This window comes from Corythoichthys intestinalis, chromosome 7 (genome assembly GCF_030265065.1).
Source record: "Corythoichthys intestinalis isolate RoL2023-P3 chromosome 7, ASM3026506v1, whole genome shotgun sequence".
NCBI lineage: Eukaryota > Metazoa > Chordata > Actinopteri > Syngnathiformes > Syngnathidae > Corythoichthys > Corythoichthys intestinalis.
The window spans coordinates 31,229,817-31,301,905 of record NC_080401.1 but is presented as its reverse complement, the minus strand read 5'-3'; the positions used below and the strand labels follow the sequence as shown (position 1 = coordinate 31,301,905).

The 72,089-nt window shown below is 39.8% G+C and overlaps 2 protein-coding genes across 2 annotated transcripts; both read right to left on the bottom strand.

The window, feature by feature from the left end:
* Nucleotides 1-25,550: 25,550 nt before the first annotated feature.
* pdgfra (platelet-derived growth factor receptor, alpha polypeptide) lies at nt 25,551-50,796 on the bottom strand. Its single transcript, XM_057841899.1, has 29 exons — nt 50,612-50,796; nt 48,441-48,519; nt 48,070-48,360; nt 47,142-47,402; nt 46,267-46,406; nt 45,460-45,622; nt 45,064-45,256; nt 44,362-44,477; nt 43,960-44,256; nt 42,119-42,385; nt 41,914-42,044; nt 41,671-41,839; nt 41,390-41,579; nt 41,150-41,265; nt 40,904-41,030; nt 40,634-40,830; nt 40,236-40,330; nt 39,988-40,120; nt 39,515-39,619; nt 39,298-39,408; nt 38,977-39,130; nt 35,896-36,059; nt 35,519-35,634; nt 34,998-35,120; nt 34,811-34,922; nt 34,629-34,728; nt 34,424-34,529; nt 31,549-31,784; nt 25,551-26,835 (listed from the first exon to the last, which is right to left on the bottom strand). The coding sequence occupies exons 2-29, from the start codon at nt 48,499-48,501 to the stop codon at nt 26,688-26,690; spliced, it is 4,422 nt and encodes a 1,473-aa protein (XP_057697882.1). The 5' UTR covers nt 48,502-48,519; nt 50,612-50,796; the 3' UTR covers nt 25,551-26,687.
* An 11,192-nt stretch (nt 50,797-61,988) lies between these two features.
* On the bottom strand, nt 61,989-65,276 carry gsx2 (GS homeobox 2). The gene is made up of 2 exons (XM_057841901.1): nt 64,889-65,276; nt 61,989-63,428 (listed from the first exon to the last, which is right to left on the bottom strand). Exons 1-2 carry the CDS (start codon nt 65,274-65,276, stop codon nt 63,070-63,072), a joined length of 747 nt encoding a protein of 248 aa, XP_057697884.1. The 3' UTR covers nt 61,989-63,069.
* Between the last annotated feature and the right edge of the window lie 6,813 nt (nt 65,277-72,089).

The following is a 72,089-nucleotide window of genomic DNA, read 5'->3' as shown; positions in this document are numbered from 1 at the left end:
TTGTTTATATCAAGACTCAAAATTGGTCACGGATCTTTTTTCTTCTTCATAGTACAAATGTGTGAGTTTTTGGTTGTTTTGCAGAGTATCAAGTATGCTAGATGCTCAATGGTGATTTTCCAGGATACTAGTGTAGCCTACATAACATTTGAACAAGACCAGACTAAACCACATTCCAACACGAAAAGATTATAGGTGGACCTCAAGCTTTAATTACATACACACTTGCACCATCAAAGGACCCGAACAAAAATAGCCACACTAAATAACCAGTAGAACAACTTCCAAAGTGAAATCTCACCTTTTCAGGTCAACATAACCTTTTTTCTAAAATGACTGAACCCACACTGCCTGTGGTGAGGTCAGGTCAATGCACCAATTCTGTCTAGTTGATCTACTGACTATTCCAAACTAGAGTGAGAGCATACCTGAAAATGTCCAGATGTTGACGTACCTACATGTTCAGCTAACGAATACCAAAAATGTACAGTTGATGAAACCAACTTTTCATGGTGAAAAAACATAAAACCAAGCACCTATAGTTTACAAATACCGAATAGATACTATCAATGAGAGGAACTTCTGTTTGAGGAGATTAAATCTGTTTTCTAGTTTAAAAAGAACAAAATCTTGGAAGGGTTAATGGCAAAAGCGAGGTTGATTAAAATCATGTTTTACTGATAAAAATGTAAACAAATGCTGCATGTATAGGGGTTGCACATGCAAGAAACCCCTCAAACATTTCACTGTTGAAAGTATTCTGCATTGAGGAGTGGGGCAAACTTTCTTCAGACCGATGTCAAAGACTGGTAGATGGCTACAAAAAGCATCCCACTGAAGTTATTTCAGCCAAAGGGGGGGCTGTTAGGTTATAGGGTGTCCTAACTTTTTCCTCAGTTAGAATATGCATTTTGTTCATATATTTGGTTTAATGAGTAATTTCTGTTGTTTACCTGTAATTAAATCACTGTCTTTTCCAGTGATAAAGAAAAAAAAAGATCAGACATGAGTACATGGACATTTCTTAGTAAAGAACTGAAATTTAATTGAGATTTAATGGGGTGTACTAATTTGACAGTATATACACCAAAAGACATGCAGCTCATTAGCCTGTATAAATCCATAAATAAATTGATGCGAAATTAACATTAAAAGTGGAGGGTGTAGGGGTACAAGCGGTTTGTAGTCTGGAAACTGCTATTTAAATGCAGCGTATACTGTGGACGGAACCATAAGAAACAACATGATGAAAAGAAATTAATGCTATGTACAGTACATGTTTTTACGACAATGTCAACTTTGAATCAAGTCGCCACTCAGTAGTTGTTGCTGTTCTTGTTGTTGTGGGCACAAAAAAACATCCTAATCCTTTATCATTCATGAATTGATCGTCTTGAAACTTGGTTGGTAAGAAGTATGGGCCACTATCTATTTCTTCCTAAAGCCTGATTTTTTAAAAAATGTATTTACCAGGGCTAAGTAATTGCAGACCTATTGGTGCCTGTGTTGCCTGTAGGTTATGTGATAGCCAGTTGAGGGACTGCCTTCAGTTTGTAGTGTGCTGATGCACACTGGTGCCTTGTATTCAGTGTATTATCAGTGGGTGCAATCTTTTAAAACAAGTTTTTAAGGGGGGAAAAAAAAAAAAATTATCACAGGAATGTTGTTTTCCCCCCCCAATATAATGCAAAATCTCCGTGTGAAAATATTCTAATGGATTATGGTTAGTTAGACTGTTGTTCCAAGAGTATCTATTACAAATAACTCTGTTTTAATGTTCATGCCCAAGCAGCTTTCTTTGTGAAATTTCGAGAAAGACCCTGAATAGAGAGCCAAGTCAGTCTCCATGCAGATCAGACACCCAAGCCTTCAGAGGAGGCCACAAAGTGTCAAATTTCAGTAAGGAGTGATGTTTCATATCAAATGGTCCCGAGGAGATCGCAAATCCAATATTCGCTCACTCACACGGCCAGCCAAATTTATCAAAATCAGATTCCACATCACTTTAGCTGGTAAAACAACACGCAATCAAATCACCCTGAATCGCTTTAACAACCTGGCGTGTCTGTCTATATTGTAATGTCAGAAGGTCTTTATTCATCACACTCAATGAAGTCAATTGTTTGTTTGTATTCACAGCCAAACATGTCGTTAGCTTGTTTGCAACATGCATTGTACTGCTGGAAAGCATTTGAAATAAAATCTGCTTTTTTAAGCTGTTGGATAATTGGCGTGTTGTTTATAAAGATCTGTTAAGTTCAGATCTGGTAAATGGAGTTACACGTTTATAGCACATTTCCATCTTGAAGGCACTCAAAGCGCTTTGACACGATATCCTCATATACGTATGTACTGATGAAGCAACATCAGGAGCAAAGTGGGGTTCAGTATCTTGCTCAAAGATACTTTGACAAAGTCACCAGGGCTGGGAATCAAACTCGCATCCTTTGGGTTGCGAAGTGACTACTCTTCCAAATGCATACATTTTAGATTTAAAAAGGGTTAATGCCTTACAAATTCCAGTTGAGGAGTCACCCAAGGCAATCTTTAAGTGGTCAATTTTTCGCTCGATGTACACGCAAATTTATTGAAACAAAAATAATACCTTTTAATACTGGAACAGTTTGAACCTGAGCCAAATATGAGCTTTTACTAAACAGGTATTTCACAAAATTCACTTATGAAGGAAAGTCGGAGTAATGAGGCCATCTAGCGACCACAAAACAATTATAATTTAGTGACTATAAGGAACACCAATACAAATTCCACTCCTTTCCACATTAACGTACCAAGGAGAAGGAGACGCTGCAATCGAAACCATTATGTTAGGGTCGTAAAAGTATGAACATACCCAACAAGTGCACAATATGTTCATATTAATACATTTGTGTATGTGACCAAAAAGGTTAGCGAGCTAATGTGGCTAGCTGACTGAGTGCCTGAATGGATTTTCACAGGAGACAAACAAATTCTAAAAATTGGAATGATATAATAACAATAATAATAATAATAATACCTGTAATAATGTAATGAATCGGGTGCTAATGTGGCGGTTGTGTTTTGCGTGGTGTACCTGAACGCTCTGCGTGGCTGATGTGCCAGAGTGAGAGAGTTGCATTACAGTTTTTACTTTCACTTTTCAGCATCAGCTGCGACAAACGGTAGTTGTGTTGTGTTGCACAAGTTTTGAAATAAATGATTAAAAACACGACGAAGCTGGCGATGTTACAGTACTAATACTTGTCACCTTAACTTATAAACTGGTGAACGGAGGTCGGAAGAGGACCATCCAGATTAGGGATGTCCCGATTCAGGGTTTTGCACTTCCGATTCGATACCGATATTGTTTTGCACTTTCGATCCGATACCGATACTGAGCGATACCGGCCTATCTGAGCATGTGTTAAAGTTAAAAGTTATTTAGCCTCCTTCCTTAGTTGTCAGACTCATGTTGAAAAAGGTTTTAGTACTCTTGATAACAACTCGCAAGATGAATTTCGGTGAGTTTGAATAACACACAACGGTTGGTAACAAGAAACTGACCTGTTTATACAGTGAAAAACACAAAACATTATAAATAACAAATAGAAATGGCATAGTCAGTCAGTAAAACGTGCAAATAATATTGTATACTGTCTTAAAAAAGCAAAACACACAAACAACCTCAGTGGAAAATCCCACAAAGCCCCCAAGCTATTAGATGCTTTTAATGTTTCGTGCATTAGTTACAAAAATTGTATAAAAACCCTCTCAGGTTTAAATAAACGACTATTTCAGTATCAAGTTAACATTTTAAAACAGTAAATAAAATACTCAAGTCCCCATTCTGTATCAGCAGCTTTAAACTACATTCAATTCATTTAATTTTGCGAATCAACTGTTAAAGTTGTTAAAATTGCTCCCGTTAGTCCATAATTTCCCTTCTGTCTGCTTTCGACATGTGAAAGTTTTAAAACTCTTTTGAAGATAGATTCAGGTCATGATTGTGCCGATTTAGGAGTATTTTAGATAAAAAGTTAATTAGGTTCGCTTGGAAGGTTCACAACAGCCTAGTAGGGAAGTCTCCTGCTTTAAGATGGCGGCTGTTTACTAACGCAACTAATTTCCAATACTTCAATGTTGCAAACGCTGTCGAGTCTGTCATTTTGCATCTAGTTCTATATACACATGATATCTATTATCTACAATAAAACGATGTTGACGTAGTTTGTAATGGCTGTCAGCAGCAGTCACGTATTCTTGTGTTTTTTATCCAGCGGCATGAGTTGAGCTAAAGCCGTGAGTTGAGCATTGGCATTACTGTTGCGTCCCGAAGACCACGCTGTGTATTAGTTCCGCTTTACTTGACATATTTCAATAATCGGTTTGGATGTTTGTGAATCGTTCTCGAATCTTCCATGGCCGAATCGCTCAGGGATGAAATGACGGCTGGGCATGTTGTACCGTGGTTCTAAGTGTTGGATGGTGCGTCTTTACTCACGAGAGATAATGGCTCGTCATCCAGAATGAATTCTCCGGAAATGACTCTTGTAATTCCCTGGCCTTTGGGACTGTCGAGTGCCAGTTTGTCATGCATGGCAAAAGTTTCTGCCAGTGTTAGTTGCGTAGGACCTTTCTTTTGTCTTCAGTTTTCTTAACATACTTATATTTATACTTATATTGTTTGTGGTGGTATTTCTCTAAATGCTTGATTAGTTTGGTTGTATTTAAACTTCTTACAGCTTTATCACCATGCTTGACTTTATTGTGGGATATGTTGCACTCTGCCTTTTCGTCTTTGTCATCCTTTAAGGTGAAATCATCCCACACAGCTGACATTTTTACCGATAAAGTCTCTTGGTAAATTGGGAGACGGTAATGTAAATGTAGTGTGTTGAAGGTGTGCCGTAAAATGCGGACCAGAAAGCGGGAAACCGAAGCAAAAACTGGAATGGATTATGTAAATCAGTGCGCTGGAAAACCCGGACTTTGAAAAAAACTGGATCGGAAGTCTGGGTCGGTATTTTCCGTGTTGGCCGATCCGACACCGATGCACATTTTTTTGCCGATATCGGCGTCCGTTCCGATCCAAATATCGGATCGGGACATCTCTAGTCCAGATCACACACAGTATGGCCGTATTGTCAAACCAGTTCGTGGACTCGCACACCACTTGCTCATATTTTTTTTATCATTTCCATCTTCATTTCAATGGTAAGCCTTTTTCTGTTTTTTCACCACCTACATTCTTGGAACCCATGTTGATTCCTCTCACCAGAAAATCCGTCTTGCTGGAAAACAATGAAACTGCGGCTCTGTCATAAATCATTGTATTTTAAGCATGTCGTCAGATGTAGAAATAAATGGCGAGTCAATTTTAACGTCGCATGTCGAAAAGATCGTATCTCGAGTTACCACTGTACCATATATTATAATGTCGAATGCTCACATTGAATACTAAAAGCCTTCAGAACTCTATCAGGAGAGTAACAGACAAGTAAATTACTGTAGTGTTACAAACAGCCGGGCACTGTTGTGAATTAAGCTGGTGAACCGGTCACTGTTGTGAATTAAGCTGGTGAAATGAAGCAAATACAGAGAAACCTATCAGCAGCGGTGAAACCAAATCATTTCCTGAATAAACTTGAGTATTATGGTGCAGCCAATAATGCTGCTCCTTGTTTTCACGCCCTGGCTGAAGAAGTTATCTTTTCACATCTGTACCGTTGTGAGGCAGAGGGGTTGACTGTTTGCTCAGTGCCTCTTAAAGGTGCGTGACCAAAGTTTGCCTTTTTATGCAGTTACTGGGGAACGGCATGGACAGACTTTCCCGCCCTAATTGTGCTGACAGATAATGTCATTATCTTCAGCTGTCGATGTCAAACATTTGCCAACAAGTATCACCACCAAAAATACTTAACTCTCCAAGTAGCACTGATGACCAGTATTAAAATAAAGTTGCGTCATAGAGCTAAGTGTCCATGTGCAATGTGGCTTTCACACCACTAAATACAGTATACTCAAATAGTAATTAACTCATTTAGTGCCATTGACGGAGCTAGGTGTCAAACAGGGGTGAGAGTGGCTAGAATTTCTTGCCAGAACTCCCTGACTCCATTTTTAAATTTTTTTTTGGTTGCGGGGTCAAACCACCTAAAACCACCAAAATGCAAAAAATCAAGGGTTCAGTCCCGGGCTCCGGCCTTCCACTGTGGAGTTTGCATGTTCTCCCTGTGCCTGCGTGAGTTTTCTTCGGTTATTCCGGTCCCCCCCCCCCCCCCCCCCCACATCACAAAAACATACATGGTAGGCTGATTGAATGCTCTAAATTGTCCCTAAGTATGTCCGTGTGTGCGAATGGTTGTTCGTCTCCTTGTGCCCTGCGATTCCTGGCAACTGATCCAGGGTGTACCCCGCATATTACCAATAGTTAGCTGGAATTGGCTCCAGAGCCCCCGTGACCCTCGTGAGGATTAGTGGCTCGGAAAATGAATGATTGAAAGGTTTAACACATGCATTAGGCTACTGCATTACACTGGAACAAGGCATGAATGAGAAACTGATTTCCATTCAAAATTGTATTTTTTCACTGATTTACAAAATTCCATCTAAAACTCCATCTAATTTTTATTTTCCCCTCATTTCTTCATATCTAAAAGCAAAACCTCAATTTTTACTATTCAATAAAATACGATGCACTTTAAAATGGAAGATAATGTAAACATTGACTTTTTTTTAAATAATAGAGATATAAATGACATACATTAACAAAAAAATTAGTACAAATAACATACATTATGAACAGTGAAATGGAATATATTTTGAAGACAAAGCAAACACTTTTTTTTTGTGTGTGCTAAATTATAATGAAATAAGTAGCCTTACATAAATGAACAAAAATAAGTCCAAAGTGCACATTAACATGGAAGATTAAAATAAAGTAGGGGTGCACGATATCCATTTTTTGAAACCGATATTGATAACTTCCTGCTCCACAAAGCCGATACCGATATCGATAACCGATAATAAATATATAATTTTTTAAATGTATATTCACCCGAATGGTGGATTCAACATAGATTTGTCTTTGATCTCACCAGAATTTTCATAATGACATGAACATTATTATAATGAACAAAACAAAGACAAGAACAGTCTTGACTTCAGATAAAGTGCCAATATTTATTTTGTCAAATAAATATAATTTGAGTCAATCACAATCAATTAGTCAATATAATTGAAGATGTGTTTCCTGAACTATGAGCACTGAACTAAAACATAAACCCAACAGGTATTGTGCTTTGTCATCAGATAAAAATATTTGGTGCTACAGGTGACTGTTGTGGTCTTGGTCCATGAAACAACTTTCTTAACCTGGGAGACAGGTTAGGACAGCAAGCATATCAATAACCAAAAGGCCTCTCAATAACTTACTAACTTATAACTAACACTGTAAACATTATATAGTAAGGTTTATCACTCATTCCTCATAACAAAAATATGGTAGAACAAAAAGGATGAATGGCTTGCCTTATAATAATCAATATAAACGGCAGTGAGTGAACCCATATTCAATAAAGTATGAGGTTTCCTCTCTGCATAATATAAAATCCTACCAAGCATGCTTACAGGACTAACATTACACGACAACTATTATATGTATGTATAGCATTGCACACTAGCTTGAGCTATGAGCCTAAAGCATTGGCTGGCTTGTATAACACAGCAACTTATGAAGTTCTGTACATTTAACCCTTCACTACTAAAGTAAACATATATTGCACAACCATATGTTATAGTAAACATAAATACTTACTGACATATATTTCCGAGGCGGAAACAAAAGTAACAGAAAGCATTCACGATTGTCAGTGCTAACGCTAGACACAGCACTGTGTAAAGTGAATGAGTCTGTGGGCCAAATTATAGATGCAGCAAATTATTCTGACCGGCAGGTGGCAGCAATGCCCCGCAAATGGTCAACTGATTTCCCAGCCAGCGAGCACAGTTCATACTGTATTATCGGTCCTATTAATTATGTTATTGGATTTATTGGGATGATGTCATAATTCCTATTATCGGACCGATAATTATCGGGCCAATAATTATCGTGCACCAGTAAAATAAAATGAACCTCATCAATTCTTTCCTTTCTCTTAAAGATCTCATCAATTTTCCGTTGCATTGCTCCTTTAATTCAACAAGCTTGTTTTTTTTTTTTTTTCTCTCTCTATTTGTTGTTCGAAAAAATGGAGAGGGCTCTGGCTGCAAACCGCTCCTCTCAGGCTCCTCTTCCATTCATCTCAGTCCCCTGTTTTGCACCCAACTCTCTTGGGGAGAAAGAACGTGCATTTGAACCTAGTAGAGATAACTATCCTTGTTCGTCACGTGTCAGTATGTCAGCCAATTGAACGGACAGCAGAGTCCATGTTTCTTTTGTTTTTTTTTTTTGCTGCTGACTGCGACGCGACTAGTCAGAGGCAGAGAGAGAAGAACTACGGGAAGAACTACGTCGAAGAAATAAATGAATAACAAATATCAATGGAGATGGATGACGCTACACAAGCTCTTTATTAGGCTTGTTGTTAACACTTGTGTATGTAAATCTGTCGTTAGTAGATTCTTATTGGAGATTTGTGTGTGGCAGCGTGGGAGTTTTTTTAATTTTTTTTTATTTTAAGTGTTTGGACAGTTGCCATCATACTTGTGGATCAAATCGGCATTCTTGGCGGTTCCGCCTAATAAACTCATAGCGGAACTCCGTTCCGGCTCATTCCGGTCCTCTTTCACCCCTGGTGTCAAATCTATTTGAATTTGGATGGCTACTATTGAATGATTGTTTTATTGCCATTTGATAATCAATCACTGCCAACCCTCCCATTCAAAATGGATTGGACTTCTACAAGGGCGTAGGTTTGTCACGTCATCGGGGAGGTGTGTCACGTCATTTCCTGTTATATTTTGAAGGCTTCACCCTCCTTGTGTCTGTACACTTGCTCTTCCTCTTGTCACCTAATCACCTATTGTTTCCACCTGTTCCCCATTACCTCTTGTGTATAAATAGTCTGCATCTCCCTTGTCTTGTGCCAAATTGTCTTACTACCCATGTTAGTCATGTTGGCGTCGGTTTCACAGCAATCATAGTTGTCTAGATTTTATCCTCCATTTGGAGTGCTTTTGGTTTGAACTTTTGATCATAGTTATCTTGGCTTTTTCCTCCATATGGAGCGTTTTATGTTCATAATTTTCCTCCTTTTGGAGTGCTTTTTGTTTGAGCTTTTGATCGTGATTGTCCTGACGTATTCCTCCGTTTGGAGCGCTTTTTGTTGGTATTTTTCCTCATCCCCGCATGCCTGCGGAAGAACCTCTGTTTTCTCAATAAAAGTTTTTGCCTGAAACTCCGCAGCTGAGCCCGCCTCGTCATCTCGGCCTGACAAGGTTTTCATATGGACGGTAGGGACATAACGCTACCAACTTTTCAGGATGCTCAAATTGTCCCCACCAACTTTTAAGCAATCTTATTTGCGCTATATAATTGTATTATAGTTCATTTAAATAGGGTTAGGGTTAGGTTAGGGTTCAGACTTTTCACATTTTTCACATTAACCCCTTTTCACGTGCTGAATGTGTCGGTCCATTTTTTTCCCGTCAAATGCGCATTTGATTGGCTGATGACTTGAAACCCCCCCAATCCCCCACATATACCCAATCAAACGGCCGCAAAAGAATTACATGTCAATGACATGCAGCCTATTTGAAGTTTTTTTTTCTCCTCCGGCCAGAAACAGGAGCAGCCACTGTAAGTAATGTAAAAAGACGTCAGTGTTGTGGAGGTGGGGAACACACCAATGATTTTGCTACTGAAAGTCCAACCTGCATCAGAGTTAGCATAATAATTAACTGTGTGAACTTGCTAACCTGTAAAACTCGAGTCAGAAGCTGCATAGAGAGAAGTGTCCTCCTGTATGTCTTTTCTACTGTTAACAATTAAACTGGGGGAAATGTAGTGAACTCTACTGGAAACTATAGAACCAGAAAAACATGAACAAGAAGCTGATTATCGAGTCGAAACAAATACCTATTAGTGCATTTCTTTATCAATTAAAATGTATTTAATTTCAACATTATATATTTCAAAATATTTTTATTTTCTCCCTATGCATTTTTTTTTCATATAATCACACATTAATCATAATTATGGTAAAACGGTTAATTAATCCCTATTTAGCTTTTCCCCATAATTGATCAACCCCCTGATGCACTAAGAGATGGAAAAAAAAAAAGGGAGAAGATGAAAGAGACAACTATTTAAAGCAATGTATTACTCTTGTGGTGACAGACAATGTAGGCCAACGTAGTTCCATGTATTAGTGCGGTTTGCTATGTCAAAAAACGGCTCCCGTAGGATTTTTGTGCCAAAATTGATTTTTTTGCCGTTTTGGCTTCTTTAGGGACCAATGTGATATAAAATGAAGGGTGCCAAATTTTCTGACCCCCACCCTCATTTTGGGGGGGGCATCTATTTTGGGACCTCCGTGAACAGTAAAATAGAAGTCCGCCTGGAACTACTCTTACTAAAATGGCTGTAGAACTGTTGTGCTTCAGTTGTATGACACCAAATTTGGGGGAGATGCAGCTGAGAATATGTAGAACAGATCAACATTTTTATGGTCCACTGGTAAATGCTATTATTGATGTTATTAAGTTTTGTTAAGACAAAAATAAAAACATTCATTTCTGCTGTAGTTTATTTGCAGTCCTTCTGTCCTGGTAAATGTAATCACTAAACTTCCACTTGAGTGCATTTTCCAAGGTGTCACCTTTACATAGACACCAGAATTGTGCATCTTGGCCCTGTACTTGCTGAGCTACAGTGCCCTGCAAAAGTATTCGGCCCCCTTGAATCTTGCAACCTTTCGCCACATTTCAGGCTTCAAACATAAAGATATGAAATTTATTTTTTTTTGTCAAGAATCAACAACAAGTGGGACACAATCGTGAAGTGGAACAACATTTATTGGATAATTTAAACTTTTTTAACAAAACACTGAAAAGTGGGGCGTGCAATATTATTCGGCCCCTTTACTTTCAGTGCAGCAAACTCACTCCAGAAGTTCAGTGAGGATCTCTGAATGATCCAATGTTGTCCTAAATGACCGATGATGATAAATAGAATCCACCTGTGTGTAATCAAGTCTCCGTATAAATGCACCTGCTCCAGTGACGGGATCTGTCATTCACTTGAGTAAACGAATTCATTCCGGTTCGTTCAGTAAAAAGATTCGTTCAAACGAATCGTTCAACGAATCGTTCGCCCCCCTCATCTCCCTCCCTGCCCAAATGAATCGTTCGGTTAGTGAACGGGAAGTGACGTTGCCGAACGAATCACCAAAGACCGCTTCGCAGTATAACTGAACGGGAAGTGACATTGCTTGGTCCCTCCCTCTCTTGCACATTCACCACTCGTCGTAGTTTCAGAAATGAGTGACAGGCGATATCATTCTGCTTTCACAGACAGCCTCATCTCCCTCCCTCCCGCTGCTACAAAAGCGAGGGAGAACTTCCGCGTCGTCTGTCCTAGTTCTATGGGCTCAAAGTCATGGCTCGTGCTTGCATTTCGATTTAGGACACGGTTAAACATTTTCCTTTTGAGGGGGAAGTGGGGGTTTGGGGTCGGGGGCGCACGGACTTTCTTTAGCATGATCTTGCTCACATATACAATGCTGCTGCAACCAGCCAACGCGGCATGCTTGCTGTCACGAAAATAAAAATAAATCGAAAATTTTATTTCTAAATATGGAACGACCAACACATCATATTTACCTCTCGCTCTGTTGTATTTTTGTTTTTTATTATTAAGATGATCGTATTGAATTTTTGCACTGGTATTAATAAATAAAATAATCCGGTCAGCTCCCCTGTCGTCCCCGCATCTCAGATCGTCAAATGCTGACGAGAAATAATTGTTTGCTCTTTATGATGTCGCCTTTCTACTCTCATTAGTCTGTTAAGAAAAATGTAGACATATTGCGACATCTCATGTCCGCGCGCTTTGTTTTTGGGCGCTTGAGTAGCACATGATGGACGGATTGACATAATTTGTCAAACCAACCGACACCCTCTGACACGAAAAAAAAATAAAACACTCGGAAAAAATTGACATGTATATACAGTTTCATTGCAAATCAGTATTATGGTGATCATACTAAATATTCTTTTTTTTCTGTGCACATATGAGGTAAATATCGCTACCATGAAGCCTCCATATAGTGACAGTTCTCTGCCCGCTTCACTGCCGTCACGCGACCGCAGCTCAGCTTTTGCTTGCCTCGTAGCTACGCGTGTTTTAAATTACTGTAAATTTGATAGTATATCGTCATAGGTACAGTCCCGAGTCTGTTGAGAAAAGTAGAACACTAAACCATGCTCGCTAGATTTGTGTGGTGGTTTTGTCTGTTTGAGCAGCATTTGATAGGCTCCACGTTAACAAATATGTGACAAAGTCATTTCCTTTCATTTTATGACTCGTTCACCGCATAGTCATTACTGGAAAGTCAAGTTAGCAGCAAGCTAGGTCAGGGACCGGAGGACCGAATCACTGAACGGGAAGTGACAAAACTCAGTCTTTCCCCCCTGCCTGCACGCTGGCTGCTTATTGGCCACACGTGGAAATGAGTGACAGACGCCTTGATTCTGTTTCCGCTCCCTCCCCTGCCCGCGATGAGGCTGGCGTCTGATTGGTCGTGTGCGATGTCAGAAGACGCTGCCGCTTGCTCAACGCCCTCCCACGCAGCGAACAAGCGTCACCAACTTCGTAGACCGAATCAGTGCAGATGGTGATTAGTTCGGTCTCGTTCACCCAAACAATTCGTTCAAAAAGAACGAATCGTTCGCGACCGATACAACACTAACCTGCTCTGTGATAGTCTCAGGGTTCTGTTTAAAGTGCATAGAGCATTATGAAAACCAAGGAACACACCAGGCAGGTCCGAGATACTGTTGTGAAGAAGTTTTAAGCCGGATTTAGATACAAAAAGATTTCCCAAGCTTTAAACATCTCAAGGAGCACTGTGCAAGCCATCATATTGAAATGGAAGGAGCATCAGACCACTGCAAATCTACCAAGACCTGGCCGTCCTTCCAAACTTTCTTCTCAAACAAGGAGAAAACTGATCAGAGATGCAGCCAAGAGGCCCATGATCACTCTGGATGAACTGCAGAGATCTACAGCTGAGGCGGGAGAGTCTGTCCATAGGACAACAATCAGTCGTATACTGCACAAATCTGGCCTTTATGGAAGATTGGCAAGAAGAAAGCCATTTCTCAAAGATATCCATAAAAAGTCTCGTTTAAAGTTTGCCACAAGCCACCTGGGAGACACACCAAACATGTGGAAGAAGGTGCTCTGGTCAGATGAAACCAAAATTGAACTTTTTGGCCACAATGCAAAACGATATGTTTGGCGTAAAAGCAACACAGCTCATCACCCTGAACACACCATCTCCACTGTCAAACATGGTGGTGGCAGCATCATGGTTTGGGCCTGCTTTTCTTCAGCAGGGACAGGGAAGATGGTTAAAATTGACGGGAAGATGGATGCAGCCAAATACAGAAATATTCTGGAAGAAAACCTGTGGGTATCTGCACAAGACCTGAGACTGGGACGGAGATTTATCTTCCAACAGGACAATGATCCAAAACATAAAGCCAAATCTACAATGGAATGGTTCAAAAATAAACGTATCCAGGTGTTAGAATGGCCAAGTCAAAGTCCAGACCTGAATCCAATCGAGAATCTGTGGAAAGAGCTGAAGACTGCTGTTCACAAACACTCTCCATCCAACCTCACTGAGCTCGAGCTGTTTTGCAAGGAAGAATGGGCAAGAATGTCAGTCTCTCGATGTGCAAAACTGATAGAAACATACCCCAAGCGACTTGCAGCTGTAATTGGAGCAAAAGGTGGCGCTACAAAGTATTAACGCAAGGGGGCCGAATAATATTGCACGCCCCACTTTTCAGTTTTTTATTTGTTTAAAAAGTTTAAATTATCCAATAAATTTTGTTCCACTTCACGATTGTGTCCCACTTGTTGTTGATTCTTGACAAAAAATTAAAATTTTATATCTTTATGTTTGAAGCCTGAAATGTGGCGAAAGGTTGCAAGGTTCAAAGGGGCCGAATACTTTTGCAAGGCACTGTATTACTGAATAACTTTGGGCATGTCTTTTCAGGGGAGAAAAAAAAGCCTGGAGCTAAAGATAATGGTTTTTAATGTCCAATATGTGTAATATTACAGCTGTATCATATGTTTTAAAGTATTTGGAGTTTTTTTTGTGAGCTGAAGTTGAATATGGCAGAAGAAAGCCACATTTGTGTCATCTGCAAAGAGGGCACTGCCCCCGGCAAGAGACTAGTTATAAATCAGACCATGATTAATGACCTACTGCAGGCTTACAGGGAAAGAGTTTCTTTAGGTCAAAGGGATTTTCTGGAACTTTTTGACTACTTATCTGGCCTAAATGGTAAATGGTGTTATACTTATATAGCGCTTTTCCACCTTTCAATCAAGAGGAACTGAAATTTGTTAATTACGATAGTTATTGGCGAAAATCTGTTATAAACAAGAATAAAATTGATCGTCTCAGGACTATTCAATCCCAGTCTCAGCTACCTGGCTGTTCCAGAAGAAGACCTGGGCATCCAATTACTACAGGATCTGTTAGACCTAAACGGTCAAAATCTGTCCCAAACGAGCAAGTGTGTTCATTCTCACCTTGTGACTTTTGTTCTAAGGATGATTCAGAGCCACTGCACCGCATTCTTTCTGATGCAATGGGTGAAACGCTTTTTGAAATAAAACAGCAGACCCAAGATGACCGAGTAAGAATCTGTATAGCAGACCTAGTGGATGCTGGTGACTCTTCAGCCCTTGAAAAGTACTATCAAAGGGATTGCTCGCGCGATGCAAAGCGCACCAAACAAGAAAGAAAGATCATCATAAAGAATCACTCATTCTCTCCTTATGTGACGAACAGTTAATCTTTGCCATTCAAAATGCAATCATGGATGATGTTACTCTTGACATGGCTCAGGTCAACGATGCTTACTTGTTGATCCTGAAAAGAAATCACATGGATGCTGATGAGACTGCAAACTATCGCAAGCATCTGAAAAAGATCATTGGTGAGCGACTTCCAGATGTCGAGTTTGTAAGTTCACTGTGATGAAATGAGTTGGACAAGCTTGTTAAATCAACTGTCGTAAGCCAAGCTATTGATTGCAGTATTTCCGCAACGAATGATGGTCAGGTTATTGGCAACCTGAAGAAAGTTGCAAGCCTACTGCAGGCAGACATCATGGAAAGGAGCAGCTGGTCATTTACTGGGATATTTGACAACTTTGAGAATCCCTCTTTACTTCAATTCTTCCTAAGTCACCTCCTCTTTGGCAGTCATGTTGGCAAAGTGTTTGGAATGCGCGATAAGGAAGTAGACAAAATTGTTGATGTTGCATGCCAGATTCTAGTCCAGACCACGAGTACAGATCGTCAGGTGAAATATCAGCCAAAGAAAGATAATGCTTTTCGGCAAAATGTCCAAACACCCCTCTCAATCGGACTGCCCCATGCTATCCACTCTAGAGTGCGTGACAAAATTCTTCCAGAACCTCTCAGATGTCTACATTGGAAATGACATAGTGTGGAGCAGTCTGTTCTTCAACGAATGAAAGATACTGGGGGATTTTGTCTCCCTGACTTTGTGAAGAAAAATGTGAACATCTGGTTTGCTATTGAAAACATTGATCTTTTGGAAGACACAGCCACTGGGCAAGAAAACTTCTATGGCACAGTGGTTGTAATCAACCAGCAGGATGTAGATGGAGACCTGATAAACCAGCCACTTGTTATACCAGATAATCTCTGATGGCATTACCACTGGCATTTGATGTAAACTTGCTGCAGGAGCCAATGATCAAAGCCACTCCAATGAGATTTGAGTCTGTGATAGGAAAGCAAAACAGTCTTGTTTCTCAAGACTTCACCAACACCTGGGCATTCACTAACTACCTTGCAACTGAAGATAGGAGGAGGGCAACCTCAATTGAACTGCAGCTGGCAAGTAAGCAGACCCAGAATGCTCAGGAAGAGACTAGCCATGCCGAATCTCATACCAACAGAAATCAAAGTATCTTGTATCGATCAAAGAACAAAGCCATAAATCAGCCAAACTGAAGAAGGAAGATGCGATGCCAACTTGGGCTGCAACTAAATCTCTAATGTTATCTCAGTCCCCTAACAGTTTCACTTCTACAAACACAGGGGTGATTGCTCCACTGCTCAAGACCTCGCCAACAGATTATACTACCCCTCTATACTGCTTTGAAGTTAACCCAGGGTATCTCTGCCACAGTCGTTGGCCCTCACAGAAAAACACGGATAACCCAAGATCTTGACCTTTACTCTCATGCATTAAAGATTCAGCAGTCAGTTGGAAACACCAACTGGATCCTAAGAGCTGGTACTCTTCACATTGTATTTGCTGCGTTGCATGGTTTAGTTAAAACTGTTGATGGAAGTGGCCTTGTGACATATGTACTATTGAAAGTGGTGCATACACATCAGCAAGTCTTCGTGGTATATTTGGTGGCAAAGCTTACAAACGAGGCATTGAGTACCACATCACTACAAGCCTTATAATTTTGATATTGCCATTTGATGCAATCTTGTCAAAACTTCCAAACCATCCAATTCAGACACAATGCATTGCTCTCAAGGACAAACTTCATTCAGATAGTAGAGATCTTTGAAGAAATCCAATCTTGGTTCACAGAATATGTCAAGCCACACAAAGATTAAAAAGACATAGGTGAGTTTGCTCAATTCTTAAACCAATATCTTCACCAAGTAGAGAGTCTTCTTAATCTTGTCAGCTCTTGCTGCTCAGGTGATTGGGAGGGGTACTTGTCTTCATTAGAGAGTCTCATCAAATATTTCTTTGCTCATGATCTCCTTAACTATTCCCACTTGATGCCAGTAAATCTTGCTCAAATGAATGCTCTTGAAAGAGATGACCCAGAAACATGGGATGCACTGAAGTCTGGTACATTTGTAGTGGCAAAGTCAGAGATACCCTTCACTCATCTCTACACTGATCAAGCCTTTGAGCAGGAAATCAAGAAGCTAAAAGGACATGGTGGGATGGTAGGAATCAATAGGGATGAAGTAGCACTGGATCGGCCGGTTATTGCCACACCTCTGAGCTCGTGAATCAATTCCTCAAGAGCTTCCCAAAAGCTTCCAGATACATTTCAAGGACAGAGCATTATCAGCTCTCAGGAGAGATTGCATTGAGGTCAAGAACAAATGCACTGAAGCTACGCGACTTGATTGAGTTGCACTGTGGAGGCAATCAGTCAAAGAAAAAACACAATTGAAAAGTCTTATTTCATCAGCGCTTGTGCGAGATGCGGCAAAGCTGGATATTCTAAAATTTGCAGAAAAGGGCCAGAAGCGCTTTGAGACTTTGTCTCTGAACGCTTAATTTCTTCATCAACACTCTCAGTGTGGAATAAAATTAAGAAACTCAAGTTGAAGAAACAAAGGTGCGTGTTGGAGACAAGGTCCTCAAATTGCGTGAAGAACGTGAACTACTTGGAAGATTTCTCATCATCCAAAGCAGTAGACCAAGTCTAGTTCCCAAACTTCAGGAGGCAGTTGGACACTATGAGATGTCAATGGTTCCCAGCTCTTTGTGTGCTGTGGATGGATCCTTGTACATCCCTACAGACAAAGCTCGTCTCAAGCATGCAATTGAAGATGCTAAGTCAGAGTGCCCTGAAGCTGTCCCACATCCTGATCCAATGCAAGATCCTCTTGATGTCCCTATCAAAGTTCTGATAGTTGATGCCATGGGTGTGCTTCAGAGCATGAAAAAAACACCAACCATGCAGAAGTTGTCGAACCTTCAGATGCGTTCAACAAACGCATCAAAACAATGATGGCAGGTTACTCTGAGGGTCGAGTTGTCTTTGATAGATATATGGATGAATCATTAAAGAGCAAAACTAGACAAAAGAGAGCAACTACTTCTGTAGAATATGAAATCCATCCTGAGATGAAGCTCACTATGTCGATCAAGATCTCCTTTCAGCATCATCAACAAAGAAGAGGCTGACATGCGAGTTGGGCCAGGGACTACTGGAGTACTTCTCTAAGGACAGTTCTCTTCTACTGGTTGTTGTCTATGACACCTTCATCAAGGGACGAGATTTGTAGATGCACACACATGTAGAGGTTGATACCCTGATACCTCATCAAGTCCTTGCATCTGCTGCCAAAGGTGCCTCACGAGACATATGTGTTTGGTCACCCAACACTGATGTCCTCTTTCTGCTACTTGATGTAATATCATGTGAACGCATTGCAACTCCAACTTCTTTGACATTTTCAACAGGAATAGGTGCAAAGAAACGGAAGTTAAATGTTTTTGAGCGTGTTCAAGTTATTGGACATCACAAATATCAGGGATTACTTGGCCTGCACAATGTGTCTGGTGCTGACTGGGGGGATTTGTTGGAATATCCAAAAAGACGTGGATCAATGCATACCTGAAGCTTGATGATGATGATCCTGCCATTGACTGCTTCAAGGACCTTGGCAAGGGTTCTAGTCCCCCTGCGCTTAGAACCTGGAGGGTGAGATGCTACCTCCAACTTGTGCTGCATTGCTACCCCACATCCTATGGGCCATTTATATCACAATGCGAGACAAATCTTACAGGACAAATTGCCCTGAGCTTCCACCAATTGAACAAAATGGCTGGTGTTCAGAGAGTAGTGGATATGTTCCTGTCAGGTGTCTTGCCCTCTCTGCCCCACAGGCAGTACTTGAGCTAATTAAATGCGGCTGCAAAGTAGGTTGCAAGGGATAGTGCAGCTGCTCAAGGAATCACCTCCCTTGCACTCCTCTTTGCAAATGCTATGGTGGAGACTGCACAAACACTAGAAAGGACATTCCAGAAGAGGACAGTAATGATGAATAGATCGTCAATTCCTTTATCGTAACCTATCTTTGTTCTGTTCTGTTTTTGTGGAATTTAGGAGTATGCTTAACTGAACTATCTTACTCAACTTCTGTGCTGTTATGTACATATCAGAAACATGTTTAATAAGTGTCTACCACAGGGGTGCTCAAGTCCAGTCCTCGAGAGCCCCTATCCAGCTTGTTTTCCCATTTCTCCCTCCTCCAACACACCTGACTCAAATAATCAGGATCATTATCAGGCTCCTGCAGAGCTTGCCGATGAGCTGATCATTTGATTCAGGTGTGTTCAAGGAGGGAGACATGGAAAACAAGCTGGATAGGGGCTCTCGAAGATCGGACTTGGGCACCCCTGGCCTACCACAATGTCTTTTAAGCACCATTTAGCACATTAAATATGACGTATTTTCTCTTTCAATGAAAACGGCAAATGCTTTGTATTTACCTAATTCTGTACAATTAGACAATGCCGTAGGATGGACACCATCTTGGGTTCGACAATAAATAAGTAAAGGATGAAAATTTAACTTGTTCAGTTGAATTCTATGAGCCCTAAAACCTATGATTAGACACCAAAATCAGCTTTCTAGATCAAATAGAAACTGAGATACAGCCATTTTAAGCTCCTTGCAGCCGAATTGGACGACATCTTGAAAATTATGCATTTCCAAGAGTAAAATTTTACTCCATTTTTAGTATGTCCTTCAGCATGCCTAGATGTTCCAGAATCAATAGAAAAACATTGTTATCTATTTCCATGGGATTAAATGACATTTTTTCACATACTGAGCCATCTATTTTCTATAGGGGGCGCTCAGAAAGGTGAAGGGGGGTCAGAAAATTTGGCACCCTTCATTTTCTGTCACTTTGGTCCATATAGAAGCCAAAACAGCAAAAAAATAAATTTTGGCACAAAAATGCTACGGGAGTACATACCATACTGCACTATATAGGTTAAGTAGTATTCAGCCTATCAAATAATTAGGTTCATACTGGTGAGAAATTTAACCCTGGCCCCCTGACCTAATCTGTTTGGTTTTATTATTGTCTCGTCCCCAGCAAAAAGTGTACATGCAGGTTATGCTGTTATACCATCCCTACCAATGTTGACCAAACCTACGCCTTTGGACTTCTATCATCATCAATTGCAGCCAGTGAGTTCATTTATTAAATAGGATAAAAATGAATTTAGTAAAATATGAACTGGACTGAAAAAAGTATACAAAATGTCTCAACATAAAATTCAAGCTCCTCACCATGCATGGAGGTTTGTACCCTGAGACTTTATTTCTAGGCATAAAGAGGGAGGCAGAGGACTTTTAAGCATCAAGGCCACATTTCAGGATGAAAAATCCAAAATAGCTTTAACTGAAGAACTGCTGAGTAAATGCCTCAGGCAGCAGAAACCTGATGGCAGTGCAGATGAGGAGAGCTAAGATGGGGGGACAAGCCCTTGCATGGTGTGTACCACAATTGAAGTGAAGAAGTTGTTGATTTTTAGCAGACCTATAATTTGACTAATGACATACTAATAGAGGTGAGGGGTCGTCTGTTGCCGGGTGTCAGTCAAATCGAATCACTTTTTTCCACGACTTAAAAAAAGCACCCAATAACACAACACAAAAATATTGGAAATACATGTGAAGTGCATTTTTTAAAAGTTAAAAAAATGTTTTTACAAATACTACCTGACATTTTGACATTTGAGCGCCTTGAAAGGTGGAAAAGCGCTATATACACTATTTACCATTTACCATTTATGTGTCAGTCTAATCCTGTTGTAAAAGTGTTGTAGTGATTCACAGAGGTTAGCTATGGACACGCTGACTCCAACTTGTTAATTAGTTCCAATATGTCACCAAGATGAGGTTAGCAGGCTTCCTCGTCTGACCTGCGTTATGTTTAAATGTCAACGTGGGAAAAAATAGTATATTTTGAGATCTTGAAGTAGGCATGAGTAGAAACAATTGATCAGTTTTAGGCCATTAAGGCCTTTTAATCATAGTTATTTTAAGATTTATGTTTTTTTTTTTTTTTTTTTTTTTTTTTTTTGTACAATAGAATATTTTAAACATTCCTTGTTTACATGGCACCATTCAAACTTACAGTATATTATTCATTTTTACGATGTTTGAAGAAATGTTTTCGCAGATGTTAATACCAACTGTGTGTTTGTCATAAGATTCAAGTTTCCATTGCTTACAGGGTTATAGTGCCGTCAAGCCGACGCTATGTTGATGGCGTGTTTTATTTTAATTCATTTATCTCATCTTACATTAACATTAATTTATGCAGCCGTTCCTCAGGCAAAATTATGTGGTTGTGTTAAATTATAAGCAATTTTCTTTCATCTTTACTTTGCAAGCAGACTTCAACTGGGAGTGGTATTGCATAGCTAGAAGCGTTTTGTTTTTAAGAATATTTCACTATTCAACTAGACTGCTTTTTGTTGTGAAGCTGAGTTGAGTTCAGTGCGACCGTATTACCATTTATCCTACATGTTTCTTCTATCCATGATTCTCTCAAGAAACCAGTTTTGCTATGAACCAAATGAACTCCAAATGTGTGTTTGTCATAAGATGTTACATTCTACAAAGTTGTGCTTGTCCTGGGCCTCCACTACAGTTCTCCCTTTGAGTTGCCATCTGCTTTGAAGCGGTCGATATGTTTAGTTTTTCTCTATCCAGCGGCCTACCTCGAGGCATGACATTAAGAACAAGCAATGAAAATAAAACATATTTTAAAAAATGTATGAGTAGGCTGGAATTTTGACTGACAGATAAAGCAAAAGTGGTTGAACTCAATTGAACCCATAAGTGGTAAAATTACTTCATATCAGGCTTAGTACGGTTCTTGATGGATATCAGTGAATTCGAAGGTGAACACGTATAATTTTATGGATTAAATTACTAGCTCAAAACAAGGCCTTCAAAATGAGTGACATCTTAAGAGTAGTGGGACTAGTTTGAGTCTCAGCAAGACCGCCTCCATCAAAATTCGTGCCAAAGCTCCAATTGCTCTGGGTCAGTTCATGAACTGTGCTTACTCCTCCTCCACTGCTGCTCCATAGGCTGTGTACTGGTTTCTAGTACCCTCTGGTGGATTGATAATAAGCAACAGTTTTAGTTCAAACGAGATTTGAGGAGTAAAATACATTGAATTCTGACCACGAGTAAGTGATCAGAAACTGAAGACTTTTATTAGAAAAAATTGATTTACATTCACAACCTAAATTTCAATACAGATGTACCATAAGACAGAATTACCCGACTTTTTTTAAGCAATAATGTTTACTGTTTGCATTGACTCACTAGAAGAAAAAAAAAAGACAAATGCTAAATGGTGGCAGGGAACCCAATTCCCTTCGCAACAACCAATAGTTTGCCTATTGTAAATAGAACTTCAATGCTTTTTTTTATTACCACTTCCTAGCAGCAACCCCTTAAATTACACATGTTTCAGCGTTCCGCTGATAGCTAAGGCGCTATTAATAAGTGGAATATAAAACTATTAATGAATTGTACCACAGCATTAGTTTCGCAGATAGTATTATACCTAAGCTCCCCACATGTCAATAAATGTACAGTAGTTTTGCTTTAAACTCCTTAAATTACCAAAATTAAATCACCTAAATTACTTTGGCATATTTCACCACTTCGTAGCTGCAACTACTCTACTATAGGGTGACCAAACATCCTCTTTTGCCCGGACAAATCCACTTTTCACGTCCTCTCTGCAGCATCCGGCTGGGTTTTATAAATTCATGAAAATATCTGGTTCTCGTGATTTTTCACGGGACCAATAGCGTACCTCACGAATGCTAGTTTTAGGCCGTGACGTCATTTTTATCAACACACCATCACATACAAACCATGTTATTTCTGCTTGTTTTCACCGGTAATGTTTCGGGGGGGAAAAGAACATGCCGATCAAACACTGCTGGTATGGAACTTGTACAAACGACTCTAGAGATAAACGACTTATGAAGGATGTTTTCTTCATAAGTTTCCCGAAACCAAAAACTCAGAGGAAAAAATGTGAAGAATGGATCTACTTGCGTGGACGTCCAAAAGACCAGTTTAAAGCCATTCACATTTCATATGCAGTAAACATTTTGTTGGGGGCCTTCAGAGGACGAAGAGGTAAGCCATTTCGATATTTTTACTTATTGTTTAGCGTTGCGTTTTGGCGTGCTGCTTCTGTCTGACAATGAATGACCTAAAAAAAATTAAAATGGTATCTGACTGCCACTGTTGCATTTTCTGTTGTAAAAATAACTGCAGTAAGGGAGAAGTGTAAATAAATTATAGAATTAAGATTTGTTATTAATAATAAAATTTGAAGTGTTCATTGGCTGTCACCGAGTAACATTTGCGATCACTACACAAAAATAAAATATGTCGAGGCCGGGCCTAGAGCCCTCTTTTTTGGAAATCAAAATATGGTCCCCCTGGCCTACTCTACTACTACTACCACTACTACTACTACTACTACTACATAATACTACTACGCAGAAGTTGGTAGAGTAGCCCAAAATTTTGCTCAAAAATAGCGTTACTTCAAAGTAATATTACTCAAGCAATAGTATTCATTGTACTCAAGTACAAGTTAAAAGTATTTGGTGAAAAGAACACTCAAGTAATGAGTAATATTTTGAGTAACTGCTTACAATGTTTGTTTTTGGTATGGTATTTGTTTTCCTCAGTACGTTATCTATATGAACTGATATTGTACTGTACCCTACTGTATACTGTAACCCTAACCCTGTTACATACCAACATTAAGTAATGAAGTACAGAAAGTACTTAATTACATAAAGAAATTAAAAATATCTTTGAATTCCAGCGAGAGAAAAATTACAGAAATGAAGCATCATTCGAGTGCATCATGAGTGCCCTTTTTTTTTTACGACCTACCTCTGCTACTAGGTAGCATAATGTTGGCAAATTGGGCACAGTTTGGCCTCACTAGTGGTAACATGTATATGCCTGAGAATTTGCAAGTATTTATATCATCAAAGCTGTCAAGCAAATAAAAAAATTAATCTCGTTTAATAAGATTTTTTTCAGTTAGTTTCTAGTTAATTTAGACATATTTTTTCGCCTGTTCCATTATTTTATTAAATTTTAATACTAGTGCCGTCAAGCGATTAAAAGATTAATCTCAAGCGATTAAAAGATTAATCTCATGCAATCCATAGTTCGCTCGCAATTAATCACATTTTGTTTTTTGTTGCATTTTTTTTAATGCAAAAATGATTATATACGGTATTTTAGTTTTAAATACACTTATCAACACAGGAGTTAAGCCATACATAATTCAAATTTCAGCCTTATTAGAAACAAGAGCTGGGCAACTTTACACTTGTACAAATGGATTAAAGATCCGTTCTTCCCAAATAACTTAAAAAAAAAAAAAATGTCTGGGTCCTGTGTGGATATCCATTTTATTTTTTGGGAATAATCTTTAATCCTTGGATTTTATTTTATATAACTTTATTTTATTTACTTTACATTTCAATATACATGTAGCCTTTAATGAAATATATTATTTATTGTCATTGGTTTAATATTATTTATGAAATAAAATTAAAAAGAAAAAACTCATGTGCAAAACTAGCTAAAATTATTGAACTCATCAAAATGCTTGTCTTCCAAAGCATTTATCCATCATCCATGCATTTAAGAATCTTCCTCAGAGTGCCAAATTTTGGGTTAAAACACTAAAATTAAGTTTTGCCTGAGAACGTGGATTTTACCCTGATCCTCACAGTCCTAGTGGCCTAAAATTGTGAGTTCGGGCGGATACGAGAACGGCCTGGAGCCTCCATCCCGGAAGTTCTCGTGGTGCTCGAAAACGTTTACATTCTCTCAACCCATATGTTCATTTACAGGTTATCTGTGCATTGCAGCTCAATAAATGACAGTAAATGCTACAATCCACCTTAGAGTGCCACATTTTGGGCTAAAAAGCCAAAGTTACACTTTGCCTGACATGGGGATTTCACCCCGTTTTTCGTGTGCTTTTGCCTGCATATAGTGCGTGTCGGGCAGCCCGAGAGCTGCGCATGGCGGTAGGTGGATCATCGTTGTATTTTCATCCAAACGTACTCGAAAACCACCATAATGGATCGCGCCAAGTTGCCAGACGGGTTCACACTCGTCACACCACCTTGATGTGCCCCATTTTGGTCATTAAATTAAAAAATTTAGACTAAAAAACTATCTGGCCTAACTCTGGCAGCTACATGAGTGCATGCCTTGTCTTGAAGTCCAAACTACGGGGGGTGGGCAGGGCCTTAATTAATCGCGTGTTTAAAAATTGACAGCGGTTAGGCGGTTAGCTTTGACGGCGTCATTAACACATTAACCGACAATTAATGTTTTTCTTTATTTTACAATAATAGTATGATAATAGTAATAATTATAATATTATATATTATATTATAACTTACTATCATATATACTAGTATATAGTTTTTTATGGCTCATTTTGATTTAATATATGTACAATGTTTACAGCCCAGACACCATTTTCTTCCACATTATAAATCATTTATTGCAATATATACTGTAAATCATCTGAATGTACAACAATACAAGTAGTAAACCATCAAATTTTGGTGATTAGCTTTTATAATTATGACACAGACAGCGTACCATTAGCTTTTTGGGGGAGGGCAGGGGAGTTGGTTAGAAAAACAACAACATAAAACAATAGAAAGTGCAACATTTGATTTCCAATGACATTACAGTTGACAGAAAACAGGCAGTGGTGCAGCTGGGGGCTTACAACATGCAATGACAAATGAACACATTTGGATTATTTGGTGCTTTTTTTTTTTGGTAGCAGCTGGAATGTTTAAGACGATTACATGCGCTCAACTAATATCTGTCTAATGCTTTGTCGAGGCAGGGGGTTCTGTTAAGGAATGCATTCACTACTCAAAAAAAATTCAACTGTGCTGTATTTAGCTGAACTGTGAAGATTGGGGTTCACTATATTTATTTGGATAAATGCTCTCCAGAAAGCTTAATATGTGCTTGCGTTAAAATATGATTTACATTTAGTCTCTTTATTAAAAAAAAAAAAAAAAAAAAACTCTGGTACTATTTACATTACAATCCTTCTCCTTTGACAGTTCAAATTTGTTGCTTTGTTCCACATAGTCCAATCCATTCACACAAACCATCTATTCGATATTCACAAATAATACATGTGTACATAATGGCGATCTAAAAAAATAAACGCATATTCAGCCCTCATGTGGTCACGTTATAGTAACGCACAGATTTTTGTGCTCTCGTATTGAGACTGATTGTGCCAGCATCAGGTCCTACAGTATGTAGATGGATTTGGGGAGGGGGCAAACTTGGACTGGATCGGGTGACATAGTGGTTTGCCATGTGCTGAGGGGCGGTTGGTTTAAAGCTGCTCATCCTTCCCTTCTTGAAATCAAATGAATGCCCAATCAATCAAGCTTTTCAGTTGAAAAAGTTATTTTCCTCAATACTCGCTCCTCCAGCCCAACAGGGGGCAGTGTCCGAAGAGAGGTAAAGTTTGAGTGGTTTGTCCTTTGCGGGGGGAGGCGAAACAGCTGGAATATTTGGCTAGACAGTTGCTTCTTTATAGTCCATCTCATCCCCCTCCACTCTTTTCAATTGTGATGTCACAGGAAGCTGTCCTCCCCAAGGTCGCTACAGTCCAGACACATTTCATCTAGAAGCGTGATGTCCTCCAGGGTTTCACCCTCACGCTTGGGGAATGTGGAGCTGCTGGAGCCCGTCTCAATTGCGCTTTCCTCAGATGTTTGCGAACTGTAATAGAAATGTCAGAATTTCTATTTAAAAGTATGCACTAGAGTTTTGTCATGTTTAGTCATTAAAACGCATTCACCGCCATTGACATCAATCCATTTGAATTTTAAGATGTACTTTTGGTCAAAACTACATGGCTTAATTGAACCTTTTAATATTAAAATATGCATTATTTTGTTTTATGTGTCAGGGGTTTCACTTTATTGTTTACAGGTCCTACAAGTCCCAAAGTGCATTGCAAGATGATGGAGAAATTTGAAAGTTGTACTTTTAGTTCAGTAATCACACAGTTAAGATTCACCTAAAACACCATTAAGTAAATAAAAAATTCCAACATTGCTAATTATGTGAAAAATCTGTCATTTTAAAAAATAAAATCTGATTACCATAATTTTCGCACTCTAATGCGCAGCTGACTATAAGCCGCCACCAGTGTTGTTAATCTTACTGAAAAAAAGTAATTAATTATAGTTACAAATTACTTCTCCCAAAAAGTAATTGCGTTAGTAACTCAATTACCTGAATGTAAGAGTAATTAGTTACTTGGCAAAGTAATTGGTGATAATTACTTTTTTTTTTTTCCCTCAAAAAAAAAAAAAAAAAAAAAAAAAAAAAAAAAAATTGGCCACACTATGTTAAGTTTTTTGTGAAGGTTTTTGGTACAATTGGCCCGAGCCCAATTCTTTACCCTAATTTACCCTTTACCCTGAATCAACTGTTAAAAGTTGTTAAAATTGCTCCCATTATTGCATTTGTTCCCTTCTCTCTACTTTCGACATATGAAAGTTTTAAAACTGTTTCATCATTTAAAGATAGATTCAAGTCAAGATTTTGCCGATTTAGAAGTATTTTAGATAAAAAGTTACTTAGGTTCGCTAGGAAGTTTCTCTACAACAGAGCCGTCCTAAAAAGTCTACTGCTTTAAGATGGCGGCTGTCTACTAACGCATTTAGTGCCATGCAGTGTTGTTAATTTTACTTTAAAAAAGTAATTAATTACAGTTACAAATTACTTCTCCCAAAAAGTAATTGCGTTAGTAACTCAGTTACCTGAATGTAAGAGTAATTAGTTACTTGGCAAAGTAACTAGTGATATTTTTTTTTTTTCTCAAAAAAAAAAAAAAAAAAAAAACAGGTCACACAATGTGAAGCTTAAAGGGTTTGGGGGACAATTGGCCCTAGCCCAATTCTTTACCCTCAACTTAACTAGACAAAAGGGTATTGCGATAACTAGCTAGTAACCTTTGCTATGTGTGGAAGTCATTTAAAGTTGTGAATCAATCGTTAAAGTTGTTAAAATTTCTCCCGTTATTGCATTAGTTCCCTTCTGTCTACTTTAAACATGTGTAAGTTTTAAAACTGTTTCATCATTTAAAGATAGATTTAAGTTAAGATTTTGCCGATTTAGGAGCATTTTGGATTTAAAAAAAAATTACTTAGGTTCGCTAGGAAGGATCTCTACATCAGGGCCTTCCTGAGAGGTCTACTGCTTTAAGATGGTGGCTGTTTACAAACGCATGTAGTCCTTAAAACATGTTGGCAATGCAGCAGTGTCTGTCATTTGCATCTAGTTCTATAATATGATATCTACCGTGTCATGTGGGTGTAGTTTGTCGGCTATGGCTGCAGTCAGGTATTATTGGAGCCACCTAGCATCGCGGTTGCAACGGCGTCTTCCCCACTCCTGCTCTGCTCTCGTCCTCGTGAGTCCGTTTTTCTGACTTTTTTTTATTCAACCAACTTAGTAACGCATAGTAACTCACGCCTTTCCCGCCTCAGTAACGGTAACGGCGTTGCCAAGATGAGAAAAGTAATTAATTAGATTACTCATTACTGAAAAAAATAACGCCGTTAGTAACGCCGTTATATTGTAACGCCGTTATTAACAACACTGGCCGCCACCCACCAAATTTGACACGAAAGCATTTGTTCATAGATAAACCGCACCGGATTATATGCCACAGCTGTCCTCACTGTATTGTGGGATATTTACACCAAAAGATACTAACCGCTAACACTTTATTTGACAGTGGCATCATAAGACTGTCATAAGACCAAATGAATCACCATGAAGCCTTGAACCAATTGGCTGCAAAGCTCCATTGCTTAAACAAGCTTCATTTAGCCATCACTGTTCTTTCGGGGGAGACAGTCAACCTCTCAAAGGTGGTCGAGAACAACGGAGCCAAGATCCTGTGGGACTTCCAGATCCAGACAGACAAACTGGTGATGGGCAACCAGCCTGACATAGTGGTGGTGGATAAACATCAGAAGACAGCAGTAGTGATAGATGTAGCAATCCCGAGCGATAGCAACATCAGGAAAAAAGAACATGAAAAGCTGGAGAAATATCAAGGGTTGAAGGAAGAGTTGGGGAAAATGTGGGGAGTGAAGGCAAGAGTGGTGCCAGTAGTGATCGGGACACTAGGGGCAGTAACCCCCAAGCTGAGTGCATGGCTCCAACAGATACCAGGAACAACGTCCGACGTCTCCATTCAGAAGAGCGCAATCCTAGGGACAGTTAAGATCCTGCGCAGGGCCCTCAAGCGCCCAGGTCTCTGGTAGAGGACCCGAGCTTGAAAGGAGAGACCATACCGCCCGGGTGGGCGAGACGACAAGTTAAAAAAAAAATATATATATACATATATATATACACATATATACATATATATATATATATATATATATATATATATATATATATATATATATATATATATATATATATATATTGGGGCTGTCAAAATTATCACGTTAACGGGCAGTAATAAATTTTTTTAATTAATCACGTTAAAATATTTGACGCAATTAACGCACATGCCCCGCTCAAACAGATTAAAATGACAGCGCAGTGCAATGTCCACTTGTTACTTGTGTTTTTTGGAGTTTTGTCGCCCTCTGCTGGCGCTTGGGTGCGACTGATTTTATGGGCTTAAGCACCCATGATTATTGTGTAATTATTGATTTATTTATTTATTTTTATTTATTTATTTATTTAATAGGGACAGTGCACATTGATGAACATCTAAAAAGATGTAAATATGCCAGATTGTAGCAAGAATATGCTAATTTACATCTGTAGTCCCTAAACAGGTGACACAAAGATACAAAAAGAAAAGAAATAACAAAAGATTACAATAAAACAACACAATACAATACGTTACTAAGAACTTAAAAGTCAGTGATTGCAAGACTGATTTGCTTTCAACCACTGCTTGAGCTGAGTTTTGAAAGTTCGTATTGTGGGACATTGCCTGATGGCGAGTGTTAAACTGTTCCAGATTTTACTGGCCTTTACAGAGAGAGAATTGTGCCCGAAGGCTTTTTTTCTGGTATATATATATATATATATATCAGAGGTTGCGCTAGACTTTTTCGTTGTCTGTCATTTTGACTGACAGGGTCATAAAAATCTGGTCATAATCCATTTTTACCCGTCACTTAAATTTTTAAAATAATGATAATGACATTGTGGTGACCCTTTGTTTGGCATAATTCACCTTCCGTACTTGTGTGTCCATTTGGCCGAGCGCGTTACCGGCTACGACAGTCACGTGACAGAGACACTTAAGAGCCGCGCGCGGTCCCCTCACTATCCACTCGCTCTCGCTATATGATTGGCCGAAGAGTCGAAATGCTCTCCCGTGAAATGCCTGTTTAAAAATGTTCCCGTTGTTACTTCTTGCGTTCGCTTATAAGTGCCCATTTAAAAAGGAAAAGCGATGGATGATACTACACACAGAGCGTATTATTAACAAATGTTAAAGTTGTATAATCATGTAGCGAGAATAAGGAACGTCACTGAGAAGCGCAGGCCCCCGCGAGTGGATAGTGAGGGGTCTAGGATAGTGCGCCTACAGCTAACAAGACTCTTAACATTGCATACCGCGTCAACATATTCAATAGTATTTAGTTTTCATTCATTTTAAATTAATATTCTGTCCGAACAAGATTAACAAAGAATCCACACCGTGCCATCACACATCAAGCAGATGAATATGTAACTTTTTCTCCGCAGTGACAAAAACAGCTGACTGTGGCCCCAGTAGTTAGGTAGCCTACCATATGTAGCATATGGAACAATGAAATTAACAGTTCACCTGCTGTGGCCTGAACGTAGTCTCACACTTTCCTCCTGGTGCGCATGGACTTGAATTGCGTGCCCGCTTGTGCAGTCCCTGTTTTTTCACCTCTTTTATCAACACCATCGTCGTTTTGGGGCTTTTTGAAGAAACTTCGGACACTCAGTTGCCTTGACATTTTTCAGAGTAAGGCCAACGACGTCATGCATCAAGAGAGACAATAGCTAATTAATATGCTCACTCGCCACCCTGTGGTCTGGGGTGTGAATTGCAACCGGTCAAAATGACGGATGGACTTCAGTTTTTTCCGTCACCGTTTTAAAAAATCGGTCAACGACAGAAAATATTCGATTAACGCGGCCCCTGATATATATATATATATATATATTTGCCCCCAATGGGTTGGCAGCGCCTTGCTTGGAAGCAGCACCATTGGTGTGTGAATGTGTGTGTGAAAGTGTAAATCTGTGCTAATGTAAAGTGCTTTGGACATTGTACCAATGTAAATAAATGTGCTATATAAGTACTCTGTTCATAACCATAAACCTAAACTCTGAACCCTATCACCTCAGTTTAATAAACCTCTTACAACCTAACCCAGTTCCCTGATCCAAAATCGTGCATTGCAGTACCTGTGCCTATTCCTCTTTCCGTATTCATCGTCAGACATTGGGTCCAGGTCAGGAAGGGGGATGATGTAGCCACTATCAGAGCTAAGTCGCTGCTCGTCGAAGCCACTCTCCCGGTCCTTCAGCTTGCCTTGGTTCTTGTAAGCAATGCCGATGTAGGCGTCATCGCTCTCCATGCAAACCCGCGTCACGGCAGGGTGGTCGCTCTTCAGGAAATCATGGTTGACCCTCTCGTAATGCTACGATCAGATAGGAAAAGTGTGTTATATTTCATAAGCGACAACTACAGAAAGACCAATTTTGCAGGTACTTTTTTCTCTAATTTATTATCTATTCTACACTTGGTTGCAGGAAGACATGATCACAGCTAGATGGCGCCTTCTCAACTGTGAATCGAGGTGGGAAAACAAGGGTTTCCCCACCACAGCCGCCCACCCTACCCCTCTCATCTGTTAAAAATCTGTGAAGTAGGCCGTTTTGATGTAACATGTGTGGTGTGGACTTTAATGAGGTAATTAAGGGTTTGGGTGGTTGTGGCAAGGATGGGAGAGGGGGGCAACCAAAGTAAGGCCCACCAACTGGTGCTATATGACTGTAATCACATGTCTGTTAAGGAAATGGAAGCGACTATTACACAAGCAAAGTGGTATTTTTGGAGACGATTTAGGGGGCGTTTTCACAAAAAGCAGGACCGAATATCGCAATATATTATTTCTGTTAGGATATATGAGGGTCAAATATTGCTAAGGTTGCAGTCAGATGTCAGACTATACATTGCACACTAGCAAATAGCAACATTACTAATTTGTCTTCTAAGTAGGGTTGCCACCTTTCAGAAATAGAAATAAGGGACGCCCCCGTCGCGCCCAAAGCCTTACGGGCGAAAAAAAGGGGCATCCCCAAAACTCCTAAAGCGCATAGAAATGTATTTATTTTTAGATGCGAAAACTGTATTGTGCACTATGTGGGCATGGCAATTTCCTTGCAGCAGACTGTTTTGTTTTTTTCTACAGGTTAGTGAAAACGAAGTTATGGCTATCGTAATTAACTTATGTGTTGTTGGCACTGAATCCGGTCTCGTGATCCATTGACAAGCCAAATTTCTGAAGGGAATGTTGCAGGAGAGCCACAATTCCAGCAGCTGACTCGTCTGCATTCTCTATGAAGTCCAGCATTTTGTTGGTGACCCCAGACTCTGGACTGAAGTACTGGACAGCAAGGGGAAACATCTTCCTGCTCAATTTATTCGAGGCACCTGTCTGTATGGAGAATGGGATGGGTGACGTTAAGATCTTGAGCACATCACCCACTGCCTTTGAACCCAGGACTTGTCTCTTGCTTTGTTCTCCCCAAAGTCATTTTGGAATCACATAAGAATCTTCTGATTCTATTGTAGCTCTGGCCACGTTTTACTGTGTGGTATACCTGTGTCACCTCAGCTGCAGTAATTTAGAAGGTAGGCGTGCGATGATGTCAAATTATTGCTTTAATTTTGGTATCACAATTAATCAATCAATAGATAATATTTATTCGCAGTAGGACTATTTATTCAGTGCTAATTTGCTGTTAATCTATTAGGAATACAGTAATTCCAAATGATGAGCATTAGTTAGCATAACAAAATAAGATGTTCTTTATGGGTACATAAATCCATTCCATATTGATTGATAATAAATGCATCTTAAAAGAAAAAGAAAAAAAAAAAAAAAAATCAACATTCCTGAAAATAATCAACCGTAGTAGCAACTGAAATAGCCTAGCTATACTCCTATCAATGCAAAATGTATGAAGGTAAATATAAATATAGCCTATATTTTATCCATATACAAGAGCATAATAACATACCAAATCAAGCTCAGGGGATGTTTCAGGTACAAAGAATTCTGACGAAGGCTCTTCTGGGATCTTATACTCCGTTTGTGGAGGTCCCTTGCAGCATGCTCTTTTACACCTCCGTGAGACACTACAAAACATTTCCTGCCTACCTTGCAGTTCGCTTTATAATCATCATCAGTGACTCTGTCGAGCCACTCCATTTTTTGGGGACGTTTCCTCTTTTGAGGATGAGGTGGGGAGTCCCGACTCCTGAGCGTCTGCTTTTGGAGACATCTTTGTTTTGAAAACCCGCGGGGCGGTGCATTGAGCAGAGCGAGCGAGGTAACTAGGCAACAAACCCCGAAGTGGAGCACAGTGCAGGGCAGACAGCAGCGGGCAGGCAGATAACTATCTTGCTGTCTTTAATATCTCCTGCCGTTTTTGTTCATTATTGTTGGCTCAGTGTTCACTCATGAGCGCAGGTGTGTGTTTGTGTGTGACAGACGTGCATAGGCTTGGCGCACCGCCGCCCAACACCTCCCCGACGCCGGAGCCGCGGGTCGTGCGGGGTCGCCCCATTGGACAATTGTGAAATACGGAATAAACAGCGTTCCGTATTGGTTCTATACGGAACGCAACTTTTAATTCCCAATTACGGAACTATTCCGTATTTCAAGGGACGGGTGGCAAGCCTACTTCTAAGGAAAGTGCAACCTTTTTAAGAACGCAACAACGCAGAAAGATGCAGCAGTCTCTCTGTTATAGCCTTGGCTCCATAAGAAGCGCCAATTTAAATGCCCTTAAAAGGTGCATTAGCCTTTTGGAATTGTTTTGACGACGTCTTTACATGAACTGTAAACTTTGTTTTTACAATGTTGTTATTGTGTTGATCATGTACCCCTAGACTCACTGCTTAGCAACATACCTTGAAAACAAAGGCACAAGGAAAAGATGGCATGAGAAGAATGCGCAGTTCAAAACACAAGGTCAAAAATAAAAGGAGCTCGGTTAAAAGCAGATGGAACAACAAGCGTCATTGGAGGCCTAAAAATTGCAAACTCACTCTCTTGTAACTGGAAGGCAGCAGAGATGAGACCGTGTCACTCAGACATAAGAAGGAAGGCCTCTTTTCCGGCTCGCTGTTCCAACACTTCATCATCAGCTCGTAGCTACAAAAAGTAAATAAATAGGTTAAGTGTCAGGTGAGCTAGTAATTTAAGCTTTGATAGTCAAGGTTCCAAACTGAAAGTTTTGTGTTCTTTATTTACACATCAGTAGGTGCGTGCTCTGGCTTGGACATCCTGTAGCCGCTCTTGATCTTGTTGTAGAAGCTGGAGTCCACCACCATGCCAGGATACGGGGTCCCACCTTTACGTAAAGGAAAAATTCATCAGAAAATCTGAGGATCTGATTGTAGCCACAGATGGATTCATTTCTTTCTGTTGCTTACCTAAGGAGAATATCTCCCACAGGAGGATCCCATAAGACCAGACGTCACTCAGGGTGGTGTACATGTTATCAAAGATGCTCTCCGGCGCCATCCACTTGACAGGCAAGAAGGTCTGAAAGAGAAAGACACATCTTACGATCGAAGACCTTCAGAAAAGACAAGCTAAAATCGCTGAAATCAGCCTTACGCTGCCTTTGGACACGTAGTTGTTGTCATGCATGATGTCTCTGGCCAGCCCAAAGTCGCAGATCTTCACAATCTTGCCTTGAGACAGGAGAACGTTCCTGGCGGCGAGGTCGCGGTGCACGCACTGTGAAAAAGAACAACCAAATTAGCGGTCTTTTCCTCGTTCCTTAGCTTCCCAAGACTTCTATTTCTGCATTAAAACCATGCTTATGTTTAATGATAATACATATTGCTTCACACAGCATTATCCTTGTGTAAACATGCCAGTGGGATGGATGGATGTGACCACTTATTTTTTTTTAGGGATAATAACTATGAAGCTTGGAGACTGGCTTGGTAATTCTAGACTGACTGTACTGGTACTATATTCAGTTTTCAACATTGCTTTTGAGAGAGTTGTGAACTCTTATCAGACAATGGCCATTTAATCTGCTTGGCAATCATCTTTGTCTTTTAAAGTATTTCTTATTACCATGCAGTTTTGTGTGTTTCCAACTGTGATGAACTAAAGTGCACACTCACGTTTTTGGAAGCCAGGAATTCCATGCCCTTAGCCACCTGGTAGGTGAAGCTTAGCAGGTCTGTTGTGCTTAGACCCTCGTCCATGTCCTCTGACAATAGGTTGTCCCCTTCCGTTTCTGGTTGAGACAGGAAGACAAAAAAAGTACTTGTTGTAAATATAGCACTGGCTGTCCCTCACTGGCTTTGGTTAATGGCAGGGAGAAAGTGGGCAATAATACGCAAGTGCTGCAATTATCCTCTCTCCTCCATGTAATTACAGGGCTTTACCCATCCTAAATTCCGACAAGGGTGTACCCCTGGACCAGCAAACCAAGCAAACGTGGACTGACAACAGAAGACTCAGGACAAAAATGAACTACACAAAGAGATGAACTCACCACTCAAACCTTTCTGGGAGGGCGGGTGGTCGTATTCCGAGCGCTGGATGTCAGAATATTTAGAAGTGTTCGGCATCTCCAACATGGGCACGTATTGCTGAGTCGTGTCCGCCTGTTTCATGTCCATGTAGTCGCCTTTGCTCTCAAAGGACAGGATCACATAGCTACGGGTGAAGGCAACAGACCAAAGTGTCAACCCCAAGTTTACCAGCCTGCGTTGACCATAATCTATTGCTGCATTCCAGAAAGTGGCTTGGGAATTTCCAACCTCAGACATTGAACTCAAATTGTGTATACCCGGACGTCACAAGGAACTGCATTTATCTGTATTTATGTTTTAAATTCCATTCATTCATTCACTTTATCATAAATAGGGTTGCAGGAAGATGGAGACTAGCTCAACTGAATTGACGTTAAAGGCAGATTACATCCTGAACTGGACAGGTCAATCACAGGGCAAGAATACAGTTTATAGTTAAAGTGCATATGACACCAAAAAGCCTATTTATTTCATATTTCACGCTGTGTTTTATGCTCCTGAATGAAATGGACTGCTTGGATGTGTGTGGAAGCGAATATTTTATATATTCAATTTTTGAATCCCACCCCATTAAAATGAGTGACTTCTGGCTTCAGTCTCGGGTTTAGGACGAATGTGACGTCACCCGGGTCAGCATCTCACTGTACAGCATTGCTTTATAGCATGCAGATGGACTGCGGATTCAGCTGATTTTGCGGATTAATTCGTTTATTTTTCGCATCACGCCAGCCAAACGGCTGCAGAAAATTGTTGCTGCACCAGGGAGAGGTGTGTGAGCCTTTTTGGGTTTCAAAAGGTTCCGGTTCACCGTGGATATTGGCTGAAACAAGCCCTACTACTGTGGGACCATTGGATTTACGAGGAAGTGAGTAAACATGTGTTTTGTATTATGTCAAATACTGGGATCATGGCACATGTACATATACGGAGGTTGCTTGTATTTTTGCCACTCGGCCCACGACCAGTGTTACCCCCCTTTATACTTGGCTTTTTGCCCTCTTTGTGTGCCCGGTGTTCTGTCAAATTTTCAACCCTGTCAGAAATTGATTTGTTTTAAAAATGGCTGCGAATACAGCGATTACAAAGTACACACTACAAACTTTCTTTAAATAAAGGAATATTTACTTGCGTTTGATCACGGTCCGACATGTAGGAAAGTTCTCCTCAGACACATCCTGCCATGTTAGCTGCACAACAACTGCACACCATCCTCTCACTGTTTACGTCTACACGGTGTAGTAAAACATTATTTTACGCCATATTCGTGTTGATCATGTGGCAGCTATGCACTCCTCCGACGTCGGCTGGTTGGTTTGTCCAGCTGCTTCCCCGGCTGCCGTGTCCGCAGAAGGGGAACGAGTACGACGAGCTGTAACTTGCTTGACACCGATCGGCAACCCGCCCGGCGAAGACAAACGACAACCCCGCCGTCGTGTGACATGGTCCGGGCTAGTTTTGTGTAATTTTTCGCTTCGAAAAGCGAAAATAAGACTTTGAAACATCACTCAGTTCGAATCAGCATGTCGGCTAGCTCTCACGCCTCTTGGTTTGTTTACATTCTCCGAAGCCGGGGCAGGGAAATGATAAAAGCCGGACTAACTACGGCGGCATAAAACATCGTTCGTGAGATGCGACAGAAAAGGTCGACAGTTTTGACCATTATGAAGTAATTTTGCCATGTCGTACTTGCACTTTTATTATTTCATATTCCATTTAGCACAAGACTGTTATTTGTCATGACCATACCATTTATTTAGCTATTGGGGAAAAATTCGTCTATTAAAAGACTATCCTGTATAAAATATTGGAGTAGAGCGATTGAAACAATGACATTTTGCGTCTTTTTTCGTCGCATTTTCCTCGTTCTGAATAATTCCCCCTCAATGGGCTGAATTCTGAATCAGATGAAACCATGACCCTGCCGACGTCATCCTCCTGTTGGGGAAGCTAGAGCCCTATAATGGTAGGCGTGGCTAAACGGCAGATTAAAAGACTAATTTCTCGTCATCTGCGCTTTGCCAAATTGTTGTATATAGTCGAATCGTCTCAAAATATGACTCTAATTCAATTAATAATGCTATTTAGGACTTTTTTTTATCCTGTCATATGCACTTTAAATTCTGTCTAAATATACAGGGTTTCCTTGTTTTATCAAAGGGTTACAATCCTATGAACACAACATGGCCCAAATATCATTAATCCATTATTTGCAAATGACAGGGACCTAGACTTTGACCTAGTTGTAAATAGTGAGTCACAAGTTGTTGTTTTTCCCAGTTTTTCTGTAAATGACAAGGGGGAAAAAAGCAACAAATATGCTACTACAGTAATTTGCAAATGCTAAAAAGAGACTGTGCATGGATTCCCTGTAAGAAATACCTCTTTTTTGTTATCTGACCTTTAGTATTAAAGTCTATTTTGACCAGTACTAATGTTACTGTTTCCAATATAATATTCCAGATTTTGAGCCACTTAACCTTTCACTCACTTAACCAGCTGCTCTGTCTTCATGTAGTTTATTCAATGGTTTTGTTGTTCCCTTTACACTTGTGCGTGGTATTCACGTGTCTCCCTCTCTCTCTGGCGCGCAAACCATTCCTTGATGTCGGCATGTGCCTGTGGCTCAAATTTAACGGAGGACGCAATCGAGGCTAACGCGGGCGCCACATTTAGAAGGCGCTGCGGTCACTGCAAGGAGCGGTGACTGTGAGTCATCCATCAACACAGGCAACCCTCAGACGGGTGAAATGGTTGCCGACTGGCCACGTTACGATTGACAGCTATACTGTTGCTCTGTCGCAATGAAGTTAGTGTGAAAGCTGAGACCGCCTCAGGTCTGCAATTTGATTTTGTGAAGACGCCAGACAATCTCCTGAAACCACGGGGGAGAATGGAGATAGAATTACTGATCAGTGCTTGAGGGAATGTGTGTATGCTTGTGTCTATAAGGAAATGGAACAAATCAATGTTACGTGGTTTTTCGAAAATCTGACTCACTTCTGATAAACAAATTACACCCGAGTAACCTGACTATGCAGTACCTCCTGCTGCTCTCGTCTGCTGGGTTGATTCCAAAGATGTCCAAATCTTTCTTCTGTTTCTCCGGACTCAGGCTTAGGAAGTTCTCTCTATTTTTGTGCAGATAGTTGACCAGATCACCGTAGAAACAGTATTCAGTGATAATGTAGATAGGGCCTGGAAAGGAATTGGTAGATAAAATGTTAGTCAGACTGTGGACTAATCTTATCAGCAACAGGAACGGTCAAGATGGCAGGCATCAAATTTCCCATTTTCCTGTTAAGATTTCACTCAAATCAAGCCACTAAACTGTTTCATTTAAAACCTAATTTGGGGGTTCTTACCTGATTTGGTGCATGCTCCCAGGAGATTAACAATGTTGAGATGAGGACCGAGGTGAGTCATGATCTTTAGTTCTGACATCAGTGCTTGCTTCTCGCTTGATCGGGCTGTGGCTACAAGAAAGAAACTTTATCGCACCCTGAAAAACTTATTTTACTTCTTAGAATGGAGCAGATTAGGTTCTTGGTTTTTACGTAGGTAGAATCAAATTTGACTCACGCTTTAACATTTTAACCGCCACTTTCATGACAGGTTGCGAGCGGCTGAGTCCGTAAGCTGTACCCTCTACAACCTTCCCGAAGGCTCCGGAACCTAGGATGCGACCTGGGGAACAAGTCACAAGATCAACTATCAAGTTAGAATATGCATTCAAAGACTAAATTTCTCTGCTTTATCATTGCTTATCCGGGATGACTGAGCATAAGGCTACAGTTACAGTATGGGGACAACATTCCTTGACGCACATCAAAAAAAAAAAATTAAAAAAAGGCCTTTTCTGTTCTGGCTCACGGGAATGTGCACTCAGATTTGGATATTCTAGAGAAACTGACTAGAATTTCCACATACACACGGAAGTCTAGTAGCGTCTTCCTGGAGAATTGGCTGACCAATTTTCTTTACATCATTTGCTAGTTGGTGTAATGGCAAATTGTCCAACAAATTTTGTCATATCCCCCATCCGCTTGACTCACCCAGCACAAGCCTGTCGCGTGGAAACTCCCATCTTGAATCGTAGGGCAGCTGCATGGGGTCGACATAGATGTACTCGTGGCCATCAGGGCTCACAGACTCAATCACCCTCCAGCGGATCTCGTAGCGAGGTTTCTATAAACGCAGTCCCGCTTGTTAGACTATCGCGGGCTTTGGAATTTGATGGAGATCGCTGAAAACTAGTGGATGTATGGGTGAAACCATGTGAATGAATGAATGAATCTAGTACCTGTTTCCAGATAACAACCAAGACAATGAGTGAGATGATGACAATGACCAGCAGCACCAGCACGGCGGCAGCTACAGTCAGCTCCCGGTGAGGGCCTGTTCAGGAAGACGGGTTAGGGTAAAGGGCATTTTCTATTGACATGTATGATTATTTCAATGAGATGAAAAATGAGAAATGTATGTCAGAACTTCAGAGGCACTTAATGGCTGTTTGTATTCCTTGGGCCAAAAGGCATTTTAGGAACGTGATTAATTTACTGAGTAAAGCTGATGATGGGTTGTCCAGCTACTTCTGGAAGGACCACGTGGGTAGAAATTACTAGCCCTATCACACGAGAGGTATAAGGGACTAGACAACATCAGAAGTCAAAGGGATGTTGAAATGGTGTTTGCTCTTACCGTTGGCCACAAGCTTAACTTCCCGGCTGACAGAGGACATTTCGTTGTGGGCCAAGCAGCGAACTGATAACGTGTTCTCCAGATGGCCAAACAGGACTTGGCTCTCCAGGTTGTTGTCCTCATCCAAGTGTGACTCCACCTCAACATCTGTGGAGTTGGCGGAGATCGGTACCCAGTACGACGAGTCGTTGGCACAGCTGAACCAAGGGACAACATGGTGAAATACCCTGAAAGTCTTCCAGGTTGAATTCCAGAGTGATAGGCGCTTACTGTTTAATATTTTTACAGATGAACCACTCTACTTCCGGAGTGGGCTGCCCCCCGGCGATACAGACCACAGACTGGCCTGTGGCTGACCCGTGGTGGATGTCCATCAGGTCCACAATGACTGCAGGGACTGGAAGAGTCACACGGCCACAGAAGTATGTGAGATAACGCAGCTAAAAGCCTGCTAGAGCAGGAAGGTGATAACATTAAAATCACACTAAGAGGGTTCTGAGCATTCCTTTCACTGACCTTTGACTTTAAGGTTAAAGCTGACACTGTGAGTTTGGTTTCCATTCTCCACCCTCATGGTGTAGTTCCCACTGTCCTCCTCTTTTGCACGTATTAGTGTGAGAACACCAGAGTACCTACATGGAAAAACAAAACCATATGCTGAGGTTAACTCTAAGGCATAAGTTCAGCCCACAATGTGGAAATGTTTCTTTTGAACATCAGTCTTTTAAATTAGTGGATTTTGAAGGAGCATCTCACCTAGTCTCGCTGATCCGACGCAGACTGGTTGAAATCTCTGCAGTTACGTCGCTCAATGGGACACCGTCCTTAAACCAGGTGACTCGAACATTAGGGAACGACTCAATCTCAGCCCTGAATTCACGGACTTCATCCAGCTCGGCTGATTCCTGGCTGCCAAATTCTGGCTGAAGGAACAGAAACTCATGTTCTGTTCAATAGCAGAGAGCAGAAGTTAATGAGCTGTTTTTACAAGTGTCAAACAATACCTTGTGGAAGTGTATCTCTAAATGTTTTAATACCATAAACTGTGATGGCTAGTTGTTTAGTCTGGCTCTCATTACTCATGATATCAGTGATGGAGCAGGCGTAGATGCCGCTGTCTTTAGCAGAGGCTTGTGAGATGGTCAGAGTATAAAGAATCTCTTGATCCCGCTTATTCTCATGGACTGTTTTCGTGGCACGGTTAGCCTGCCGAGAGCAAATTACGCACATCAGATCTGCCACAACATTTGATGCCGTGACCTCAACTTTGCACCGCTCACCACTTTCCCGGGGTATTTCCAGTGGTCCTCCAAGATTTCCGACCCACGAGCCAAACAGGTGACTGTTAAGGGGTCTCCGACCAGGAGTGCGGTCCGTTTGGCAGTCAGCTCGACGTGCAGCGCACCACCACCTGACATATAAGATTTGTAAAATTTAGCTTCAGCTAAATGGGTTATTTGCTCCTCAAACCTCACGGACACATACCAGTCCAACCATGGACAATATACTGCTCGCTGTAGTGGACTTCTCCATTTATGACAGCCTTGCAGATATAGGTTCCAGCAGTGAACACCCCCAAGGCACCTCTCTTGCTATCATAGACACTTGGAACAGGCTGCCTCGTGTCCACGTTAAGCAGGGTCACATTAGCTTTGGGATCTGACACGCGACACTGAATCTCCATTTCCTCATGGTCAGAAAGGACGTGATTCCCAAAGGGCACCGGCGATGGTACAAAAGGAACATCGGGATCTGAACAAAAGATTAGGGTTACTCAGACTGGTAAGGTATATATATATATATATATATATATATATATATATATATATATATATATATATATATATATATAATAATGGGGCAAATAAGTATTTAGTCAACCACTAAGTGTGCAAATTCTCCCACTTGAGAATATTAGAGATGCCTGTTATTGTCAACATGGGTAAACCTCAACCATGAGAGACAGAAAGTGGAAAAAAAAACAGAAAATCACATTGTTTGATTTTTAAAGAATTTATTTGCAAATCATGGTGGAAAATAAGTATTTGGTCAATACCAAAAGTTCATCTCAATACTTTGTTATGTACCCTTTGTTGGCAATAACTGAGGCCAAACGTTTTCTGTATCTCTCCACAAGCTTTTCACACACTGTTGCTGGTATTTTGGCCCATTCCTCCATGCAGATCTCCTCTAGAACAGAGATGTTTTGGAGCTGTCGTTGGGCAACACGGACTTTTAACTCCCTCCACAGATTTTCTATGGGGTTGAGATCTGGAGACTGGCTAGGCCACTCCAGGACCTTCAAATGCTTCTTACGAAGCCACTCCTTTATTGCCCTGGCTGTGTGTTTGGGATCATTGTCATGCTGAAAGACCCAGCCACGTCTCATCTTCAATGCCCTTGCTGATGGAAGGAGATTTTCACTCAAAATCTCTCGATACGTGGCCCCATTCATTCTTTCCTTTAAACAGATCAGTTGTCCTGGTCCCTTTGCAGAAAAACAGCCCCAAAGCATTATGTTTCCACCCCCATGCTTCACAGTGGGTATGGTGTTCTTAGGTTGCAATTCAGTATTCTTTTTCCTCCAAACACGAGAACCTGTGTTTCTACCAAAAAGTTCTATTTTGGTTTCCTCTGACCATAACACATTCTCCCAGTCCTCTTCTGGATCATCCAAATGCTCTGTGGCGAACCACAGACGGACCTGGATGTGTACTGGCTTCAGCAGGGGGACACGTCTGGCAGTGCAGGATTTGAGTCCCTGGCGGCGCATTGTGTTACTGATAGTAGCCTTTGTTACTGTGTTCCCAGCTCTCTGTAGGTCATTCTCTAGGTCCCCCCGTGTGGTTCTGGGATTTTTGCTCCCCGTTCTTGGTATAATTTTGACGCCACGGGGTGAGGAGGGAGTATAAAGTCCATGTTGCCCAACGACAGCCCCAAAACATCACCACTCTAGAGGAGATCTGCATGGAGGAATGGGCCAAAATACCAGCAACAGTGTGTGAAAAGCTTGTGAAGAGTTACAGAAAACATTTGGCCTCCGTTATTGCCAACAAAGGGTACATAACAAAGTATTGAGATTAACTATTGGTATTGACCAAATACTTATTTTCCACCATGATTTGCAAATAGATTCTTTAAAAATCAAACAATATAATTTTCTTTTTTTTTTCCACATTCTGTCTCTCATGGTTGAGGTTTACCCATGTTGACAATTACAGGCCTCTCTAATATTTTCAAGTGGGAGAACTTGCACAATTAGTGGTTGACTAAATACTTATTTGCCCCACTGTATATATAAAATGCTGATGAAAAGCTGTATGGACCTGGCACATAAATGTAGATGCTGCTCTCCGGCATTTCGTCTGTGGCATTTTGGCTAAAAAAGCATGTATAAAAGCCAGTGTGCATGGCTGTGGCTTTGTCCACTGTGATGGTGGTGACGAATACACCGCTGTTGTCCTCCCGCGTCTGCTCTGGCACATCGAGCGGCATCTCCCAGGCCAGCCGTGCTTCGCCACGGCATGTCAGTGTGAAGGGAGTATGAAGGGCCACCACCATCTCCTCCTTCTGTGGCAGAAGCACTGGGCCAGAGGATGGTGGGAAGATCAAAGCAGTTGAAGCTGAAGGGTAAAAATAGTGGTTACAGGTTATATTATCGAGCATAATATAATATTTTGTTGTTAATGTTTTAATTCTTGGTTGATGGTTAAGATCAAGGGTCTTACCTTTGACTTTGAGCATGAATGAGAACTGGGCCCTGCGAGAGCCGCTCACAGCCGTGATGGTATACATTCCACTGTCTTTTTCTAGAGGCTGCCGAAATGTCAGAATGCTCTGGTACCTGCAACAATAACAATTAACATATTCTGTTGTCAGCAATATCATGACAATGCCCTGAAAACATATTACCTGGATGTACAACAGCATGAAAAGGAAATGCTTGTCTCTGGGTCTTCATGTGATTAAATTCAAAAATTTTGTGATCTTTATATTTACAGTAGATCCAGGTGGTGGTTATTTCAGATCTGTGTAAAGCCTAAAAACAGATGTGCTGTCAAGAAAAAAAAGAAAATCTTGGCTCTGTCCAAAAATTACAACACGCACCAGCCAGAGCTCTTAAAGCTCAGGTGGTTTATTTGATCTGCATGAAAAAAAAACATGTAAAATCAACAATGTAATTCTGCAGGTGGTTAAGTGCTTGGCTGGAGCCAAAGAAGCACAAAACCTCTGGGATCATGGCATATGAATCCAAGATAGTCTGACGCAGAACTCCTTAGTGCTTGTTTGGAGATACTGTATATTATGACATATCTATGAAGAGCCTTTTTGGGCAGCAATTTGCCAGAGACATACTGGCACATTTTACTTGAGACCAAGCTAACTTGTTCCAGGTTTACACCCAACACTACAACAATGTTTTTTCTTACCTGTTGCCTTGGAGGTGGCTCGATTTGGCATTAATATAGTAACTTTCAGGAATATCTTTGCCGTCTCGCTGCCAGGTCACTTTGGGAGAGGGGGATGCGTCGATGAGGATGGTGAACTGTGTCTCTTCCAGAAGGCTAACAAACTCGGTATCTAAGATTCCGCTGTGATCCAGGGCAACGAAGGAACTCTCCTCTGCATAGAGTGGGGAAAGCGGTTTTAAAAGGAGAGAATTCAGAGGTGGCTGCGCAGGAAGTGTGGTGGAGGAGAGGGTCTGGCACACATCTGCTGAAGCCATCGCAAATACAACGAGTTTGATGTTGAAAGCAGAGGTAAACCTCCACAGTTTCCCCGAAGAAAACCACTTCCACACAACAACTCGCCGAGCAGGGTCTTACCGAAGACAGTGACAGTCGCAGTGCTCACTCGAACCTTTCCACTGACTTGGTGGGAAACGAAGCACTCGTACGTGCCGGCATCATCAAGGCTGGCTTGTTGGATAACAAGCGTGTAAAAGACCTTGTCAGGAAATTTCTGTTTCGTTTGAACTGCATTGACAGCCTGCAAGAACAGAAACAGGGAACATTAGGAATTATTCCGAGGACTGAAACTTACAGCAGTAGTGCTTAATGGTTAAAACACTTGATAGACGAATGAGAGATGAATCACGACGGAGTCCAAAACCTGAAGTCAAAAGAGTCCAATTCACTGGAAAAGCGCTCAGGGGAAGCCCCAAGCTCATGATCCTACAATGTGTTGTTGAGATTAAACTAGGTCTGCGCAAGGATAACACCAAGCCTCGTCGCCATGTGCAAGACAAGATCTGCCCTCCAAGTCTGAAGGCAAGTGAGCGAGTGGAGGGGGTCAAAGGATTTACAATGCCTTGAACTTCTTCCTTCTCGCGGGCCATTTGTCCCGCACTTGGACTTTCCCGCGACTGCTGCGCATGAATAGACAGGGCTGACGTCTTCATCGTAAACACCCGAGAACCGTCCATCAGTCGGCCTTTGTTTTTCCTAAGGCTTTTGCTTTGAGGCCGCTAAAAGGATTGCCAAAACCAACGTTCGGCTAATTTGAGACTCTGCGCTCCTGGGGAGGACAACAACACGCAGGCCTGACCGGCGGTTTTAAAGGGAAATAGAGCACAAGAAGGACAAGAACCAAAGCCTGAAGGTTTTGGAGCAAAAAAATAAAATGTTTCTTGCCTGTGTTTTGCGGTGAAGCCATGCTTGCTCAAAGAAGGTGCCAGCTGGGGCCACGCAGGTGATGTTGAGGGGCTGCCCCACCTTCACAGCCTCTGTACTGACTTTTACTTCCACGTCAAAGTCCTCTACCACTGCCTCGACTGGAAGAGCCACAAGACGGCAGCGTTAAAGCATCATCTAACCACTTGATCACATAAACTCATTTATCATCAGGCGCTGACACGTGCACACAGATGCACTGACTGACTAAAAACAGGCCCGTTAGGTCATTTCCCCCTTTGAGATAATGACCTAATATAATGGCTCTCATGCAGTGAGATCAACCGGCACTGCTCTCATTTTAAATACAGTACATTGGGCGAGTGTTTGCAGTTAAGTGTATTATTGCGCATGTTCTTTTTTTCATTTTAGGCAGTGTCCTTGGATGTACACTGATGACGTCAATATGAAAAATGACTCATGTTTAAACCTAGCTTTTATCATAGCGTCATAGTGTCTTATTGGAACAATACCAGCTGTGTTATGTTGCTCAGTTTCAGTCAAGATTTTATTCAGAGTAACCATTTAAATCCAATTTCACATATTTTCCCCCTTAGGTGAATCTCTAAATGTTCTGAACACTAGTTTCTATGCTTGTCATATTGATTAAGTGAGTATAAAATGTACTACCCTGTAACTTATTTAAACAATTTGCTATGAGGTGCAGAAATACTCTTTGTAATTCTGTGATCCAATTGTAATGATTAAAATCCGATTTCACGTGTCATTTATGCATAGGATCTTCTTTAGGGATATGCAATTGACCAAATTTCCTCATTCAATTCATACATTTTCCTTAGTGAAGATAATCCCTCAAATCTTTGATACCCACATACCATTGCTTTTGACAGTGTAGATCGCACTGGTGAACACCAGGCCCTCAACGGTGGTCTCACACTGGTACTGGCCCGGGGAGAGGCTTCCAAAGAAACCCAACTTGGTGTCGTAGAACGCAAACATCTTCTCTCCGCTGGGGACACTTCGTAGGGTGACATGGGAGTGGGGGTCGGACACACGACAGGAGATGGACACTCCCATAGCGTTCATGGGGACAACCAGATTGTCAGGGGTCTCCGGGACAAAAGGAACCTTGGGATCTTGGGGATGCAAAACAGGGATAATTAATTGTGACATCTCCTTTCATTACATACACAAGCACAATCATTTAAAAGTTAATAATGCTTCAATCTTTAAGATTTCTTAGTGAAAAAGGTAAAAACTTTGTGATGTCTCGTCGATGTTTACAAGGGTTAGGGTTATAATTTAAAAATTAAATCTGAAATATTAATGTATCTTTAAAACAACAAAAATAATCATAAATCTACATATAATCTAAAAACATAAAACAGAGTAATCCATAAAGCAATACATGAGGTACTTAAAATGTTCTATACATGCCCAAAAGTGAGACATGAAAAACATTTTTAATTTTGTTTTAAATGCACTGACATATCGTAATTTCTATTTTCAGATGAACATTTGTACTTTTCGGTGTTTGTTAACAAAAAATAATTAAAAAAAAATACAAAATTAAATAACTCCCTTGTATAGTATTGCGATATTAACAATAGCAGGACCAAAAATAACAAAACTTTTTTTGAATTACATTTTTCGCACAACCAATTAAGTCTTATTCATATCAATGTATCCCTACCAGAGTGCCTATGTATATTCCTAATATTGACCTAAAAGTAAATATACTGTATATAAATATATATACAGTGATTAAAAAATAATAATAACAAGGAAAAATAGAAAATGTACCTGGAACAAAAACGTAAATCTCTGCTTCGTGTTCCACTTCCTGATCACCTGCCGCTGGGTTTGCCGCCAAATCTTCGTCCACACAAACGTAGTAGCCAGTGTTAGCCACAGTGGCGTTGTAGATGAACAGTGTGGACGTCATGTAGCCGGGGAAGACGAACGTATTTTGGGGTAGAGGCTCGGCCCAGGCCACGTTTCCGGTACCGGTGCAGCTGACGTTGAATACAGAATCCGGCCTTAGGATAAACTCCGTCTCATCGGACACAATGGTTGGCGGCAGTCCACACTTGACTGTCAAATTAAATTGTTGCTTTACTTTGGAGTGGACTAAGCACTAAAAGGTTGAATTGTGGAAGCAAACTGGGACATACCTGTGACGACCAGCGCCAAGATGGACCCAAAGAACACATGGAATGTTCTTGAACCATCCATTTTTATGGACGTTCTCACCTGGAGAGACAGGGAAATTATCATACAATTCACCCTGTGTATCATAATTGTCTGTTTTGGTGGTAAAACATTCTGCTGCAAGGTCCAACAACTTCTAAAGCAACCTTAAAGATACTTTTAAAAGTAAGACTAGTAAAAGTTCTTGATTTTCACCACACTACCAATGCAAACTGCAGATATAAAATTGATACTTTAAAAACAAAACAGCATAGTTATAAGACAATTATTTAAAGCAATGAGTCTGAAACATTAATACTGCTTAAAAATATCAAATGCTACACTTTACTACATTTTGAATGATTATTTAAGTATTTGAAAATTGAAGTTGTGGAAGATCAAATGTGACTGTATTGAACTGGACTAATTACGTAATTCTTTACCCAACCGCTAGATAGAGCCAGTGTAACGCTCGTGTTATCCTTTGAGAGTCACTGCTTTCGGACAATTCTTTGACAACCAACAGATAAAGACAGAATAGAAGCCCCTCAGAAATTTGCTAACTTTGGATTCATGGTACTTTTGGATGGTTTTGTAAGACCCACACCCACCTGATTGTTTAGAATATTGCGACTATTGGTTTGGGTATCTTCATCTCTGGTTTGTGTGCAACAACACATTTTGAATTTGAGAGAGACAATGGAAAATTTAAATCATCACCATTCTGAAATTAAAACATGTTCATTGTCCTCAATGGTTCAGATGATTTCTTGGGTTGATTTTTCATTTTTCATCTCTACAAAACCCGAGTTTTTAAATTGTACCACTTCATTTAAAAACGCGCGAATTGTACTATCTACTGCTTAGTTTTTCAAAACAGGCACGTGATTTTTTAATGTATCTCTGGTAGATGACGCAACGTGGAAAAAAAATGACACAAGGTAAGGTTCGAAAATTGTATATTTGCAAGTTCAATAAGTACCAGAGTATTATTTGATAAAAGCATCAATACTTTAATTTAAGTACATTAAGAGTATTTTCACGACCTATGACCTCTTATTTTCTTATATGTACAGTACATAATTGTAACTCATGTTTTTGATATTTTCTTTGAATCAATTAGTCCCTTTGCATCCAAAGTCGTTTCAAATGTTAAATGTTGTCATTCACAAAATAGCCGCTAGAGAGCGACACAGTCCACATCTTGAAAGCCCACTTTTTTCGTCTTTTTTCCTTTTCGCCTTTCTCAGCCAAAAACGTTGTTTTTACCTCTTTACCTTTCCTTTTACCTCTTCTGATAATACCTCAATGATTACGTGTGTTTCACCAGTTTATGATAATTTATAATTTTGTCTGCCTTTTTTGTACTTGTTGACATTTTAGATAAGTTTACAGGAAAACGTTTTTTGTGGTTGGGATTGCTTCATTGGGGTTCAGTCATTTTCTGATAGTACATTCTGCAAGGTATTAGCATTCTTGTAAATAAATGGCCTTTTATGTTGTTTTTTTTTATCTTGAAATAATGCTTTTTTAAAATAATCATAATTGTATTTAATTATCTTCCATTGCATTTTACTCATTGACGTGTGTTTCCACGCGCACGAATATATTTTCGCTTATTTTCACGGCCAGATTGGAAAAAAAAAAAAAGCAGTTTGCTTGTTTTTGCAGCGTTCCCCCAATGTGTAAAAGTGCGCAAAGTCTGCTCGCTGCTTGCGTTCGTTTTCCATTCAAACTTTCTCCATTTTCCCAAAAACGAACTCCAAACTTCTGGAAAAAAAAAAAAGTGCAATCCCTTTCTCCACAGTCCATTCTTCTTGTAATGATGCGTATTCTTTTTTAATTAATTCCACGCATTCCACAGGAAACAAAACAAGCAGGAGTGGAATTCCAAAGTGGAGGAAAAACAAAAATCCCACTAGTGGATGACTTCCAGGACTTTGGAGGTGATCCCTCCAGCTGCGCGGAGCTTCTCTCCAGCCGGGTGCGCCTCACCTCCAGCGGTGGGCATGGTGGCCCACCATATGGCGCGCAACGGGTGGGACAGCGAGCACACTCAAATTCCCATAATATGTGTATTATACGTCTAACATGTACACTTTTAACGAAAAATCCCAATATAAAAATCCCACCCAACTTTACGACTTCAATTTACCTTGAGTATTCCTCTCGTTACAATCCTTCAGAGTGAGTACATCCACAGAGAAACGAGTTGTGATTCCAAAAAACGCTCTTATTAGTCCACAGAAAGAGACAGAGAGTGTGTTTATGTGTCCAGGTCCACTGAGCGACTGAGCGAGGCCGACCTGCAAATGGGTCCAATTTACAGTCCTGCCTCCTCCTCCCTCCCCTTAGCAAAGTCATCATCTGGCTCCAAGTAAGTCACTCTCAGGAAATGACCCCTCCTACTTCTAACTCTGTACCCCCTCCCTTTTTTGCACCTACCAGAGAAAGAGCTGCAGAAGTTTTTTTTTTTTTTTTTTTTTTAATTCCATATCTGAATCATACTAAAAAGACACATCAATTAAATAACCATTGCAGTCATGCCTGTTTCTGTAATCCCGCATATTGGACTATAAGGGGCAACTAAAATCCTTGACATTTGACAGTGCGCCTTATGTAGAAATTTTGGTTGCACTTAATGACCCTGAACCTAGTTTGTTGGCGCACAACTGTGTTATACACCACACGTAAAGTGCTCAATACACAGTTATCATTCATCAAACCCATAAATAAAACAAAAATGAAAATATTACAAGATAAAGAACAAATGACACACGGTACATTGATGCATGATAGTCAGGTTCGCCTTATATCCCGTAAAAATTGTTTTTTTAAATTACAAGCACACATGTTAAGTACTGTGTTTTTCATATTTTTTACGACAGCAGGCATCCTGCTATTCAAAAACGTTTTAAATGATAGAGAAAATCCGCGATCCCCTTTTGGATTCCACACCCAAAATCTGCTCAAAACAGCTGTCGTACCTAAATCAGAAATTGTGGTCCCCAGTGTGGTAACTTAATGAAAATGATTCTTTCCCCTTTAAATGAGTGCGAATAGGGGCGTAAAGTCATTTCAACTACACAAAAACATGATCAGTCACTCATTGCACGATCACGATTTGTTAAAGCTCAAGACTTCAACAGCTTACATTTCATAGTATCACTTTTCACTACCCAATGAGATTAAGCAGTAACGGAAACACATAATAAGATTTAAATTTACAACTCACTTGACCCCAAGCTGTTGTAGTATTTTTTCAATTTTCACAGAAAATAAAGAATATATATATATATATATTAGTATTTCAATATCGTATGTCTGCATGCACCATTTGGTTTCAGATATTCAGCTTTGCTGCGCCCATCATTTACTGCAAACGCTTCCGGTTTTAATAGATTGGACGTCTATTGCTATCCATTGCAACCTGGATAGAGTAGCCCAAAAAAATACTCAAGGAAGAGTAGTTTTACTTCAAAATATTACTCAAGTAAGAGTAAAAGTAGTCATCCAAAAAAATGTACTCAAGTATTAGTGAAAAAGTTTTTGGTGATAACAATACCTAATAACGAGTAACATTGTGAGTAACTGCTTACGATGTTTGAATTAAAAGAATAAACAACAACAACAAAGGTATTTTTTTCTCAACACAAAGTTATCTATATGAACTGGTATTATAACTTTTTACATAACCACATTAAGCCAAAGGAATGGAAAAAGAAAATCATTACATTCCGGCGAGAGAAAAAAATCTGGATAAACGAAGCATCACTAGTCCAAAGAACATGAGTGCCCTCTAGCGGAGAAAAAAATCTGCTATTATGAAATTAAAAGGATCATATTTCCAGTTTTCTGTGGTCAATTGGTGCCAAATAACAACTGGAAGAGAGTTTAAAATCTGCACTTTTGAGTTATGTTGACAGCAGCTATATCAAATACTTAATTTTTTTACGGTGCTTTAAAGACGCCACGTGATTGAAAAGGACAGGGTGATCATAGAACGGCAAGCTAGAGTCTGGTTGGTGTAATGGAGTCATGTGATTATTTTTGCGATGTCTCAGTGGTGAAACTGGTAGAGCCATTGTTGGCAACATCTAGGGCAAAAAAAAAGGAAAATCTAATATGTAGAATAAAAAGGGAAAATGCCCAAAGTAGGGGAATAAAAGTAGCATTTCTTCTTCACAAATCTACTCAAGTAAAAGTAAAAAGTATGACTTATTAAAACTACTCTTAGAAGTAAATTTTTCTCAAAAAAGTAGTCAAGTAAATCCAATAGAGTAAATGTAACGCGTAATACCCGCCACTGCCAACAAGTTTCCTCGTTAATAATATTTCTCGTGAAAAAAATGCCGGCACTGACGTCTCTTTACAGATTTCACAGTAAACAAACAAACAAAAAAACAATTGTAAATTATAATCTTAATCTAATAATTTAGATTTATTTAAACAATCAAAACTTTTACATAGCATTTTTACTGCATGGGAAATCCTGCACAGAAAACAGGAACAAAAAGTTGTAAGCGGGCACAATCACACGCGATTGTATATGCAATATTTCACACCTGCAGACCAATAAAGTGGGGGGGAAATGAAAATGACAAACTCAAATAAGGAAGCGTGTGTTATCAGATGCAGACTGTCCACAACAGTCTGCAATCATCTTCCATTTTATGTCAGTTCTACATCTAGACTGGGTTTTCTAAAAAAATTTGGGTCCAGATAAGTACGGTGGCCGAGAGGTGTCAGGCAAAATGCAAAGTCCAAACACTGCAAAAAGGAAAAAAAAAAACACAAACCCCAATTTCAAACGCATTGCAAATGAAAAAAGCGCGGATGAAAACTGCCACAACACGATCCCCAATTGCAAAAGCACGATTGCAAATTGGCACAAGCACGAACCCCAATTGCCACAGCGCGAAAGCAAATTGCCACAACACGACAGCAAATTGCCACAACACGACAGCAAGAAGCCCAAGAGGAAGACCCTGAAGTAGACTACATTTCACAGAAGTAGACATGAGGGCTACAACTTTTTTTTTGCAAAGTGTTTGGACTTTGCATTTCACCTGACGCCTCTCGGCCACCGTAGGTAAGGCTTTTTAAAACAAAATTTCAAAAACCAGTTTGTCCATACACTAATACCTGAGCCACTAAATATCAGGACATTAAACGAAAGGACATTAAAAGAAATTTTGTACATATCAGGTGACTTGAAGGTTTCATCTTTGACCCCCAATTTGGCCAAATTTCAAAATTGTCCTGTATGCATGTGTGATTCATCATAGGATATCTTAAAATCTCAATTTTCTGGGGGAAGAAAAATTTTGAACAGGAGGGCATTGATTTTTTTTTTTAAACAGCAAAACCCTAACTGGAGGAGAGAGCATGAGAGAGCAGAATTACAGATGCTATGATTTTAATTAAGATATTATCGCATACGTACCTCTTTTCAACCCAAAAACTCTATGGAGCATGTATCACCGAGTCTCAAGACACAGCTGTGAATGGCCACAGCCAGATTTTTGGGGGATTTTATGGGTGAAACATGGTAATATAACAAGGGTCGCAATGCAGAAATCACAGACATCAAGGAGTGGTTTCTTTTACATATATTTACCCTTTTAAACGTTTTTTTTTTTTTCCTTTGGATCGATTATTTATCATCTAACATATCGGGGAAAATGCGACTGTAACCAAAAAAATACAATTAAGCAATAGTTATGAGGTAGATATCCATGACTTATTTACAGACACCATTTTTTTCATCGTGACGGAATGTTTTTAAAAAAGTTTAAAATATGCGAGTGAATAATTTTTTTAAGTCTTTTTTTTTTTTTTTAAACGAAATATTAGACATCGATTAATGATTCTTACCTAAAAATGACAGACATTTCGAATAATAAATACTTACCTTCTTTTTATGGCTGGGTTTTATAATAAGTACGCATTTACTAATATTAATTTTGAATCATATTAATTCGAATAGTATATTCACTATTTTAATGTCAATTGTGTAATTGTGAAGTCCTTTGGATTTTGTTGATGATTAAAGACTGCATAAATAGAATTGACTTCAATAGAGTACATTGTTTTTTTTTGTTTTTTTTTAAACAAATTCAATATTTCATTTGTGGTTCGTTTCATCACACTTGGACTATACAGATAACAATTGTGGTGTCTCGCCACAAACACTTTCCTTTTGCCACATCATTATTATTATTAAATTATTACACCAATTGTCATATATGGAGTTTCATTCAATTTTTAAAATGCAATTATTAACTCTCTCGCTGCCATTGACTGCTATAAGAATCTGACTGATCCATTTTGATTGGGAGTTTCCAGCCTCTCCAAGTCATGGATTGGACTTCTACCACCGTCAGTGGCACTGAAACATGATTAATCACTGCCAGCAGATTTTCTTTACTCTAATCTTACATTGTCAATTTATTGGTCAGGTTACAAATTGTTTAAGTGAGTCAAGTAGAGTCATCTGCTTTTGGAGTGCCCCCCAGTAATTGGCGTTCTGGAATGCAGTGTGCAGTGGCGCGCTTAGCTTGTAGAGGGCGCTCCAATACCATCAGACCTGCCTTATCAAATGCAACCCCCATCTCATACATTGGCACTCATGTGTCAGCTGTTAACCGTATAGATACGACGACCTAGCGCCCCCCAGGCCCGAGGCTCTCCTAGTAGGCCATGAGGAAGGAATAGGGATCCTCACACAGCCTCCTCGCCCCAAGGCTCACCAACACCCCATAACGCCCCCACCCTGCTCCCCCATACTTGCAGACGTTGGCTGGACGCAATGACTTCCACATGTTGGCTTAAAGAACACTATCGTTGTTCTCCAAACAAAAGGATCCTGGAAGGTCTCTGCCACAAAATGGCCGGGTTTTGCACTTATGTGGGATTCTACGCAGGATGTTTTATTTATTTAACATTTTTCTTGGTCTTAAAATAACGAAAAGAAAAGTGCACAGTAAGTTTGGAAACTTTGTATGAAGAGTCAGCGTGTGCAGGAAAAGGGGTGACTCACAGGACACTTGATTAAGTACACCTGTACCATTTAACTCACTGGCTGCCATTGACAACATTACACGTCCAACCCATTTGAACTTGGAGGGTTCCCAGTTCAGATTGATCGGGTGTCAACCAGTGATAAACTCATTTAGCAAATTTAGGCCTACCACAGACTTCATAATGTATTGACATGACAATACATTTACTGCGTCACGCCTTCCCGAAGGGGGCCGCCCAACACTCCGCTTCATTTATTAGCAGTCAGTCACATTCAGCAATCTAACGCCGGATTTAGGTTGAAAAAGTAAGAAAGCTGTACTGCATACAAACAGGAAGGATTGTCTCAGGAGTGATTTGTTTGAGGATTCAAGGTAATTATTATATTTTTCATACCATGCAAGTATTTTGAAACGTGAAAAAAATCAATGGGAGAAATTAGCCGCTACAGCATTTGCATTATACTTCGCAATATTTACGTAAAATAACTGCTAACTGCCCGTTTTTTTTGCTTTTAACCAGGAATCTAGACTGTTTTACGTCCATATCAATAAATAATTCAGGGATTTAAGCATTTATTCACAAGAATTTTCACGGAAAAAGCTCCTTGTTTACATATGGCGGCCGCTAATTTCCTTACCGACTAGCCTCATAGTTCACAATATTAATGTAAAATAAATGCTACCTGCACCTTTTTTTTGTTTTTGCTTTCAACCATGAATCGAGACTGTTTGACGTCCATATCTGTAAAGAATTCAGGGATTTAAGCATTTATTCACTAGAATTTTCAACGGAAAAAGCTCTCTGTTTACACATGACGGCCGCTAATTTCCTTACTGGCTAGCCTCATAGTTTGCAATATTTACGTAAGATAAATGCTACCTGCACGTTTATTTTGCTCTTAACCAAGAATCGAGACTGTTTTACGTCCATATCTATGAAAAATTCAGGGATTCAAGCATTTATTGACAAAAAATTTTAACAGAAAAAGCTCTTTGTTTACATACTGTATGGAGGCCGCTAATTTCCTTACTGGCTAGCCTCATAATTCGCAATATTTACGTAAAATAAATGCTACCTGCACATTTTTTTGCTTTTAACCAAGAAACCAGACTGTTTTATGTCCATATAAATAAGGAATTCAGGGATTTAAGCATTTATACACAAGCATTTTCAACGTAAAAGGCTCTTTGTCTGTGTTTCCACTTGCTCAGCTTTGACGGCGATAGGCCCCCTATGAATCGGCCCCGCGCCCCGTGTCCCATCAATACAGTATGAAATCTATGGTCCTATTAAATTAAAACTCTTTAACTCATTGGTTGCCTTTGAAAGCGATCAAACGAACATTCATTCGCTGTCACCCTTCCACTTCAAATGGATTGGACGTTTACTAGTGATTTATATATTTGAATTTACAGATGAAGGATGAAAAGAGTCACATGATTGGATGTCTATCATCGTCAATGGCAGTCAATCAGTCAAACATGGTTGTGACCCCAAGGCCACCAAGTGCAGCAACTTCCGGGTACAGTCCTCTACCATGGGAGCTGTCCGGTGTGCTGAACCGCCCATGAAAGCTTTAATTACATAATGTATATAAAAAATGTAATCATGTAACGTGATTTGACTATCCTCCATTGGATCTCCATTAAAAATCATACAGTTCTGACATGACATTTGACCTCCGAGGGGCTGTTTTGAATTACGTGCATAGAATGAACAGCCTGTTGATAAGTAATAGAAGCCGACAGATTGACGTCTGTAAGAAGTCAACATTCAGTGCAAATTTGAGCTAAGTTAGTTTCAGTTCCTGTGGTAACCACTGGAGATGCTAAATCACTGGTGTCAAACTCAAAGCCTGGGGGGCCAAAGCCAACCTGCCACATCACAGCAAAAGTAACTTAATGCTTCTGATTAAAATAAAGTTCAAATAAAATTTCTGTTGTCCTTGGTAAAAGATTGGTGACTACAGAAATCGGAGAGTGTTTACTTTCCTTGTTTGAAATATGTAAGATACAAAAACTTGGAAAAATTGAGTAAAAATTATAAACAGAACGTCTACTTCCCCTTTTTCTTCCACTTGTTTTTTATTCAGTTTATTCAGTTAAACACACTTGCACCCAGTGTATTGAAATGACAAACAACAAACCAAGGCAGGACACACCAACAAAAAAAAACAAAAAAAAAAACACTAATTTACAGTATATAGGCCCAGCCTTCAATTTCCTCTCAATCATCTGGTCCACATGTCAAAGTTCATGTTCATCATTTGAAATGTGTGTCCTCTTTTTTTCTAATATCTCTCCATTTCTTCCATTTGTCCTCGAATTGGCTTTCTTGTAGTCCTTATCTAAATGTAATTCTCCCCATTTCACATAGCTCTTCCACCGGGCACATCCACTGCTCCTCAGTTGGCTGGTCACACTTTATACCACACTTATTACTTTTTATACTTGCTGTCAGCAACACTTTGACAAGGTACTCATCCTCCTTTTGTATCATACTTCCCCTTTTTTTTTTTTTTTTTTTTTTTAATTAAATAAAAAAATAGATAAATCTTACTCTTTTTTTTCCCCTTTTTATACCTGAATTTAAAAAAAAAAACTTAATAAATTAATACAAAACTAATATGTACAGTTTGTTTTGCTTTTTTAATTAAAAAGCAAAAATAAAAATACTGTTATTTTAACGAAGTGAATAATTAAAAAAAAAAGATGAATATATAACAGACTACTTGCTATTAAGAGGCACAAGAAAATATATCAATAGCCACGTTTACATGCTGACTTTTATTAATACCGATTCAAATCATTCCGAATGGAAATTTCACATCAGCTGTTTACATGTCACTTCATTTATTCCGATCTAGCGTTTACATGTGACTGCCTTTATTCCGAAAGGACGTTTGACAACTGCCGTCTGACATGCGCAGATTAATCAAAACAAAGCGTCACGTTGCAAAACATGGAGATCGATCGTCAGATCAGCTGCTGTTTTAACTTTTCGAGTGGAAACAAAACTTCAGAATGATACGCCGTTCATTTAAAAAGTTGTGTGGGTGCGCTGTGCGTGTGCTTGGAAGCCATGTTGCAAGTGACGTTACTTACGTCACCAAGTGACGTCACCACGTCAGTATGGAGCATGCGCAGAAAGAACGCAACCAGACACCATTCCGCTTCCCTGTTTACATGGTATAATTTTACTTCTAATCGGTTTGGGAAAAGGAATATTCCACCCCTGTGAATAGGAATGAAATTCCATTCGGTTTGGGCCTGTTCATTCCGAATGAGGTGTTTATATGGAACACATTTATTCGGTTTGAACAAATATTCCGATTGTAATTGGAATATTTGGCTCCATGTAAACGTGGCAAATGTCTCTTAACAATTAATCAACTTTAAAAATAGTGTCGATTCATTCGCAAATACATTATTTGTCCATTAATTGGCAAAAATAATGATCTCCTAATAAAATCATAACTATGATTTGAAAAGAGTTTGAGACCCCTGCTCTAAATTGCAAACTTTTCACAACAGAGTTCATCTTGCACTAAATTAGCGCAGATGAAGACGTCATCCTGCGATCAAATGACGTTCATTCACATCCATCCTCATCCTCACTTTCGTTGTCAAACAGCAGCTGCACTTGCGGCTCAAACAACTCTCCTGTTAATTGCCTTTTGTCATGCATAATTGACCACTTTTTCAAAAGTGAATAAGCAACTTCAAATGGACATTTAAGAGTTTTTTTGTTTTTTTTTTAGTGGGGGGCCAATGTCTCACTTGGACAGTTAGCTTTTTACTTCAGTGTTATATGGAATGTTCATTAAATATTATAATAACAATAAACATGTTTAAGTATGTTCCTGAATTGCCCCAAAAATCCCCCCACCCTTGCTCTAACACCTGCAAGGCAACACTAATTCACTTAATGGGAACTTTAGTGTATATTCATTAGGTGCCCCCCACCACTATCACCCAATAATAATATGTGATCAACAGCAGAGTATGAAAGGGAGGCCATTTTCTCCTGGTCTGAATGGGAACCCCAAAAAGTTCACCTGCTTCCCCTCTCAATTAGGAATGTATCCCAAACTCGGAGAGAAACAAGTTAAATTAGGCATCAGCTAATTTTTAAGCACCCCTCAAGCCCCCCCAAGTCCCCCTACCCTAATCCCCTCCTCAGAGGTCTCTTCCCATTCGTCCCCCCAAGTTGAAGGGTTCAAATGGTCTATAATGAAACAGTGACTAAAACTCGCCTTGTGTGGGTCCCCGTGTGGAACCCTGTCGATACGCCCCCTCACCCCCCCTCAAAAGCGGTGTGAGCGTGTAGCCCTCCACATCAGGGGGTCTCCCCCTCGGGACAATCTAACCTGTCAAAGCCTTTGGCCACTTCTATATATCCTGTCCCTTGGTTGCGCAGCCCCAAATGGAAAGATACAATCAAGCGACGTGGGACCCCAAACGCAATTAAACTTGCTTTTTAAGAACCACACGGGAAAAAAGAAAGAAAAATCTTTCTGTTTTTTGTTGAAAAGGGACCATTATTACAAGCTCTACTTGGAATTAACAAGCGCTTATATCATGTAAATTGCTGTCTGATAAATAAAATATACGGGAATGACCGAGCGAAGAGCAAAAAAGTCATTTATTAAAGAAAACATTCAATGATATAAGATGTTAGATATTAAAAACAAAGCTCAATGTCAATAATGTTATGTACCTGTAATTCAAGATATATTACAGGTTTTCAAATGTATAGTACCAATCTCAGTTTCATTGTGTTTGATTTTTTTTTTTTTATTATTATTATTATTATTATACCAAATGTGCAAGATATTATAAAAATCATGATGGTTACACTTTTTTTTATGACTATTTATCACTCACACTACTGTACAAAAATCAAATGAAAATATCCCTAATTTCGGAGAATTTTTAAAGTTTATTGATATTAAGTGCAGTGTTAGGTCATGCTCTGTTAACTCTTTCAGTGCTATTGACGATAATAGACATACAATCATGTGGGTCTATTCATCCTTCTATTTTGAATTTAAATTACTTCGTCATTAGACGTCCAATCCATTCGAACTGGGGGGGGGCTTGCAGCGAATGAACGCAGACCTCCCAGTTCAAATGAATTGGACGTGTATCGCTGGCAATGGCAGCCAATGAATTAAGTCTAAAGATTAAACTTAAAGCTTGTCCTGTCAAAAACAATGTATATATATATTAGGCATGAGTGGTAGAAACCACTGTCAAAGTTAAAGCTTTTAACCATAGGCGGAGGTTGACTTTTGGGGCAGGGGGGACACAACACATTGATGACCCCGAAACGGAGTGTCAGCAATAAAATTAACTTACAAGAATATTTATAAAAGTTGAAAATGAGCATTTTTTTTGTTTCTTATTATTCTTGACGGGAATTCTAAATCAGGCTGCTGGCAGGAAAGCTATACTTTTCGCCAAGATCATCATCCATTGAATATGGTATGCTCGGCAGTGTCGTGCCAATGTAGTTACCTCAGTCAAAAATGTATCCCCTGGGAGGAGCCATATGGAGGTAGATTTGTGTCAATCAAAAAAAAGTTGCTTCAATCAAAAAAAAAGTTGCTTCAATCAAAATTTTCATTTTTATCAAAAACTTTTTAATTAATATGCAAAGCAAATAACCATCTTAGGTGCTTGTTGCATGATCTGTTCGAAAAATAATTTTGACCCATTATAAATATATCTTTTTTTGTTCATTTCATTCATTTTTGTTTTCTTGCTTTACAACTTTTATATATATTGGAAAGCCAATTACATCCAATTACACTTTTCGGCCACCAGGAGGGGGCCTGGTCTCCCTAGCCCCCCCATAAACTCTGCTTATGCTTTTAACCTTATCTATAACTAGAGAACAACTTTTAACTTAAAGCTTTAACTCAGCTAGCACTAAAATTTCCCTAATTTATGTAATCATTAATGATAATTATTGCATAAAAACATTAACCTTTTTCTGTATCTTCCCATGAATATTGTATGAAAATTATGAATTATTGCTTTGAACATATCATTAGAGTGAACCTGAGTAAAATGAAGTGTGTACAAAACTGGTAACTTTAGGGAGAATTCAGTACTCAAGAAGTCAATTGAATTTAGTATTTAAGCACATAGCCCAAAAAAGCTTACTTTTGCAGAAAAAATACAACAAAGTAAATTGTTTATTGCAATAAATACACATCATATACACATAGCTTGCAAACACATGTTGCTTACGGGTTCCACACACAGGTTGTCCTATATGCTATTTTATACAGTATTGCTATTAAGGGCTTTTTGTCAACATGCTCACCCACCCACACACACACACGCACACACCGACGCACATAAACTCACAGTGGAGGGCCAAAAAGTATTTCCAGGGGTTCTCAAACTTTTTGGGTCGGGTGAACATTGACTTATAACTCATTTATTTTCAAAATGCTTGCTTTTTTTTTCTTTTCGTGCTGTTGCCAACACATTTTTGTGCCAAGGAACTCATGTTGAATTGAAATAAAGCTTATTTGTGCTATGTTGAGTTAAATTGAGGAGTTTCATTTGGACAAAAACAGTGCTTTGCTGCCATCTTTTAGCATTAAATGTGTATTGTAAACATTTAAGGAGGTGGAAAAATTTGACTTTTTTTATTTACTAATTCATATTTTGCTCTAAAACAGGACATTCAGATTTATGTGATTATTATTAGGTTATTTGCTATAGTGTAAAAAGAAATGGTCAGAACTTGAAGGTCAACCAAGTTCTATTGAATTTTCAAGTTTTGATTGAGAAAAAAAAAGAATGTTGTTAACTCATCATTCTAAATGGAACATTTTAAGTAAACTTGATTTCAGGTTTAGTAAACTGAATTCAACCATCCTTGCGCAACCCACAAGTGGAAATCAAACACAAGCCACCGCAAATGGCAGCAGAGTGCTCAGACCACAGAGATAACACCCAAGTCAGTAAAATGAACTCAACACTTTAAGTAAACTGGACTTCAAGTGGTGATCGAAACCGAGCTGTCAACGTAGCAGCGTAGCACACAAACAACTTAGCTAATCACCATGGTTGACTGCCCAATTGCCAGCGTGCTCTTTTGAAAGATATCAAGAGCTAGGCAAGGGCTAAGTTCACATAACTTATCATTTCAAGTTCTGCTTCACCAGAAATCTAAGCATGGCCCTCAAACTTGATCTTGCAAGTTAATTGAACTCATTAAATCACGTTTACAGTACTGCATTAACTTGATAAAATGAGTTAGGAATACTCACACTAACTACTTAAGTTAATAAAATAATAAAAGAAGGTTTTTGTTTTGTTCTGTTTTCCCCCCAATGGATTATCTAATAAAGCTTTTTTTTCCCTTTTCAGACCATTATGCAGATGATTTTGCGGACTCCAAAGCACAGCTCACAGACCCCAGTTTGAGAACCCCTGTTATAGGAAATGTCTCAAAAGTTCATATCTCTCAATCGTGTCACATTATGAATAAAGTTTTCCTCTTCCTTTTTCATGCAAGGTGGAGTTTTTAAGCGTAGAGGTGTCACTCAGTCCAAGCAGACAGTCGTCACATGATAAGCGCCCCATCCTTCTCCTCTGAGGCTGAGGCCGGAGACAGGGATTCCTCATCCTCGGAGCGAGGGTAGTGCGTGCCTGAGCACTTGCACCCACCACTGCCCATGCCTGTGCTGCCATGGGAACTCCTTTGGGCTGCCTTGCCCTCCTTCTTGTGCTTGACCCGGCGGTTCTGGAACCAGATCTTCACCTGTTTCTCGGACAGGCTCAGATAAGTGGCGATCTCGATGCGGCGCAGGCGAGAGAGGTACATGTTGCTTGAGAACTCGCGCTCCAGCTCTAACAGCTGTGTGCTGGTAAAGGCCGTGCGCATGCGCTTCCCATTCTGGATGTGGCTGCTCTCTGTGGTGCCTGCAGGGAAGAGAAAAATTACAGTGTTAAGCTGATGGGAGATGGGTTTACTTGGTTTGCTGGATAAAGTATGCATTATACTTTTATAAAAGCAACTACCGGTACCCTTGTCCCTTTAGGTCAATTTGACCAGCAGCAACATAAAAAGGTTAAACAGGTGACTTTACCTAATACAAAAGAAGTGTAAAAATAAATAAATAAATAAATAAACAGGAGGCAAATACTTACACAAATTTTGTATGGCAAGGTCAAACCATCATTTTATATTGCAGATCAAATTGATCCATTGTAAAATAGTGGGAAATGGAAATTGAAACAACTTGTCAGTAAGAAAAGGAAAATCATTTTGACAAACAGTATTAAGCCAGTCTTTAAAATGTCTGTAGGTTACACGTATTATGGACCAATTCTCAAATTAAAAACAAATGTGTTCTTTAGTGAATGTTTCAAAATAAATTAAAAATAAATAAATAAATAAAAAAGGACATTGACATATTGAACTCATAATTAAAGTACATCAAACGGTTAAACCTACTGATGGTCAATAAATATCGTTGTCTTGTATTCTATTGTGCTTTTGTTGTTTTGTTTTGAAATTCAGAAAAAAATGGTCAACCCTTTTTTTTTTTTTTTTTTTTTTTTTTTATATATATGTGCACCGATTGCACTGGATGTATGAAGCAACGGTGACCCAATGAAAACGGACCTTGGATCCATTTTAGGGCTCCCAAGCCACAGTTTAAGAAGCCTTATTTCAGCCAGAAGTTTTTAAACAAACATTTTGATCACTTCTATTAACTCATGATGATATACATTTTGAAGGGTTAACTTTAAACTCTGTCACACTGGAGCTTCAAAAGTTTTGGTGTACTAAACAGATAACAGAGTCAAAATATCAAAGCCTAACAGCAGTGTTGATGATCATTTCTAAGCAACTCTCAAAATATCAATAAAAAAATTAAGAGATGTGTTTGTGGAAAAACTTTTTTTCTTAATATTTCAGAAGGTTCCTATGCATACTTCATACTTCTTGCTGTATTTAAACATATTTTGATTTTGACTATTCATCAATACATTAAATTCTTGTACCTAAATTAACAACTAAAAAACATAATTACATACTTGATCGATGATAATTTTCATGCTTTTAACGTGTGTATTTTTTCCATTGTTGAGTAGTTGTTTTTTTTTTTTTTTTTAATGTGTTGATGTATAAAAAACAGAAACAAATCAACGCAAGTTATTATTCAAAATTTATTTTAGTCGTTGTCACTATGTTTTTGGTGTTTTTAGTATAGAACCAGTCCCTGTTTCGGGCACACACATTCGTGGAATTTTGTAGTTTTAGGAGTTCAATCATTAGGAAAAATTGTTTTAAATTAAATTCTAGAAGTTATAAAAGCATCCAAAATAAAGGAAAAAAACAGTCCACTGAAAAAAAAAAAAAGTGCGATTCTCACCCATGGAGATGCAGTGGTACCTCCGCGGGTCTGTGAAAACCGACGCCGTGCAAACAGGTGCGTGTCCCGGGTGCGCCAAAGCTGCAGACTGATGCTGGTGATGAGCGAGCCGGTGGCAGTACTGTGCCGCTTCGGCGCCCGCGCCCGCTGCGAAGTGGCCCTTGAGGCCCGGCGCGCCGCTCCTGGACGAGTGGAGGTGCGTGGTGACGCACAGAGGGCACACGCAGAACGCGCCGCTCTTCCTGGACGGGCACGCCGGCACCACGCCCGGCGTGTGCACGCTGATGGGCAGCAGGAAGTCGTGCGCCGACGCCGTCACTGTCGCCGGGTGTTCGACCGGTCGGGCGTCCTTGACGATGAGCGAATCCACGTAGAAGGATCTGGACATGGCTAGAGTGATGTGAACACGCTCCTAGGCGCATGTGATGCCCCTTGGGAGCTCGAAAAGGTGCTTATGTTTGATGGCACAACAAAAGGGACCACGAGGAGGGTGGGTGGTGTGGGTGGGCCTTGGGCGCAACGTCACCCACCAACACTGCTGCGTACATAACTTCCCTCATTATCCCCATGCAGCCGACCATTACTACTTGTATACTTTTTACTCGTTTTAAATTATTTGTAAATATTCAGTGCAGATACATGTTTATCCTTTTCAACTCATTGGCTGCCATTGACGACAATGGACGTCCAATCCATTTTGACTGGGAGGGCTGACAGTGATCATTCGCTGGATATCTGTCGCCGTCAATAGCTGCCAATGAGTTAATGCAACTTTTTGAGTTAAAACACTTCTTCTGAATAGAAACTTTCTTAATCTGGTTAACCCTGATTCAAACTTGCGGCCCCAGGGCCTGTTGGGGCCCACAGATGATATTTTGTGGCCATTAATGGAAGGAATGAAGGAAAGGATCAGCTAAAAAAAAAATTAAAAATAAAAATATGTATATATATATATATAAATAGAAATCTCCCCAAATTTTGAGATCTCCAAAAGATGATAAGATGACACTAATCAACATTAACACTGGTTGTGTTTAATGATCTCAAACCAAATTTCTCTGGAGCATTACTGTATTACGATGTACCCAAGGGCTTAAGTTTGTTCTCAACATTGCTAGGGATGATATTACATGATAACTTGCATGTACACTTTTTGCTCGGGATGGGACATTAATAATACCAAACAGATTGGGTGAACGGGGGTCAGGGCTACATTTCTCACGAGTATGAACCTAATTAATTGATATACTAAATCAGGGGTGCTCATGACGTTGATCACGATCGACCAGTCAATCACAAAGCTAGTTTCGGTAGCTCGCGGCACAAAACAAAAACACTTTTTTTTTTTTTTAATGTAGGTTTTTCTCATTCCATAGTTGCCAGCTGAAGTTATTACATTTCTCAAAGTTTATTTAATGTTAACAGTAGACAACACAAAGAGAAGGACACTTCTCTCGAAGCAGCTTCCTACTTGAGTTTTGCAGGTTAGCAAATTCACACAGTTTAATGTTATGCTAACACTGATGCAGGTTGAACCTACAGTAGAAAAAATTAATGGTGTGTTCCCCACTTCCAAAACAATGATGTCTTTTTACATTTCTAACAGTGGCTGCTGCTGGCTGAAAAAAAAACTTCTCAGATCTCTGATATCTAATGTGGGTGTGTGTGTGAGGGTCAAATAATCAGCCAATCAAATGTGCATTTAGGAGGAAAAAATGGACCGGCATATTCAGCAAGTGAAAAGATGTACATGTAAATCTAAACATAATAAAAATAATTCACTTAATAATGGTGGGGTCAATTACAACAATTAAAACATATGGGAAGACAATATAAATGACTTATATAACTGAAATCATTACATAGCGCGAATAAGGTTGCTTAAAAGTTGGTGGGGACAATTTGAGCATCCTGAAAAGTTGGTAGTGTTTTGTCCCAACCGTCCCTATGCAAACCTACGCCCTTATATGTACCCGAGTTACATGATTTCGACTTTACGATGCCGGAGTCTGGGCCGCTATTTTGTGTCCAGTCTTTTTTTTTTTAAATCTCTTTGCAGTAGCCCCTTTCAAACTTATATCTCGCTACATTCCCGTGTAATGTGGCATGGTAGTTATCAGTGTCGTGGCTTTAAGACATGGGGAGATGTAAAGGGAATTAACCGGTTTGGACACTTTTAGATTTGTGCCATGATGGCGACTCTGGCGGGGAGGGCGTGGAACGGGATTTTATAACCAGGACATTACAGAATTTTTGGTTGGCATCAGCAAAAAATAAACCAGGCATTACCAAAGATGTACAATGGACTGTCTCTTTCTCAGCGTTAAGATCCAGTAGCAATTTAATTTCGTTATGTTTTCAGTTTTATTTGGCTAGTTCTAATTTTCTATGTTGATAATTGCGATGTTTGTATACCAGTTTTTTGTCTCACTGCGAAGAAAGAGGAAATGACGCTCAGCCCACCATGATTAATACGTCATCAGTCTTCGCACTGTGACCTGGGAATTAACATGCCGCATTCCGGTTAAGTCCCGGTCATTATACTTGGTCGTGACCCGGTTAAAACTGCTTTCAGATGTACGGGCTACCCGTTTAAATGTCAGGACTTAACCGGAGTTCAGCGTATGTCTGAAAGGGGATCGTGTCTCATCCAGCCACCTCTCAGCATATAAGTATAGTATCTTATTTTTTACTTTATTTTATTAATATGACATATAATATTTTTGGATCAATATTTTGAGATTTATAAGGTATCTAGGGTTACCTAAAGGATTAATTCCGATTTATGCGGAAGTTCGGGTTAAGTCACCAGTGTAGAAACGTAATTTGTTCGTAACCCGGGGACCACCTGTATACTGTTCCAGTCAAGTACTCAAGATATACATTCATCAGTAATTCTTTGGGCAGCTTGGCTCAGTGGTAGAGTGGTTGTCTCAAAGGTTGTGGATTCTCTTCCCGCTGCCCAGGTTGACTTGTTGAAGTGTCCTTGAAAAAATTTACCTCCTGATGCTTCATCATCAGAAGCTGAATGACAAAATAGTGTCAAAACACTTGTGTACCTTGAGGCATAGACTTCAACATCATTTGACAAGACAGCTTAGGGGTGTGACAAAATATCGAAGTGGTGATATATCGAGATACTTTGTGTGCCAAAAGGTTATCGATATGCTCCTGCCAAGAATTGAGATATCGTTTTGAAAAAGTATCAATGTCAAAAAAAAAATCCCAAAAATGAACTAACAAGTTGCTACTAAAATCTTCCACCATAATAGTGTCTCAGTTAACTCTAAAGGCCGATTTATTCTTCCGCGTCAGACCTGCGCCGTCAAGACAGACCCGATTTACGACCCTGCGCTGTAGCCTGATGCGCTCCTATTGATTTTTCAAACCCTAGCGTCACGTCAATGCATATTACGTAGCGGAAATGGACTGTGATTGGTTCGCTCAGGCTGTTGTTTCCGGTTCAGCGAGAAATCACCGCCATTGTAAAACATTATTTTTCTACACGCAAAAATGGACCAAGCCGACGGGAGTATCATCGAAGAGCAAGTCTCGTCAAGACATTATTATGATTGCCAAACGGCAAGGTCGGCGATTGAAAAAAAAAATGGAAGAACCATCGAGATGTGTGTTTGGAATCGAGTGGCCACACGAAGCGGTGACCCAGTCGGCCAAAAACTGCCAACTTTTTATCACTTTGTGTCGTATTTTTGGTTGGTGCACTTCATCATTTATTGTGTACATATGTTTGCTGTGAGTCTGTGACTTATTTACGTGTCACACTTCAAGTATATGAAGAACAAAGCACAGGTTTGGTGTCAAAAGACTTGTTTTGATCTTTAATTTTCAATAACAGACAGTTCACACACGAAACATCATCACTGATTGAGAGTGCCTCGGTGCTTTTTATGATAACGTTAAAATCAAGGCTCCCAACGCAGTTTGGGAAGTTCCATAGACGCCAGAAATCTGCTATGGCTGGTTGTAGGACACGGCAAACAAATCGGGCTGGAGGACTTTGCAGACCTTGGACGCAGTGCTCGACGCCAGTTTGAAGCTAGCCGCCACAGCTAGCTGTCTCCACCCGAGTCTAAAACTCTCTGTGCGGCATCAAACGTCGACCAGACCGCCTCGAAACCGTCTTCTGTGTCGCCTGACCCCTCAACATTTGTATTATCAACATTTATTCAATGTTGATGACCAGAAGATTTACATTCTAGCGTTCCATCTTGCATTGTTTATTTTTTCTCCCTTAAACTAGACTAGGGGAAGTCAACAAGCATGCCTCAAAACCGTACAAACATAACGCCACACCCCTCTAGTGGCTTGGCGGCGAATTACAGAGCAACGCGTTCCCTCGCCGCAGAACTATCGAATGCTCATTGACGCTGTAATCACTTTGCCGTCACTGCAACGTAGGAGTATAACTCAGGCTTAAGGCTGCATTGACTGTGTTCGACGCCCAATCCATTTTGACTGGGAATGTTCGTACATTCGAAACCAGTGCACTCACAGTCATTCTGTCCGATTTTCAGGGCATTTACAGGTCACTTGTTGTTCATTTTAGGGCATTTACTTTCTTTTTTTGTGGAGTTTGAGTCACTGCCTATGCATTTGGATGATTCCCAGGTCATTTTCTGTTCTGTAACTCAAAATAAACAGGGAGAGACCCATAAAATACCCCCAAATCAATAGGAAGTAACTGAACTCAACAGGTAAATGACCTTAAATGGCCCAAATTTACCTCATTGCCTGGCATTGGCTGCCACTACCGGGCATAGACGTTCAATCCATTTGGAGTGGGAGGAATGGCAGCGAATGAACAAAAGTTCATTCACTGCCACCCTTCCAGTTCAAACGGTTTGGACGTCTACTAGTGATAAACTCATTCCAATTCACAGCAAAAGCTTTTTTTTCTGTTTATTAGTTGTTTGTAGAATATCCTAGAATGATTTCCTGACCAATGTATCGATAATCATTGTATCACCATATCGTCAGATCATCGTTATTGTGAGCTCTGTATCGCAAATCGTATCGTGAGGTACCAAGAGGTTCCCACTCCTAAGACAGCTCCCACAAACATTGCACCACGCCAGTGTGTTCACTGGGATAAACTCAAACACACGCTACTTTCAAATGCTAGATTTAGGTGGAAAAAGGACAAATGTTTTACTGCATACAAGCAGGCAGGAGTGTCTCAAGAGTGATTCGGTCGGGGATTCAAGGTAATGATTATATAAAATATCCCCATGTATGCACTTTGAAACGTTGTGAAAAAAATATGTTCTATGTTCAGATATCTATAGAAATTCTGGAATGTACGCATTTATTTACAAGAATTTTCAACTTAAAAGCTCTTTGTTTTGTGATGGCCGCCATGTTGTATCCATACACAGTAGTGTAACTTTACAGTCAAATGATCAGGTAATTTTCAGCCAACTGCTTGGTTTTTGGCAAAAAAGTAGTGGGCTAATTTAGACATGTCTGCGTCCATACAAAAAAAATTGTCTCTTACGTGTTTTATTTTATGTAACATTTCAATCTAAAAACGACAAGGGCCAGATAGCCGGCAAGACGTGCTGAGGCATTAGTAACATCGGAATTCAACCTGAATATTTATTGATCCTGAAAATATGGTGATTATCTCTGCATTTGGTGATTTGTATGCATCTAGCGTAAAATTTGAGAATTTTATAGCCATTTTAAATTTTGTTATACTTGTATAAAATATAATCTGGATTTTATTCAGGATTGACTTTGAATTTTTTATGTCGCTGCTCATGGAGACTTTTATATGCCTAAGGGAGGTGCCTGTTTTGGTTTTAGGTCACAAGCGGCTTTGGTTTTGAAAATATTTGAATTTTAACGTTTTTGAAAATCGGCCCACTACAGACCGGCCCGAGCCCCGTGTCCCGTCAACTGATAGTGAAATCTATGCTTGATAGTAGAAAAGTGTAAGTCCATCTGCCATCAAACCCATAACTAAATAAAACAAATAATGAACAATTAAAACAATCATTACTATGTTAAATGATAAAGAACTTTATGAATGCAGTACATTATTGCACTATGCGCCTTATAATCAGGTGTACCACATGTGTGAAAATAAACTCGTTCATTGATGATGTGCCTTATCGTTTGAAAAACATGGTACATTAACATCTTGAGATATGAGCTTAAAATGCTTGGTGGCCATGCTTGTAACTCAAAACGCTCATGTCTCGAATCATTATTGCCAACATAAATGCCATTTGTAGGCAGTGTGTTACATGTTTAAATTGTTCTGTGACGGCTCGCACCTCAAAACAACAACAAAAAATCTTTTCCAATAAAAATGAATGGAAATACCCATTTATGGATTTGTTATTTACCTCAAAGGTACAGACTGGATGACATAATTGCACAGGTGTGCTTCAGGATGTCCACAATAAAACTCGACTCTAAAATATGCAGAATGCATCCATCTATTCTGTAAATATACATTTTAATAGAGTGGAATGTTTAGTAAATAATGCCTCCAATGATGTTTGTTAATGACTCAAAGGATATATTTGTCTAGCTATCAGAAATTTAACCAATCCCTTCAGAATTCAATAATGTGAAATATATTATTGCAAATGCGATTGGCAGAATTGCTGTAACTCCGCTCTAATCATGCTTTTTAGCGATTTGGTCACTTCCAGCAATGCCGGCTTTGTGGCGCCGTGCCCGGTGCGTCTGCGTGGGGCTATTGGATGGCGATTAGGATTCAATTAGAAAGTGTTTATAAAGGCGGGCCAGCACTGGGGGTAAACAGGCAGTTATTTCAGAAATGCGTTAATCCCTCATCTTGTGACGATAATTAGCGGGTTTGATCCCCCCCACCCTTGCAGCAGGCGGCCGGGCGGGTGGGTCACTGCTGGCTTTAGCTTCTGCTTTCATCTGCCAAGTAGCCCCTTGGACCCACGGAAGGAGTCAGTTGTCCTGTGGTTCTGATCCAGCGGCAGTGCTATCAGGGGATTTGAATGGAAACTCAACAAATTTTGCAAATTGTTTATACACTCAGTTGGAAAGCTAAAAAATATATATATTCCACACCACCTGGTTCACTGATCAACGTAAAATTGGGTGAAGATATTTGTCTTCACAAGATGCAAAAAAGGTCTCAGGGGCCCTTGCTCGAAATTAAACAAGGTGTTGTTGTACATTTTAGTTCAAATCC

Excerpts from the sequence above, each read along its gene's own strand:
- pdgfra (XM_057841899.1), bottom strand. The coding sequence starts at position 48,501 with ATGGATGGTTCAAGAACATTCCATGTGTTCTTTGGGTCCATCTTGGCG. Across the intron at positions 48,361-48,440 it reads CTTGGCGCTGGTCGTCACAG|TCAAGTGTGGACTGCCGCCA; the intron begins GTATGTCCCAGT and ends TTAATTTGACAG. Across the intron at positions 44,257-44,361 it reads ATTCATGCTCAAAGTCAAAG|CTTCAACTGCTTTGATCTTC; the intron begins GTAAGACCCTTG and ends TTTACCCTTCAG.
- gsx2 (XM_057841901.1), bottom strand. The coding sequence starts at position 65,276 with ATGTCCAGATCCTTCTACGTGGATTCGCTCATCGTCAAGGACGCCCGA. Across the intron at positions 63,429-64,888 it reads GTACCACTGCATCTCCATGG|GCACCACAGAGAGCAGCCAC; the intron begins GTGAGAATCGCA and ends TCTTCCCTGCAG.